The following is a 72,089-nucleotide window of genomic DNA, read 5'->3' as shown; positions in this document are numbered from 1 at the left end:
ATATGTATGTTCCTATTCCCATTTTCTATATTGTTTTGGGTTCGTTATTATAGGTCGTTTCCTTCTTTTGCATTTCGTATCTAGAGAAGTTCCTTTAGCATTTGTTGTAAAGCTGGTTTGGTGGTGCTGAACTCTCTCAGCTTTTGCTTGTCTGTAAAGGTTTTAATTTCTCCATCAAATCTGAATGAGATCCTTGCTGGGTAGAGTAGTCTTGGTTGCAGGTTTTTCTCCTTCATCACTTTCAGTATGTCCTGCCACTCCCTTCTGGCTTGTAGGGTTTCTGCTGAGAGATCAGCTCTTAACCTTATGGGGATTCCCTTGTGTGTTATTTGTTGTTTTTCCCTTGCTGCTTTTAATATGCTTTCTTTGTATTTAATTTTTGATAGTTTGATTAATATGTGTCTTGGCATATTTCTCCTTGTATTTATCCTGTATGGGACTCTCTGTGCTTCCTGGACTTGATTAACTATTTCCTTTCCCATATTAGGGAAGTTTTCAACTATAATCTCTTCAAATATTTTCTCAGTCCCTTTCTTTCTTTCTTCTTCTTCTGGAACCCCTATAATTCGAATGTTGGTGCGTTTAATGTTGTCCCAGAGCTCTCTGAGACTGTCCTCAGTTCTTTTCATTCTTTTATCTTTATTCTGCTCTGCAGTAGTTATTTCCACTACTTTATCTTCCAGGTCACTTATCCGTTCTTCTGCCTCAGTTATTCTGCTATTGATCCTATCTAGAGTACTTTTAATTTCATTTATTGCGTTGTTCATCGTTGCTTGTTTCATCTTTAGTTCTTGTAGGTCCTTGTTAACTGTTTCTTGCATTTTGTCCATTCTACTTCCAAGATTTCGGATCATCCTTACTATCATTATTCTGAATTCTTTTTCAGGTAGATTGCCTATTTCCTCTTCATTTGTTAGGTCTGGTGGGTTTTTATCTTGCTCCTTCATCTGCTGTGTGTTTTTCTGTCTTCTCATTTTGCTTATCTTACTGTGTTTGGGGTCTCCTTTTTGCAGGCTGCACGTTCGTAGTTCCCGTTGTTTTTGATGTCTGTCTCCAGTGGCTAAGGTTGTTTCAGCGGGTTGTGTAGGCTTCCTGGTGGAGGGGACTAGTGCCTGTGTTGTGCTGGATGAGGCTGGATCTTGTCTCTCTAGTGGGCAGGTTCACGTCTGGTGGTGTGTTTTGGGGTGTCTGTGGCCTTGTTATGATTTTAGGCAGCCTCTCTGCTAATGGGTGGGGTTGTGTTCCTGTTTTGCTAGTTGTTTGGCATAGGTTGTCCAGCACTGTGGCTTGCTGGTCGTTGAGTGAAGCTGGGTGCTGGTGTTAAGATGGAGGTCTCTGGGAGATTTCCACCATTTAATATTATGTGGAGCTGGGAGGTCTCTTGTTGATCAGTGTCCTGAAGTTGGCTCTCCTACCTCAGAGGCAGAGCCCTGCCTCCTGGGCTGGAGCACCAAGAGCCTTTCATCCACACGGCTCAGAATAAAAGGGAGGAAAAGTAGAGAGAATTATTAGAAGTATGAGTAAAGAAAGAAGGAAAGGAGGAAAGGAAGGAAGGAAGAAAGAAGCAAAGAAGGAAAGAAAGGAGGGAGGGAGGGAGGAAGGAAAGAAGGAAGGAGGGAAAGAAGGAGAAAATGTAGAGAGAATTAGTAGAAGTATGAGGAAAGAAAGAGGGAAAGGAGGAAAGGAAGGAAGGAAGAAAGAAGCAAAGAAGGAAAGAAAGGAGGGAGGGAGGGAGGGAGGGAGGGAGGAAGGAAGGAAAGAAGGAGGGAAAGAAGGAGAAAATGTAGAGAGAATTAGTAGAAGTTTGAGGAAAGAGAGAAGGAAAGGAGGAAATGAAGGAAGGAAGAAAGAAGCAAAGAAGGAAAGAAAGGAGCGAGAGAGGGAGGAAGGAAGGAAGGTAGGAGGGAAAGAAGGAGAAAATGTAGAGAGAATTAGTAGAAGTTTGAGGAAAGAAAGAAGGAAAGGAGGAAAGGAGGAAAGGAAGGAAGGAAGAAAGAAGCAAAGAAGGAAAGAAAGGAGGGAGGGAGGGAGGGAGGAAGGGAGGAAGGAAGGAGGGAAAGAAGGAAAAAAGACAGAAAGAAAGAAGATACAGTAAAAATAAAATAAAGTATAATATAGTTATTGTACTAAAAAATATTTAGAAAGAAAGAAAAAAAAAAAAAAAAAAAAAAGAACAGATAGAACCCTAGGACAAATGTTGGAAACAAAGCTATACAGAGAAAATCTTACACAGAAGCATACACATACGTGTTCACAAAGAGAGGCAAAGGGGGAAAAATCATAAATCCTGCTCCCAGAGACCACCTCCTCAACCTAGGGTGATTCGCTGTCTAAAGGAGGGAAGGAAGGAAGGAAAGAAAGAAAGAACGAAGGTAAAGTACAATAAAGTTATTACAATTAAAATTAATTATTAAGAAAAAAAATTTTTTTTTTTAAAAAAAACCATGGACGGATAGAGCCCTAGGACAAATGTTGGAAGCAAAGCTATACAGAGAAAATCTTACACAGAAGCATACACATACACGTTCACAAAGAGAGGCAAAGGGGGAAAAATCATAAATCCTGCTCCCAGAGACCACCCCCTCAACCTGGGGTGATTCGCTGTCTAAAGGAGGGAAGGAGGGAAGGAGAGAAAGAAAGAAAGAACGAAGGTAAAGTTCAATAAAGTTATTACAATTAAAATTAATTATTAAAAAAAAAATTTTTTTTTTTTTTTTTTTTAAAAAAAAAACCATGGACGGATAGAGCCCTAGGACAAATGGTGGAAGCAAGAGTATACAGACAAGATCTCACACAGAAGCATACATGCACACATTCACAAAAAGAGGAAAAGGGAAAAAAATCACAGATCTCGCTCCTAAATTCCCCCTCTTCAATTTGGGATCACTCCCTGTCTATTCAGGTATTCCACAATGCAGGGCACATCAAGTTGATCGTGGAGCTTCAATCCGCCGCCTCCGCGGCTGCCGGGAGAGACCTCCCCCTCTCCTCCCTGCTCTCACAGCTCACAGGAGCTCAGCTTTGTACCCGGCCCTGCCCCTGCGCGCAGATCGCTGGAGGGCGTCTGTTTTTTTGCTCAGACAGGACGGGGTTAAAGGAGCCGCTGATTCGGGAGCTCCGGCTCACTCAGGCCGGGGGTTGGGGGATGGCGGAAGGAGGGGCACTGCGTGCGGGGCGGGCCTGCGGCGGCAGAGGCGGCGTGACGCTGCGGCAGAGGCCGGCGTGACGCTGCACCAGCCTGAGACCCGCCGTGCGTACTCCCGGGGAAGCTGTCCCCGGATCCCGGGAACCCGGCAGTGGCGGCCTGCACAGGCTCCGCGGAAGAGGGGCGCGGAGAGTGACCTGTGCTCGCACACAGGCCCCCTGGTGGCGGCAGCAGCAGCCCCAGCGTCTCCCGCCCGTCTCTGGGGTCCGCGGTTTCAGCCGCGGCTCGCGCCCGTCTCTGGGGCTCGCGCTTCCCGCCGCGGCTCGCGCCCGTCTCGGGGGCTCGCGCCCTCAGCCGCGGCTCGCGCCCGTCTTTGGGGTTCGCGCTTTTAGCCGCGGCTCGCGCCGGTCTCTGGAGTTCCTTTAAGCAGCGCTCTTAAACCCCTCTCCTCGCGCACCAGGAAACAAAGAGGGAAGAAAAAGTCTCTTGCCTCTTCGGCCGGTGCAGGCTTTTCCCCGAACTCCCTCCCGGCTAGTCGTGGCGCACCAACCCCTTCAGGCTATGCTCAAGCCGCCAACCCCAGTCCTCTCCCTGCGCTCCGTCCAAAACCGAAACCCGAGCCTCAGCTCGCAGCCCCGCCCGCCCCGGCGGGTGAGCAGACAAGCCTCTCGGGTTGGTGAGTGCCGGTCGGCACCGATCGTCTGTGCAGGAATCTCCCCGCTTTGCCCTCCACACCCGTCGCTGTGCACCACTCCGCGGTCCCGAAGCTCCCCCCTCCGCCTCCCGCAGTCTCCGCCCGCGGAGGGGCTTCCTAGTGTGTGGAAACTTTTCCTCCTTCACAGCTCCCTCCCACTGGTGCAGGTGCCGTCCTTATTCTTTTGTCTCTGTTTTTTCTTTTTTCTTTTGCCCTACCCAGGTACGTGGGGAGTTTCTTGCCTTTTGGGAGCTCTGAGGTCTTCTGCCAGCCTTCAGTAGGTGTTCTGTAGGAGTTGTTCCACGTGTAGATGTATTTCTGGTGTATCCGTGAGGAGGAAGGCGATCTCCACGTCTTACTCTTCCGCCATCTTCCCGCCGACCCCCCTATAATTTATTTTTTAAAATTTATTTTATATTGGAGTACAGTTGATTTACAATGTTATGTTAGTTTCAGGTGGACAGAAAAGTGAGATATATATATATATATATATATATATATATACACATATATATACCTATATGTATTCTTTTTCAAATTCTTTTCCCATATAGGTCATTACAGATTATTGAGTAGAGATCTCTGTACTATGCAGTAGGTCCTTAATTGATTATCTATTTTTTATATAGTAACATATTCATTTGCGTTTAAATGCTTTTGGTAGCATGGCTCACTTTGTCCCATGGTTCCAAACAAAATGTTCTCCAAAGAATAGGTGCCAAAACATTTTTTGGGGGTTCATAACTATAACGTATACCTGAATATAAGGTAAGGATATATTTTATCCAAAATGATTCTCCCAAATGGAAGATACACTTCTGCCCTTCCGAATCGTCCACATAATGGAGTACTCTCTCCATGACTTTATTTTGAGCAAGAAAAATATATTTGGGAAAGGCAGTTAGCTTTTAATAACATCAGTAATTGCTGGTTTGGATTCCCATCGAGGTGTCCTGGTGGAGTCAAATATGGATGCTAAGAAATTTAACATGGATATAGTGAGGAGTGTAGTATCACAATTGCCAGATTGCACATTGTAAACAGCCTTTGTAAATGTTTACATGATTTTATGAATTAAACTAAGAATCTATTTGACAGTTTTATCACATTAAGTTCAAGTTGGACAACATCTTCCTTATATCTATTTTGGATTTTCTCATTGAGATCTATCTATCTATCATCATCAATCATGTAACCAACCAAATCAATTGAACACAATATTGATCTATCATCAATCTGGATTATCTTGACTATTAAGGAAAGCATGACCAATTTACCTTCTCTTCCCAGGTTCAATGTCTTCAAACTTTAAAAGAAATTGGGAACTCTCTTTCCTACAGGGTTCAACAGTAATTGTCAGGAAGTTGGGTTTATGGGGTTCTCAATGCCAGAAAAATTTGGAGAATATCCATGCTTATACTACCTCTTTTCCTCATTAATCTATGGGAGTACCTTCATAGAAAAAGTTACTCTCATAGATTGCTTCATTGAAGCTTTATAGAAAGTTGATGTTTTAGGAATTTTTTAGTAATTTGTATTTTTTAATCTTCTTCAAACTTCTGTTAGAATTTGCCCTTCTCCTATAGCTGTTTTTACAATGTGAATATAGAATGTAGAGTATACTCTGGATGAAGTTAGCTGAGATTCATCCCTTTTCCCTAAGCTTCTATTGGTCCTCCGTCAAATGGAAGAGGAGGGCCTGACATAGTGTGCATTCTTTTCAGGCTTTAACAATATTTGTGCACACATAACCATAAAAGATACTTAAATAGGTGAGACATCCTTAAGATGTGCCATAGTCTCTTTTCTTTTATGAAATACATATTTTATTATACACAGTTGGCCTAAAAGTTGGGTGTCATAGTGAATGTCTATTGTGATTTGGAATAGAAAATATGATGCTAAAACTTTTATTATTTTTTCCTCTCTAATAAGAACTTGTAAGGGGTTGAGATCTATCCACGTTGCTTACAAACGTTAATATAAACAAGGGTAAGTTTGCACATTAGCTGCCTATGCTTAATTAGTAACATTAACAATTGGGGTCATATCTCTACACTTCTCTTGTGAGAAGAAAAACAAGTAGAGCTGGAAATGACTTCATGATTCTGTGAAAAATACATCAGTAAGTATCCTGGCTATTGTAAGTAGATGCTACCAATTAACTTCGTGACCAGCAGAGACTTCCCTGTGGGCTTGAGTCTCCTCTAATCACACTAATAGTCCCAGCCATCCAATTCCACAGAGGACTTGAGAGACAGAGTGTGTTTTGTTCTCCACATCTCAGTTTGTGGAAGTTATTACTTTCCCTTCCATACTTAAATAGTTCACATTCTTGCTCTTCCATGGCTAAATATCTTCTATTCCAACTCATATTTACCCTAAATGGAGGGTGAGATAATTGCCAATTGGAAGTATGATGCTTCCACTCTGCAATGAAAGTCCATCTATTTTTCATACTACAGAGAAATGGAACAGTTATCTTACAGGAAAATGATCATAGTTTTCATACATAAAAATCACAGTTCTTAAAAGGAACCTATAAATCTAAAACAGAAGTGGGCTGCAGGAAACTCAGATTCTTCCTTCAGTTTATTTATTTACTTATTCATTCATTCATTCATGATGGCTTTTTAGTTTCGTCTAAGAATTATTACAGACCCACCATGTATCAGGCATTGCCCTAGAATTTCTTGAGGTCTAAACACAGTGACCACATGGCAGAAACTTTCAGGTAAAGAAACTCAGAAGGAGTATCTCAATTATGTACTAAGCAGTATTATTAACAGAAGACCTTCTCCCCACCCAACACAGAGCTCACATTGACACATCGAAGCCTAGGAGAAATCCTATAAGTGAGGAATCTTTGTAAATTTAAGCTCTAGTGTTACTCCCTGAATCTTCAATAAAAGTCAGTTTCTCAAAACTGCCTCATGAGAGTGATGTTTGTCAGAAATCAAGATTAAAAGTGACTGTGTATGACATCAGGCAATCGCAGGGTGAAGGGAAGGTACTGTTGCTAGAGAAAAGTTAAAGTGAGTTGGGGAAATCAGGAGAGTCAGGGCTCTGAGTTGGAAGCTACAGATAATCAGGTGAAATTTACCCCCTAACCAACCCCTCTTATTGGACCTGAGTCATTTTATTTATACATTAAAGCACAGAGGACTTGGAGATGCTGAAGTAACCACATGGATGGAGAGAGAGAAAAATTCTGAAAGAAATAATTATAAATTCAGAGTGCTTCCTCCCCCAATCATGAAAGAAATATTATGACCAGAGTTCTTTTCCTTTAGGAATTTCATTGACAGAGCAATAGCAGAAGGACATCTATCAAAAAGAAATAAAAAAATGTTTCAAATAAACACAAAACTAAAAACAAGCAAAGAAAAAAAAAACCTTTAAAAGTGTCAGAGAACAACTTCAGTATTATTAGGACCTGAAAGAAGAAAATATTTTCCCTGAGACCACAGGGAAAAACAAAAGAATGTGTCCTTCATCCTAATTGCTTTAGAAGAGGCATCTAAATAAGGAGATCTGGGGGGAAGGAGTGAGGATATATGACTGTTACTGGTTATTAGAGCCATGGTTTGGAAGGGATTCAATGAATCAACCTGTGTTGCAGTTTTAAGTGTGACCTCTGGATCCAGACTCCCCAGATTTGAATCCCGTTTTAGCTTAACCTCTCTGTCTCTGGTATTACATTCTAGAAAATGAAAATAATGTCATCTCTTTCAAGGGGGATTAATATCTACAAAGTACTTGGAAGTACTACTACAAAGGGCCTAGAAGATGATAAGGGCTCAGTAAATGTTATTGATTAGGTATTAACAAAATTACTGAGAATTCCCCTCCAAAAGCTGCAGGTAAGGAAACAAAAATGCCATCAATGGAAGAATCCCATTCTCATGGCTGAACAATCATACAACTGGATGGATATAGGAAGAAACATCTAGAAAATTATTATAGAACATTTCAGGCATTTATTGGTAATTTCCTAAATGACATAAATTTTATTGTGAAAAACAAATGTTCCATGTTATTAGGGAACACACCGGGGAATTTTGAGGGGTTGTGGCTCTGAGGACAGGTGAGATGCAGTAAGAGGGCCACATAGATTGAATTTTGTAAACTAGGGTGACTGTACGTCTCATTTCATTTATTTCTCATACATTAGGGATCACTGTCTTTCATTGTCTGATGTTTAATATCTTGAAAACTCTTGTTTCTTGTTCAGTTTTTGGTTGTGTCAACTAGGCGTGTAAATCCAGTCATCTTTCCTTCAGCTTGGTTAGAAGTGGAAGTCTTCTTGAGAGTATCTCTATATACTGTCCTACCTTTGCATTTTATCCCAGGCAGAGCCTGAGACGGGACTTAGGACAAGTAGTTTATTTGAAAGGTGATCCCAGGAGGCAGAAGAAAGTAAGACATGGTAGAAGGAAATGCCAGCTTTGTTGATTACTGCCATATTGGAGCCTCTAAAGATTTATCCCAAGGATGAATAGGAGGTTGAGGAGACATTTATCAACTAATTCACATCTTCCAATTAGTTGAGGGTGGTCCCTGGCTGTCTCATAGTCTATATTTTTGTTTTAGTTTTATAGTGAAGTCCTATGACTTTGCAAAAAATTCCTGAGCAGCAAAGTGGAGATATGGCTGGCACTTGAGGTGAACTGTTGACAATGTATAGGGCAACTGTCCATGGTAGCTTACAGCTGAAATTGTTGGGCTGAGTATATGTGGTACAAATAATGTTGACTCCACTTCCACACTGGGGTTCACTTTCTTCACCCAGTACTGGCCTCTCATTCTCACTATTCCTCTTCTTCTTTATTCAAAATAATATTACTCCAACAACGTTTTGTTTAACTCATTTATAACAATATGAGCTTTTTCATAAAGTGTGCATATTTTGAAGCACAGGAAAGATTAGTTCAGAACTGTTTTATTTTTATTGTTTTTAGAACTACTTTATTTTTAAAATTAATAATCCATTTATTAAATTTCAAATGAGAAACTCTAAAGCTCTTATTCATCATCAAGCTTTTGCGGTACGCGGGCCTCTCACTGTTGTGGCCTCTCCCGTTGCAGAGCACAGGCTCCGGATGCGCAGGTTCAGCGGCCATGGCTCACAGACCCAGCCGCTCCACGACATGTGGGATCTTCCTGCAGCGGGACACGAACCCGTGTCCCCTGCATCGGTAGGCGGAATCTCAACCACTGCGCCACCAAGAAAGCCCACATCATCCAGCTTTTAAGTTCAACTACTTATCTCATCATTCTCCTGATAAATCAAATAGATTTTAATGATCACATTAAAGCCAATTTTACAAAGTAATTCAAAACATTTTAATATTTAAAAATAATTTATAATTTTCCTGTATTTGATTCTCATTTTGGGGGCATCATTTTACTCACCCAAAATAAAAATAAAATTCCTATGTACCAAAATAATTGTTGGAAGGGTAATAAATTAAACTTATGCATTGGAAGAGTCTAATATTTTAAGGTCTAAATTTTTGGTAAACCAAGTGGAATTTAAAGTTAAAATTATGAGTCTAAAACAATTACTCATGTAAACATTTTAAATTGAAATTACAAGCTAATTTACTCCTGAAATAAGCAAAATAATCTTAAAAATTACATAACTATAAAACATAAAATATATGAAAATTATTACTTAAGACAGACTATTGTGCGCTAGGCTAATTTTGTCATTTAATACCTAATTTTATTTATTTATTATTATTATTATTTTTTTGCGGTACGCGGGCCTCTCACTGCTGTGGCCTCTCCCGTTGCGGAGCACAGGCTCCGGACGCGGAGGCTCAGCGGCCATGGCTCACGGGCCCAGCCGCTCCACGGCATGTGGGATCTTCCCGGACCGGGGCACGAATCCGTGTCCGCTGCATCGGCAGGCGGACTCTCAACCACCGTGCTACCAGGGAAGCCCTAATAACTACTTTTAAAACCTTAAATGTTAAAATGGTTAACCAGTGGGGAATCACTTATGCCATTTCAGGAGATTTTAGAGTCTGTTTCCAAGCTTATTATTATTATTATCATTTGGCTAAGTGCTCGGTTGGCTGAGGTTGCATGACAACCGGTTATTTGGACAAGATGTGAGACTTTGGAATTGCAGATTTTATCCATATTCCCGGCTGAGCCCATTTTACTTCATAGTTGCTCTGTAAATGGGGAGTTCTCTGATTTCGTCTCTCCTGTGTTAAACCTTCACATTGCTAAACCTCTAATTTATTGAAATCCCCAGTTAGATTTCTTTAGTCAGCCACATCAGTTTTGCAATTTTTAGTCTATTAATTTATGCTATTTCAATATTAATTTATCCTCCCAGAAATTATTTTTTGTGTCTAGTATGTGCCAGGCACTGCTCTAGGCTTTTGTGGATATTGTTGAACAAGACAAAAATCCCTACCTTGTAGAATGTACACACTAGCAGAAGGAAATAATCACTAAATGACAATGCTATCAAGTAAGTAAAACATGTCATAGACACACATAAGTAAATTATTTGGTATGCTAGAAGGGGAAAAATGTTGATGGATAAAGAAAAACATAGAGTAGGATAAGGGATTGTGAGTGTTATGGGGAAGGGGTTGTCAAGATTCAAAACTATATAAGATAGTCAGGACGGATCTCCTTAGCAGGTGATATCGAAGAAAGGGTTGAAGTAGTTGAAGGATTTAGGCAAGTGAATATTCGGGAAGAGTGGTCCAGGCAGTGGGTATAGGTAGAGTCAATGACCTAAGGCTAAAGCAGCCTATTGTCTTTGATGAACAACAATGGCTGCGAGTGACCAGGAAGGGATCAGGGGAGATATGAGTTCAGAGAGATAATAGGGCCTTCTAGGAGATTGTAAAGACTATGTTTTTCTGTTCCAGGTTATGGGAAACCATTGCCGGATTTTGAATAGAAGAATAACATGATCTGACTTTGGTTTTAAAGGAATTCCCATGGCTTCTGAATTGAGAATAGAGTGTAAATGACTAGCAAGGTCTAAGTAGGAAGACTTTTGGGGAATCTATAGCAGTAATCCAGGTAACAAAGAATGATTGCAAAGTGCAGACTGGAAGCAGTGGATGTGGTAGAAATTATGGTTATATTTTGAACATTAAGTCAATAAAATCTCCCTGTACACTTAATGTGGGATGTGAGAGAAGGGAAAAAGTCAAAATGGCATCAACTATTCTTGGCTTGAGAGAATGGAGATTTGGAATTGTTATTAAGTACTATGGAGGGCACTTTGACATGATTTAGTGCATGTTTAGTACAAGCTACTTAAAGGACATGCAAATGAAGATGTCAAGTTGACAGCTGGATGCATGTTTCTGAAGTTCGGGAGAGAGATCTGGACTAGAGCTACAAATATGGGAAGTTAGCACATGGATGGCATTTTAATCCATGAGAGTATATGGCTTCAGGTAGAAAAGGAAAAGGTCAAGGACAGACGCATGGAGAAATCCAACATAGAGTGGTTAGACAGAAGATGACAAACTAGCAAAAGATACCATTTACAAGCCACCAGTGATGTAGGAAGTGAACCAAAAGATTTTGGTATCCTGGAAGCCAAGTAAAGTAAGTGTGTTTAGGAGAAAGGAATGATCATCTGGGCCAAATGGTGCGAATAGTTTGGTAAGATAAAGATCAAGTAAGTAAGGACAAATTGACCACTGGATTTAGACATGTGGAGGACTTTGGAGACCTTTATGAGAGCAATTTCAGTGAAATGATATGGTCAAAAACCATATTAGAGGAAACAGAAAGAAAGGAAGAGAGAAATGGAGACAGTAAATATAGGTACATACAGAAAGGTTTGCTGCAAAAGACAAAGAATGTGGTAAATGTCAGAGTTGTGTGGTCAAGAGTTGGTTTTCTTAAAATGGGAAAATATGCAGCATGTTTGTACCCTGTTGGAAATGAGCTGATATAAAAAAAATTGATTGCATAAGATTGAGAACACAGAATAGCTGATCTGATACCATATCCTTGAATATGCAAGAGAATATAAGGTTCAGTGCACAAGTGTAGACACTGACATTAGATAAGAGCATGTACACTTCATCTCTGGTAACAGACTAGGAGAAAGAGTGAGGGGTATAGATGCTGCTCAGTGGGTAGAAGAGATTGTGTAAGTTTGTGCTTCTATTTCCTAATCGAAATTGGGATCAAACTGAATGTTTGTGTTCCCCCCCCCGCCCCACAATTCATATGTTGAAGCCCTACTTGGCTCCCAATGTGATGGTATTTGAAGATGGGGTCTCTGGGAGGTAATTAAAGTTAAATGAGGTCACAAGGGTGAGTCTTAATATGATAGGATTGTTGGCCTTATAAAAAGATGAGTGAAAGTTTTCTCTCTCTATCCTCACACACAGACAAGTAAAAGGTCACATGAGCATACAGTGAGATGGTGGCCACCTACAAGTCAAGAGAAGCAGCCTCAGAATGTAACCTACCATACTGCCACCTTGATATTACACTTCCCAGCCTCCAGAATGGTGAGAAATAAATTTCTGTTGTTTAAGCCACCCAGTCTATGTATTTTGTTATGTAGTTCAAGCAAATTAATTAAGTTCTCAACTGAGGGTGAGATTAACGAAAATGACATGGGTTTAAAGAGAGAGGAAAAAAATATCTCTTATCTAGTTGAGTGGAAGGATACATTGATGAGAGGTATATAATGTGATTGTCTGTAGCATTAAGGATTCACTGAGGTTTGTGCTCATGGCTTTAAAATAACACTAGAGTAGGTATGTTTTTTTCTTTCAGGCACACAGCTACATGGGTTCCAGGGGACCATATAGGTGTATGGTCGTGTCTAACCAAGGCTATGGTTTTACCATGTGAAAAATCAAAGTGAGAAGGGAGAAAGGGAATAGAGAGTGGCTACAGTGGCATGATTACAGTTAACTGTGGAATTTAAATTGGCTGGGGGAGGGGGGTGAATGATGGTATTAACAGAACAAGGGACAGCAGATGAGTGGTAGAATCAAAGATTTGGAGATTCTGTCAGAGCCAGTGGATGGATGCTGGTGGGATGATGAAAGCAGGGAATGAAAGGAAAAACTTGTGAATTGGGATGCTTAAATTGAGATTATGGAGTTTTTTTTGTAGTGACAAAATCTAGACCAAGATCATAAAAGTCAGTTGTTGAGGTAGGTTGATAGATAAAATCATTACACTGTTGGAGGCTAAAAACTTAAGAAATGAAGAAAAGGAACTGTTGGAAGGAAAATCTACATTTACATTTTCAGGTTTGATATTGGAAAGAGTGACAAGAACCCAGGAACTAAAATCATTGAGGTACAAAGGGGAATAACTGGGAGTCCACAGAAATCAGTAACAATGGGGGCAGTTGGTGGTATAATCTGATTTATGTCAGAATCAAAGCTGAGAGATTTTAGGGTGGAGTGACAGAGAGTGTCCATCTGAACATGGACATGAGCCTTGGGAGAAAGAAAACAGTCCCTGTGAGAGAGCAACATAGGAAGCAGTGTCTTTAGAACAAAAATCAGAGATTTGCACAGAGCAAAGAGAAGATTTAGAGAATAGATTAAGGATACAAGATGTTCTGTTGTTATGGACCACAAATTCTGGAGGGCACAGTGGAAGGGCTTTAGGAGTTGGGGAGAGATGGGAGAAGAGAGTCCTAGGTGATGTACAGAGATCTGGGTGGAACCTTAGATGCCTAGAGACAAAAAGTGGAGGAACTTGGAGCAACTGACACAAAGATAAATGGCTGGTTATTGAGATGCATCCAGGTAGATTCAAGGCAGGTAATAGTGGTGAAGCTGAGGATGGTCAGAGATAAGGAGGTGTGGGTTCCTGTTGACCTGTGGTGATGCAAGTTGAAGGCGTAACAGTTGACCTCAGTTAGAGGAGACACAATCTCACTTGGGTGTGTACTTTGTCTCGTGATTGACCTGAACACTTCTTTGGGAGCTGGTGCTACCGCATCTGTGACTCTCCTTTACTTCTGATGAGGGTAAAATGCACCCAAGACCTAGGAGCAGTGAGGTCTTAGCACCTATTCTTCATTCTAAGTGAGGGTCTCACTACTGTTTTATTTTACTCTTTAATTCACCCCCATCTAATCCATCCTCTGTATCAGTGGTCTCCAAAATAGAGACAGTACATGTAAAGTTATTGAACAATATTAAAATTTCTATTTGCATTTATTTTTTACTTTTATATTAAAAATTTTTGTTTTTACCAGTTTTATACATAGCGTCATTGAGACTTACAGGGTTCATAAAGTCCATACACACTTTTCACTCCTCAGAAGCAACCATTACTTTTACATTTTTAGTTTTCTATTTTGGTACTTATCAAAATAGAGAGCTTTTACCAGAATAGAGAGCTCTTAGGAATCTTATTATTCATTAAAAAATATTTTTAAACATTCCTTCTAGTTTCAGTCCCTATTTTTTCCTTACTTCTGTAAATTTCAGGTGACTCAAATTCCTTAGCTTTTTAAAAACTTTGCAGCCTAAATAAGGATTTTTTAATTGACTTTTCATACTGTTAACTTATATTTAATTTCTCTTAGGTCTGCTAAGCCATGTACCTTTAGTCCTTTTACTTTTCAACTTTCAACATTTTGTTGCTGTGGTTTCCTCTCCAATCATTTTTGTGGCATTTAAAGTTATATTTCAAGGCTTTTAAAATTCAATATTCTTAATGTTTTTTATTGAGGTTTGGGGAAAAAAACTAAAGTAGATGAGTATGTTAAATATGATTACTTTACCTGGAAGTATTTTATAGGGTTAAGCTTATTAATATTTATGGTATATAATGATATAATTTATACTTGAAAGCACATATATTTTTTAGATTGGTTGTATAAGGCTAATCAATGCTCACACTGGGTCGGAGTGGTTTTTTGTTTTTTTTTAATTTAATGAATTGAAAATAGTCTCAGAGATTCAGTGGAGCTTGCAGGTTTTCTACTAAACACACGTGTTCATTTGAAGCATTCATTCCTATATATTTAATATTTTTATGAGGAGCAGTTATATAATTTCAATAGGCAAACATCAAAACGGTGGGACATCCGTCCATTTAAATAGTGGAAAATTGAAAAATTCAAGATGTCAAACACTTAGATGCTCTTTTGCAGTAAAAAATAAACAGTTCTAAAGACTTGGCTTTGGAGATGAGAAAAGATCAAGTGAAAGGCTGATTTTACATCCATTCCCAGGTGTAGAAGCCTTATAACGTGGCAATAATTTCACAGATTTGCAATATAGCTGCAGCATAATGATTTCTGTGAGAATAGGGTGCCACCAACAGAGTCTCATGGAAACTGTGTACCTGGAAAGAATTCACAAAAACATTAGGTCTATATATAGAAATGAGACCAATATTTTTTTCCTGAGAGCCTTTAGATTAAATCTTAAATGGATAATTGAGATTTCTATTGTTTCCTCCCCACATAGGGCTTTCCATTGGATTTTCCATACATAGACTTTATCCTTGATTATCCAAGAAGGTTGGATTCCTTTTCCTTTCAGGAAACAGATGGAGTGTTATCTTTGGGGCTAAACTTTATGCTGTTGCACGATGACGATTTTTCATTTAAAAACATTCCTTTACATTTTGTAATTGAGTAAGACAAGATCAAATAAATCTTGATCTTGGTCATTTCCTGTGCCTCTTCACCCTGTATTCACATGAAGATATAATGATATTTGAATTGTTCTCTTTCTCAAATCGCCTATTATTGAACTACATTTCAAAAGGGAAGAAGCTTTAAGCTAGCAAAGTCATAAAATGAAAGAGCCAAGAGTGTAGTGAGAGACAGTTTACTGTTTGCCTCAGGAAAGGCCAACAGCGCTTTAAAAAGTAAAATATTTTACTTGCAGTTTAGTTGACACTGCTCTGTCTATCTTCCTCTAAAAAACTTCCCCTCAGGTAGGGTGAATCAGGTACGTTTAGGATTCAGCTAAGGGGAGGTAGAGTCAAGAATACTGCTGGTTTGTATTCAATGGGTTATATGTGAGTGGTTTCAGATTCATGTATGGTTCAGTTACTGTTACTTATTTCAGTATATCATTTCCTTTATAAACAGCAGTGAAAATATCTGTGTTGTAAAATAGAAACACATTTTGAAATGTGTTATAGACTGAGAGTTTGTTTCTACCCCACCCCAATTCATTTATTGAAGCCCTATTCCCAAATGTGATGGTATTTGGTGATAGGGCTTTTGGGAGATAACTAGATTTAGAAGAGTCATGAGGGTCAGGCCCTGAAGACAGGATTAGTGTTCTTATAAGAAAAGGAAGAGACTAGAGCTTTCTCTCTCTCCCTCACTATGTGAAAATACTTTGAGAAGATGGCTGTCTGCAAGGGAGGAAGAGGGTCCTCACCAAGAACCCAGCCATGCTGGCACCTTGATCTTAGGCTTCCCAGCCTCGATAACTGTGAGAAATAAATGTCTGTGGTTCAAACCAGCCAGGCTATGGTATTTTGATATAAGCATCCCAATCGTACTAAGACAAAATGTATAGAACCAGAAACAAGTCAATGGAAAATGTCCATCATCAGATGTGTAAAACTTAAGTGCACAATTATGTAGCTCAACCTCAAATAGTGACAATTTAATCTGAGAGCACTGTTAAAGAACGATTTTTGAAAGAAATTTAAAATCATGACTTTCAGAGAGAGATAAAAACAAACATACGTTAAGGATTTTACTTAACTAATTACATTAATTAGGAAATTGAGATGATGTTAAATCAGCTCAAAGGGAAACCTAAAGAATATATATATTATATCTATCTATCTATCATCTATCTGTCTATTCATATACATATATATATATATACATATATATTTGTATATTATATATATATATATATATATATATATATCTCAGGAATATTGAAATGAATGTGAAACTGGAGATAAAACTAACTTTGTCCACACGTGGGGGAGAGAAATCCATTGAACCTGTACTTTTCATAACCATAAACAAGAATTATTATGTATTTCTATCAATTATCTACTATGTACTAAAATATCTCCCAAAGTATCAGAATCAGATAACCCAGCAGGATGTGTTCTATACAAGAGGTGGGCAAAATTTTTCTGTAAAGAGCTAGATAGTAAATATTTTAGGCTTTGTGGGCCATACTGTCTGTGCTGTGAGTACTGAAGTCAGCCATTGTAGATCTACAGTAGCCACAGATAACATAAAACAAATGGATATAGTTGTGTATTAATAAAACCTTATTTATAGAAACCAATGGTGGGCTGAATTTGGCTACAGGGCTGGGTTTGCCATCTCCTGCTTGAGACAGTACATAGTTGTCCATGGAAGCATATCTTTCCCCCACACCACTTTAATCCAAGTTCAAGGCTTGGAAATTCCTAACTACACAGATAATTTGAAGCTAGATTGCAATTTTGGGAGAAGGCTAGCTTAACTTCAATTAACACTTACTCTGAAATCTAATCATTAGATCTGTGCTTCACAGAAGGAGGTTAATTAGAATTCCCAACCAAATGTTTCAAAACTCAGGTGGCCCCTGGACTTTGGTATTTTTCCCTCGGTCCTGCATTATCACTCAAGCCCATTATGTCTCAGGGCTTTTCTTTCATAATTAAAAAAACATCCTAAGGGGGAAAATGTTTTGAGTTCTGACCTTGTCTTTATTATTTTTTTTCTTCTAGGTTTTGGCCTGGTAAATATTTTCTTAATGGTTGATACTTTTAGGATGATTTTTTTAAAAAACATATTTTCTTAATCCTTATTTTTCATTATCCTTGTTTGAAGGGTTAGTCTGAATTATCAGTTGACATTAATGTTCACTGAAGTCCCATTTTGTTGATGCTTTAAATATCCATTTAGTATTGCAGAAAATAACCTTCCTTGAATGTTCTTCCGGCTTTGTAGTCTCACTAATAGTAATAAAACATATTATTTTTCTCACTCTATTCTCTTCTGAGCCATTTCTTTTAATTTTACAAAACCTAAAATTAAGATCCTTTCTTTGAAAAGATATGAAAAGGCAGTTACATATTATTCAAAACATTTTAGCACCGGTTTCATAAATGAGGGAGTAACTTCCCATATTTAAAATATATTTTGATTTACAAATATTGGATAATTATTAAGAAATGAATCTACTATATAAAATAAATTTTATATGTCTCTATGATTATTTTTGAAAAAAGTATAGTATTCTATATCACAAATTATAATTTTTCTTTTTACTAAAACACTCCAAGGATAAAAAGGAGCAAAATTATGAGAACACACTTATGACAGAGGTAAGAAAGTCTATTTTAAATCAGTAAATATGCCAAAAGGTTTAAGTTATAAGAGTATAAGCTTATTTTTTAAATACATTAAATTTTAAAAATGGTCTCTATGACTGAAGATGCATTACACAAAATTAGAAAAAAAAAAAAGACACAGGCTAGGAGAAGACACTGGTAATTTATGCCATGTTAATTGGTATGGCCCCAGAATAATTATGAAAATGTAACCAATGCCAAAGAAAAATTGGCAATGATATGAATTGATTGAAGCTTAAATCCCCATGGCCAATAAACTGTAATAGCCAATAAACAAATGAAGAAATGCACAACCTCTTTACATGCTATCAAGGGAAATAAAATTAGAACACAATGAAAAATAATTTCATATGCTTAAAAATAGCAGAAAGTAACATCTCTTCTATCCACTACTCATTGACTACAACTAGTCGCATGGTCCCACCTAAATCTAAGTGGGGAAGAAATGGCTGAAAAGCAGAGAGATATATCTGCTAAGTGACACAAAAGGTTAACACTATCAATACCATGCATAACAATTTGGTAATGTCCTTTGAAGGTGAAGTTGTGTGTAATCCGTGACTTGACATTTCCATTTCTAGGAATGGAGATACTTCTGTACATATGCAAAAGGTGAAAAATACAAAAAAGTTCTTAGAAGCATTGCTTGCAATAGAGAAAAATGTCTATCAAAGACGAAAGAGATACAATTATTTTGGCATATCCATACAATGGAATGTTTCATGCCCATTAAAATGAGTGTTCTAGGATCCATTCATCCACCTGGATAATTCTTAAAAACACACAATGAATGGGAAAAAAAAATAAACTAGGCATGCAGTGTTATATAAAATGATCTCTGGGCTTCCCTGGTGGCGCAGTGGTTAAGAATCTGCCTGCCAATGCGGGGGACACAGGTTCAAGCCCTGGTCTGGGAAGATCCCACATGCCGCGGAGCAACTAAGCCTGTGCGCCACAACTACCGAGCCTGCGCTCTAGAGCCTGCGTGCCACAATTACTGAAGCCCGCGCACCTAGAGCCCGTGCTCCACAACAAGAGAAGCCACTGCAATGAGAAGACTGCGTGCCACAACGAAGAGTAGCCCTTGCTCGCTGCAACTAGAGAAAGCCTGTGCATAGCAACGAAGACCCAAAGCAGCCAAAAATAAATAAATAAAATAATTTTTTTAAAAAAGATCTCTTCTATGAGAACTTGTAAAATATTGAAAACAATACTGTATGTTGTTTAAGGATAGCTATTGATGGCTAAAAGCATGAACAAATGAACAGAAAGTATGTTTGATATCTTTAGGAAGTCATCGCTGGAGAGAGAGGGATGGGTTAGATATCATAGTAGGATACAAAAGAAGCATTAACTCCTTAATGGTCCTCTGAAGTGTCAATTTAAGGCAGATGAGGCAAAATATTCAATGTGGATGATGCATATATGGGCATTTAGAATAATACTTTCTCATTGTTTGTTTGATATTTTTCTAATTAAAAAATAAAATAAAGGGATGGAAAGAGTGGTGGGGTGAGCCTGGAGTGTCTGGCCTCAGACAGCTCTTCTAATACATACATGCATAGTTGAAACCTGACTTAGACAAATAGCCATATTTTACAGTGATAAGGTTAAAATTTTCAATTACCATTAAGTGAAATTGATGCTCAGGAGGATGGAATATGTCCCTGTCTCCTCCAGCTTCTCAGCCACTCTAGATTGTACTTAAGTTGCTTTGACCTTGTGCTTGACCCCACAAGGACCCTGCCTCCTCTGAACTCTTGATAATTCCTATAAGAGGCTCCTGTTTTGACAAAAAAATCTCACTGCCTTTAAAATTACTTTGAATAGTTTTGTGCATATTATCTGGGTCCATCCTGAGAATTCAAGCATCCAGAGGTCTGTAAGAATGCCCAGTCATACTTATATAAGTGCCTACCATGGTGCTAAATTTATGAATGAACTCCCTCAAGATACCTTATGGCATTCAGAGGTTTAATGTAATCATCATGCTCATTGGTAGAGTGGTGTGTGTGTGTGCAACGCTTGGCGGGGCTGAAATTTTCCCATACAGGTTCATTTGCTCTCTTAAGTTGAGGATGGTGGAAGCACCTAACATGATTAGGTATGTGTGCCTTGTATATATGTGTGTTCCTAAAAAAAACCCTCATGTTCTGTAGAATCATCAGATTAAAATGAAAGGGGTTTAGGCCAAAAACAAGGTCAAAATTAGGCCACTAAAACCACAGGCAACATTGTGACTAGTTTACTAAGACAAGAATACTCCTGGGTTTCCCTGGTGGCGCAGTGGTTGAGAGTCCACCTGCCGATGCAGGGGACATGGGTTCGTGCCCCGGTCTGGGAAGATCCCACATGCCGTGGAGCGGCTGGGCCCGTGAGCTATGGCCGCTGAGCCTGCGCGTCCGGAGCCTGTGCTCCTCAAGGGGAGAGGTCACAACAGTGAGAGGCCCACGTACCGCAAAAAAAAAAAAAAAAAAAAAAAAGAATACTACTAATAAAAATCCTAGTAAAGCTAATCAGATTCTCTAATGAATAAACATATAGTTCAATACATACTGGACTTAGAAAAACCTAAGCATGGCACCATCTTGATGGAAAGGTTGAGATCACTGAATTATGGAGATAAAGGTAGAATGCACAAAGATGTCACAACATCTGCCTTCCAAGACAGCTAATGGCTCAGCTGAGTCCAAGAAAAGAACATGGGGTGAATGGGTATCACGTAGAGTACTAAATTTTTCCATGGCTGGCCACTTTCAGCTGTGGTAGCATATTTTGAGTTTAGTTGGCATTCTATGAGAGTACAAAGTATGTTTACCTTGTTTTATGAATTTTATATCTTTTGTTATCAAAGTACTTTAAGACTTTCTTTTGGCTATTTTTTCTTTTTTTCCCTTCTTAAGATTGGATAATTTTAGTTTCTTGCCATATCTGAACTTTCCGGAATTTTGTTTTTATATAATGCTTAGTGAAGCACGATGAATCACTATATGTGCTTTCGTGTGGCTACTCATAAGTTAATGTATTCTAACTCTTGTTTTGATAAAATTAAAATAAAAATTTTACATATATTTATATTTTTTTCTAATAAGAGATTTGTAAATAATATATATTTTAGATAGTAAAACAAGGTGAATGTTATGTTAATAGTATATAATAAATTCAAAAAGACAATTGGATTGTAATGTAGCTTTAATAAGTATATGTATCTATTTAATAGTAAATTGTGCTTTTAATTGCTTTCTTAGCAAAAAGGTTATCTTTCATTAAGAGTTTTCAAATGAATTTTAGACAAAGCTACTAGGCTGACAGAATAATGAATTTCCATTAATGTGGTGACTGATGATTGATTCTAGTCATTGAATGTCTTTTCCCAAAGTTACACTATAGAGACTCATTTTTGGATAATAATCAGCCATACCTGTAATAGCTTTTCACTTTATAATTTGGGTTGCTCCACTGAGCAGCCTGAGATATTGAACTGATTACAGGTAAATTACCTTTGTGTCATTTGCTTCCTTGACTATGTGTGTGGGTAGTACAAACACTGAATTCTATCTTGAGTTTAGATAATTCTTACTTAGCCTAACACTGTATTAAGGTTTTTTAAATATTCTTTACTAAAAGTATTCCTTAAAACTCTAACCAGATGTTTAAAAATAGAAATGAATACATTCAGGCTGAGACTGCTACTAAGCTATCTTTAACTATAATAATTCACTTTTAAGTAAGATTTTGTATGCTCTGCTGTGATCACATAACAATTTAACAAAATTAGCATTGTGTATTTCATCTTCAGATTTTTCATTCCTTATTTTCTTTGAACATAGCTTTAATGTTACTCTAAAGTGAATTAAACAAACTAAGAAGAATATAATTTTTCTGAACTGGTAATCAAATTTTCAAACCTTAGGATTTTAAGATTATTTCTATATTTTCCAGCTTGACCATGAAAATGAATCCTCAAACCTCCTTTGAAATGATTACTGAGCTATTAAGAAGCACAAATTAAAATAATTTCTAAAATTGGAATATGATAATCATCTTAATTGAAGAAAATTATGGTCAAAATAAATGTGTTCTGCCAATCTCCTTTTCCTTTTCAAAATGTTGGTATATAATGCTTTAAAAAATATATTCCAAAGTATTTAAATACAGATAAATTGGAAGACTCAAAATTAGTTCTCTTTATTTTGGGATTAGTTGGCTTAATTAAAATAGCTCTATTTTCAGTGTTCATGGTAGATTGTATTTTTGGAAAATACTTTAAAAATTATTTTTGGTTATGATTAATAGTCAAAGATTATTTTCACTACTTCTACTTGCTGTAGTGACTAAAACTGAATAGACTGTAAATACCAAGTGTTGGAAAGGATGTGGAGCAATTGGGACTCTCATACATTGATGTTAGGAATAAAGAATGGTATAACCAGTTGGAAGAACTTGGTAATGATTTAGTAAATTTATACATATACCTACTCTATGACATGGCAATTTCACTACTGGGTACTTATCCAAGAAAAATAAAAACTTTGGGCCACAAAAGACATATGTATTATAGTATTTATATCAGCTTTGTCCTATAATAGCCCAAACTGAATACAACCCACACACTCATCTTCAGGTGAATGGATTAACAAATTATGTTATATGCATACATAGAGTACTACTCAGTAATGAAAAGGAATAAACTATTTTATTATTATTATCTTTATGGACACAGTGCACAGCATGTGGGATCTTAGTTCCCTGACTGGGCATTGAACCCACACCCCGTGCCTTGGAAGTGCAGAGTCTTAACCACGGGACCACCAGAGAAGTCCCAGAAATAAACACTTGATGTACACAACAGCATGTATGAATGTCAAAACATTTCCCTGAGGAAAATAAGCAAAAAAAAAAAAATGAAAAAGAGTATATACTATATATTTCCACTTGTATGAACTTGCAGAATACACAAACTGAAGAATGGTGATAGAAATCAGAACTATAATTGCCTGGAGGAAGCAGAAAATGCACTGGAAAGGGGCATGAGGAAACTTTATAGGACAAAGGAATTGTTCTATATCTTAATTAAAGTGGTGTATACATGTGTGACTGCATTTGTCAAAATTCAATAAACTGTATACTTAAAATCAATACATATTATTGTATATAAATTGAATTTAATAAAAGTAATAAGAGGACCTTCAAGATGGCGGAAGAGTAAGATGTAGAGATCACCTTCCTCACCACAAAAACACCAGAAATACATCTATATGTGAAACAACTCCTACAGGACACCTACCGAACACTGGCAGAAGACCTCAGACTTCCCAAAAGGCAAGAAACTCCCCACGTACCTGCATAGGGCAAAAGAAAAAAGAAAAAACAGAAACAAAGGAATAGGGATGGGACCTGCACCAGTGGGAGGGAACTGTGAAGGAGGAAAGGTGTCCACACACTAGAAGCCCCTTCATGGGTGGACACTGCGGGTGGCAGAGGGGGGAAGTTTCGGAGCCGCGGAGGAGAGCACAGCGACAGGGGTGCAGAGGGCAAAGCAGAGAGATTCTCACACAGAGGATCAGGGCCAACCAGCACTAACCAGCCCGAGAGGCTTGTATGCTCACCCGCCGCGGCAGGCAGGGCTGGGAGCTGAGGCTCTGGCTTTGGTCGGATTGCAAGGAGAGGACTGGGGTTGGCAGTGTGAGCACAGCCTGAAGGGGGTTAGTGCACCATGGCTAGCTGGGAAGAAGTCCGGGAAAAAGTCTGGAAATGCCTAAGAGGTAAGAGACCATTGTTTCCTGGTGTGCAAAGAAAGGGGATTAAGTGTGCCACTTAAAGGAGCTACAGAGATGGGCACGAGCCGTGGCTATCAGCGTGGACCCCAGAGACGGCCATGAGACGCTGATGCCACCACCAAGAGGCCTGTGTGCGAGCACAGGTCACTATCCACACCTCCCCTCCCCGGAGCCTGTGCAGCCCTCCACTGCCAGGGTCTCGAGATCCAGGGACAACTTCCCCGGGAGAACGCATGGCACGCCTCAGGCTGGTGCAAAGTCCCGCCGACCCCTGCTGCCGCGGGCTCGCCCCGCACTCTGTACCCCTCCCTCTCCCTGGCCTGAGTGAGCCAGAGCCCCCAATCAGCTGCTCTTTTAACCCCGTCCTGTCTGAGCGAAGAACAGATGCCCTCAGGCGACCTACACAAAGAGGCAGGGCCACATCCAAAGCTGAACCCGGGGAGCTGCACGAACAAAGAAGAGAAAGGGAAATCTCTCCCAGCAGCCTCAGGAGCAGCGGATTAAATTTCCACCATCAACTTGACGTACCCTGCATCTGTGGAATAACTGAATAGACAATGAATCATCCCAAATTGAGGAGGTGGACTTTGGTAACAATGATTTATATATTTTTTCCTCTTTTTCTCTTTTTGTGAGTGTGTATGTGTATGTGTATGCCTCTGTGTGTGATTTTTGTCTGTATAGCTTTGCTTTTACCATTTTTCCTAGGGTTCTGTCTGTCCATTCTTTTGTTTTTGTTTTTGCTTTTTTTAATATACTTTTCAGTGCCTGTTATCATTGGTGCATTTGGTTTTTGGTTTGGTTGTTCTCTTCTTTCTTTCTTTTTTTAAAAATTATTTAAATTTTTTTAATGATTAATTTTCTTTTTAATTTTAATAACTTTTAAATTTTATTTTATTATCTTTTTCTTTCTTTCTTTTTTTCTCCCTTTTGTTCTGAGCCATGTGGATGACAGGCTCTTGGTGCTCCAGACAGGTGTCAGGGCTGTGACTCTGAGGTGGGAGAGCCAAGTTCAGGACATTGGTCCACCAGAGACTTCCCAGCTCCACATAATGTCAAACAGCAAAAAATTCCCAGAGATCTCCATCTCAATTCCAAGACCCAGCTCCACTCAATGACCAGCAAGCTACAGTGCTGGACACCCTATGCCAAACAACTAGCAAGATAGGAACACAGCCCCATCCATTAGCAGAGAGGCTGCCTAAAATCATAATAAGTTCACAGACAACCCAAAACACACCACCAGATGTGGACCTGCCCACCAGAAAGACAAGATCCAGCCTCATCCACCAGAACACAGGCACAAGTCCATTCCACCAGTAAATCTATACAGCCCACTGAAACAACCTTAGCCACTGGGGGAAGAAACCAAAAACAACAGGAACTATGAACCTGCAGCCTGTGAAAAGGAGACCTCAAAAACAGTAAGTTAAGCAAAATGAGAAGACAAAGAAACACACAGCAGATGAAGGAGCAAGGTAAAAACCCAGAAGACCTAACAAATGAAGAGGAAATAGGCAGTCTACCTGAAAAACAATTCAGAATAATGATAGTAAAGATGATCCAAAATCATGGTAATAGAATGGAGAAAATACAAGAAATGTTTAACAAGGACCTAGAAGAACTAAAGAGCAAACAAACAATCATGAACAATACAATAAGTGAAATTAAAAATTCTCTAGAGGGGATAAATAGCAGAAGAACTGAGGCAGAAGAAATAATAAGTGACCTGGAAGATAAAATAGTGGAAATAACTACTGTAGAGCAGAATAAAGAAAAAATAATAAAAAGGATTGAGGAAAGTCTCAGAGACCTCTGGGACAATATTAAACACACCAACATTTGAATTATAGGGGTGCCAGAAGGAGAAGAGAAAAAGAAAGTGACTGAGACAATATTTGAAGAGATTATAGTTGAAAACATCCCTAATATGGGAAGGGAAATAGTTAATCAAGTCCAGGAGGCACAGAGTCCCATACAAGATAAATCCAAGAAGAAACACACCAAGACACATATAAATGAAACTATCAAAAATTAAATACAGAGAAAAAATATTAAAAGCACCAAGGGAAAAAAAGCAAATAACATACAAGGGTATCCCCATAAGGTTAACAGCTGATCTTTCAGCAGAAACTCTACAAGCCAGAAGGGAGTGGCAGGACATATTTAAAGTGATGAAAGGGAAAAAGATTACTCAATCCAGCAAGATTTGATGGAGAAATTAAAACCTTTACAGACAAGCAAAAGCTAAGAGAATTCAACATGATCAAAACAGCTTTACAACAAATGCTAAAGGAACTTCCCTAGGCAGGAAACACAAGAGAAGGAAAAGACCGAAAATAACAAGCCCAAAACAATTAAGAAAATGGTAATAGGAACATACATATTGATAATTACCTTAACAGTAAATGGATTAAGTGCTACAACCAAAAGACATAGACTGGCTGAATGGATACAAAAACCAGACCCATATATATGCTGTCTAAAAGAGACCCACTTCGGACCTAGGGACACATACAGACTGAAAGGGAGGGGATGGAAAAAGATATTCCATGCAAATGGAAATCAAAAGAAAGCTGGAGTAGCAATTCTCATATCAGACAAAATAGACTTTAAAACAAAGACTATTACAAGAGACAAAGAAGGACACTTCATAATGAACAAAGGAGCAATCCAAGAAGAAGATATAACAATTATAAATATTTATGCACCCAACATAGGAGCACCTCAATACATAAGGCAAATACTAACAGCCATAAAATGGGAAATCGACAGTAACACAATCATAGTAGGGGACTTTTAACACCTCACTTTCACCAATGGACAGATCATCCAAAATGAAAATAAATAAGGAAACACAAACTTTAAATGATACATTAAACAAGATGAACTTAATTGATGTTTATAGGAGATTTCATCCAAAACCAACAGAATACCCTTTCATCTCAAATGCTCATGGAATGTTCTCCAGGGTAGATCATACCTTCGGTCACAAGTCAAGCCTTCGTAAATTTAAGAAAATTGAAATCATATCAAGTATCCTTTCTGACGACAATGCTATGAGACTAGATACCAATTACAGGAAGAGACCTGTAAAAAATACAAACACATGGAGGCTAAACAATGCACTACTTAATAACCAAGAGATCACTGAAGAAATCAAAGAGGAAATCTAAAAACACCTAGAAACAAATGACAATGAAAACACGATGATACAAAACGTATGAGATGCAGCAAAAGCAGTCCTAAGAGGGAAGTTTATAGCAATACAATCCTCCCTCAAGAAACAAGAAACATCTCAAAGAAACAACCTAACCTTTCACCTAAAGCAATTAGAGAAAGAAGAACAAAAACCCCCAAAGTTAGCATAAGGAAAGAAATCATAAAGATCAGATGAGAAATAAATGAAAAAGAAGAGAAGAAAATGATAGCAAAGATCAAGAAAACTAAAAGCTGGTTCTTTGAGAAGATAAAAAAAAAAAAGATAAACCATTAGCCAAACTCATCCAGAAAAAAAGGGATAAGACTCAAATCAATAGAATTAGAAATGAAAAAGGGGAAGTAACACCTGACACTGCAGAAATACAAAGCATCATGAGAGATTACTACAAGCAACTATATGCCAATAAAATGGACCTAAGAAATGGACAAATTCTTAGAAATGCACAAACTTCCAAGACTGAACCAGGAAGAATTAGAAAATATGAACAGACCAATCACAAACACTGAAATTGAGACTGTAATTAAAAATCTTCCAACAAACAAAAGCCAAGGACCAGATGGCTTCACAGGTGAATTCTATCAAACATTTAGAGAAGACCTAATGCCTATCCTTCTCAAACTCCTCCAAAATATAGCAGAGGGAGGAACACTCCCAAACTCATTCTATGAGACCACCATAACCCTGATACAAAAACAAGACAACAATGTCACAAAAAAAGAAAACTAGAGACCAATATCACTGATGAAGGTAGATGCAAAAATCCTCAACAAAATACTAGCAAACAGAATCCAACAGCACGTTAAAAGGATCATACACCATGATCAAGTTGGGTTAATCCCAGGAATGCAAGGTTCTTCAATATATGCATATCAGTCAATGTGATACAGTATATTAACAAATTGAAGGAGAAAAACCATATGATCATCTCAATAGATGCAGAGAAAGCTTTTGACAAAATTCAGCACCCATTTATGATAAAAACCCTCCAGAAAGTAGGCATAGAGGGAACTTACCTCAACATAATAAAGGCCATATATGACAAACCCACAGCCAACATCATCCTCAATGGTGAAAAACTGAAACCATTTCCACTAAGATCAGGAGCAAGACAAGGTTGCCCACTCTCACCACTATTATTCAAAATAGTTTTGGAAGTTTTAGCCACAGCAATCAGGGAAGAAAAAAGAAATAAAAGGAATACAAATCAGAAGAGAAGAAGTAAAGCTGTCACTGTTTGCAGATGACATGTTACTATACATAGAGAATCCTAAAGATGCCATCAGAAAACTACTAGAGGTAATCAATGAATTTGGTAAAGCAGCAGGATACAAAATTAATGCACCGTAGTCTCTTGCATTACTATCCACTAATGATGAAAAATCTGAAAGTGAAATTAAGAAAACACTCCCTTTTACCATTGCAACAAAAAGAATAAAATACCTAGGAATAAACCTACCTAAGGAGACAAAAGGCCTGTATGCAGAAAATTATAAGACACTGATGAAAGAAATTAAAGATGATACAAATAGATGGAGAGATATACCATGTTCTTGGATTGAAAGAGTGAACATTGTGAAAATGACTATATTCTCCAAAGCAATCTACAGATTCAATGCAATACCTATCAAACTCCCACTGGCATTTTTCAGAGAACTAGAAGAAAACATGTCACAATTTGTATGAAAACACAAAAGACCCCAAATAGCCAAAGCAATCTTGAGAAAGAATAACAGAGCTGGAGGAATCAGGCTCCTGGACTTCAGACTATACTACAAAGCTACAGTAATCAAGACAGTATGGTACTGGCACAAAAACAGAAGTATAGATCAATGGAACAGGATAGAAAGCCCAGAGATAAATCCACTCACATATGGTCACCTTTTCTTTGACAAAGGAGGCAAGAATATATAATGGAGAAAAGACTGCCTCTTCAATAAATGGTGCTGGGAAAATTGGACAGCTACCTGTAAAAGAATGAAATTAGAACACCCCCTAACACCATACACAAAAATAAACTCAAAATGGATTAAAGACTTAAATATAAGGCCAGACACTATCAAACTCTTAGAGGAAAACAGGCAGAACACTCTATGACATAAATCACAGCAAGATCCTTTTTGACCCACCTCCCTGAGAAATGGTAATAAAAACAGAAATAAACAAATGAGACCTAATGAAACTTAAAAGCTTTTGCACAGCAAAGGATACCATAAACAAGACGAAAAGACATCCTTCAGAATGGGAGAAAATATTTGCAAATGAAGCAACTGACAGAGAATTAATCTCCAAAATTTAGAAGCAGCTCATGCAACTCCATATTAAAAAGACAAACAACCCAATCCAAAAATGGGCAGAAGACCTAAATAGACATTTCTCCAAAGAAGATATACAGATTGCCAACAAACACATGAAGGAATGCTCAACATCATTAATCATTAGAGAAATGCAAATCAAAACTACAATATGATATCATCTCACACCAGTCAGAATGGCCATCATCAAAAAATCTACAAACAATAAATGCTGGAGAGGGTGTGGAGTAAAGGGAACCTTCTTGCACTGTTGGTGGGAATGTAAACTGATACAGCCACTATGGAGAACAGTATGGACATTCCTTAAAAAACTAAAAATAGTACTACCATTCGATGCAGCAATCCCACTACTCGGCATATATCCTGAGAAAACCATAATTCAAATAGAATCATGTACTACAATGTTCATTGCAGCTCTATTTACAATAGCCAGGACATGGATGCAACCTAAGTGTCCATCAACACATGAATGGATAAAGAGGATGTGGCACATATATACAATGGAATATTACTCAGCCATATAAAGAAACTAAATTGAGTTATTTTTAATGTGGTGGATGGACCTAGAGTCTATCATACAGATTGAAGTAATTCAGTAAGAGAAAAACAAATACCGTATGCTATCACATATATATGGAATCTAAAAACAAACAAACAAACAAAAAAGGAGTGGTCATGAGGAACTTAGGGGCAAGACAGGAATAAAGATGCCGACCTAATAGAGGATGGACTTGAGGACATGGGGAGAGGGAAGGGTAAGCTGGGACAAAGTGAGAAAGTGTTAGTGTATATATGGACATATTTACTACCAAATGTAAAATAGATAGCTAGTGGGAAGCAGTCTCAGCACAGGGAGATCAGCTCGGTGCTTTGTGGCCATTTAGAGGGGTGGGATAGGGAGGGTGGGAGGGAGGGAGATGCATGAGGGAAGAGATATGGGAATATATGTATATGTATAACTGATTCACTTTGTTATAAAAGCAGAAACTAACACCATTGTAAAGCAATTATACTGCAATAAAAGTGCTAAAAAAGATAATCATAATAAAAGTAATAAACAAGTAAAGCCAAAAAAGTATTTTCTAATAGTATTTAAAATAATAATAATTGGCTAGTGTTGAATTTAAAATAACTGCAAATTTATATGGAAAGATCCATTTTGCATCAAAAATGTGACCATGGAGAAAATACAATTTAATATCTAAATTAGGGCATTTTTGACAGTAAAATGTATACTATCCACAGTTTTCCTGGGTTCAAATGAATAAATCAGGACTTTCCTAAGAATCAGGAAGTATTGTGACCCTAGTTATGATACATTTACAAAAATTGTGACTTAAAGTTCTATAGAACAACTGCTTGTGTAGGTAGACTCGCTGCCTGATTACTTATATCTTTGGAAATTCAAGCACAACTGATAATTTTCAGGAACCATCAGTACCATGATGGCATGGAGACCTTCAGTATCTCCAGCTTACCAGTTGTATGGTGTGAATCAGACATACTCAGTGACGTCTACAAATCTGATGATTCTGTTACTGAAATAACTGAACCAGTCTTGCTCTGTTCAGCTCTCATCCACTTACATCTGAGCTCACAGGCTCATTAGATTGCTGCGTTGTTCACATTCCAGACTTTCCCAGATGACACATGCAATTATTCTACAAGTTGGAGTGTTAGCCTAAACAATGTGATTTATCTCTCAGTGAGTGACTAGTACATGCTATTAGTTTCCCCAAAGTCAGATTTTGATAGAAATATTTACAGGGTCGAGTGGGGATACCAAAAAGTAGAATTATGATGAAATTTGACTCAGAAAGGGCTTTCTGGAGAAGGTGATATTTGAACTGAGTTTTTAAGAATAGGTAAGCATTATATAGACAGATAAAAGCTTCTGCCTACTTCTTTGGAACATCACACTGGAGCCTTTAGCTGCCATGCCAGGTATCTGACTGCCCCCAGGCTATCATGCTGTGAGGAAGCCCCAACATACCACCTATAGAAGGACCACATGGAGTAGCTCTGACACTGCATAAAGACAAAGTGATACTTCACTCATCCCAGTTGCTTCAGTCCCAGTGTTCCAGCTCCAGCCTCCCCTTGACTGCAATCTCAAAAACACTTAGTGCCAGACCACCTTCTGAATCCTGACCTCCAAAAACCATGAGAGATAATAAAAATGAGTATTGTTTTTGAAGTCACTTAGTTTTGGGATGATTTGCTATGAAGCAATAGGTAACTGGAAAAATATGGTAAAGCATAAACCCCCGGAAGAGAAATTTGACATAAGTTTAATAAGCAATGAAGGCCCACAAAAAAATCTGTTGGGTAGAAGAAGGATAAATGTGGTATTTTAAGAAGTTCATACAAATAGCAGTGTTCAGGATCACCTGATACCAGGGATGCCTGGAAGTAGAGAAATGATCTCAGAGTGTTCTGGGCACCAAATAAACAGTCTTTGGCAAGGCTGAGATTTTTCTATTTACAGAAACATTTCTCTTTTTTAAGGTAGAAATGTTTTAGAAAATTTACACATGTGATTTTGGGAATTTATTCATATTTTTAAAATCTTGATCTCTTAATGAACACCTTACTGAGTCATTTTATGAAAAATATATTTACTTCCTTATAATTCTGTTTCATAAATGTGGGTTTTCATTAATTGGTTCAATGACTTTATCTATTAGTCATTTTGTTCATGATTTTAAAATCTCCATTTAACACTGCTACTGTGTAGAAACCAAGAGATTTCATTAGCATCACATGATACAGAATTAATGAGCTAACATCAAACTTTTTCCCCAAAAATGACTTAAAGCAGCAAGCTTTAATATACATTTCATCAATCAGTATATTTTACAACATAGTACCCTTTAGTCCAACACCATTAGCACATCAGTTATATCAAAGTGGTGAGCTTTTGTACATATTTCTATTACTGTTGATGTTCAATAGAAATCTCTAACTGTGAAGCATGTGATTTTCTAGCACAGATAACCCATGGGTCAGTTTTCCTCTTTCTAATCGAGGATCCCCTCCATCTCTCATCTTGGAAAGAAAAGAGGGGTTGTCTCACTGCCCTCATTGTGTCTGGCATAAGGCTGCTTCCAAACATCACCCTTTCCCTGTTCTCTGCTCTACCATAAACCAACACTCACATCCCTGCTGTTCACCCACTGAAGCTACTCGATCAACCACTCTCAGCCTTGGCCATTTCCTGTCTTTGGGGCCTGCTGAGAGGTATATGTGGAGTGGGCTATGCTTCCCTTCATTTCCTGGTGTTTTGTTCTCTAGAGCTGTATTGCAGAAAGCTCTAGAAACTGTCAGACTCTATCAAATGGTACCAAGAGAACCATTTAAACCAGAAGAGAAATATTTTAAATTGCATATCAAATATTTGATTACTTGTGCCTCTAAAGCCATATTTTATGTTCAGAGTGTTTGGGAATGTCCACCTTGGTCTTGTCTCTGTGTCTCTCTTTGAGAGCAATTTTCTCTTTTTTCTAATCTCCATTATCCAAGCTTTACTCTTCTTTTGGGAAATTCTACTCACTACCCATAGATTCAGTCCCAGGATCCAGCCTCTTGTTTTATGTTTTCCAAAGTCAAGAGGGTTTATTTATTCAAAAGTGATTAAGGGGCTTCCCTGGTGGCGCAGTGGTTGAGAGTCCGCCTGCCGATGCAGGGGACACGGGTTCGTGCCCCGGTCTGGGAGGATCCCACATGCCGCGGAGCGGCTGGGCCCGTGAGCCATGGCCGCTGAGCCTGCGCGTCCGGAGCCTGTCCTCCGCAACGGGAGAGGCCACAACAGTGAGAGGCCCGCGTAACGCATAAAAAAAAAAAAAAAAAAAAAAAAAAAGTGATTAAGGGTTGGGTGGGGCAGTGCATCAGCAGGAGTGTGTGGTGGCATTTAGCCTTCCAAGTTTCGTAGGTGGTTCAGAGCTCTCTCCAAGTCCCCTTCCCCATTTATTTACCAGTATAAATTGCAGACTTTTATTCTTCAGATTAGAGAATCTCCTCCTCTCTCTCCACCCCCATTTCTCAAGGTCAAATGTTAATTGTCAGAAATAATACAACCTAGCTCTGAGCATTGAAAAGCAGAGGCATTCCTAACTGCATTTAAGTTGGAGATGTTACTTCACGTTATTTTGCAAGCAGTGTTAGTTCACTCAGTTCAATCTTTGCCTCCTTCCCTTCCACATTTTGTCCCAACATGTCTGTTTAGAATTAGAATAGGTCTTGAGGTGAGCCATTGAATTTTTAAAAATGGCCATTCTCTTTAGCTACAAAAAATATTTAGAGAAATCTAGAAATTAGCTGAATTAAATATTGAAGAAACATAACTGTTCTTTGGGAGAAAGGGGAAGGATAGGTTTAGTTTTCCCTAAAATAGAAGAAATCCCAGAGTAACTTGTAATTATTTTTGCTTAATGCATGTTTATCAATGAAGCTTAGTGCAATATTGCTTAGCACCCTATTTTATTTGTTTATCCATGAGATTAGAATATATTAAATGACTAAGAGTTTGCTATGTGAAGATTTGGGATAAGAACATTAATGACTCCAAAAACTGCAGCTGTTGCAAACGCAAGAAGACTTTAGAATGAGGAAAAAGAAAGGTCAGCATGACTGGAGTCTAGTGTATATTTTCCCAATGCTTTTATGTTAGAAAATAAAGAATGGAGAAAGCAAGTATGTCTCATATTCAAAATTTTGCATTCTTGCTTAGAAAAAGAATGGAGATTAGAAGGATGTTTTAGATCTTTCTTCTCTTGATCACCAACTATGTCCAATACACATCCCATATCAGGGAAGATTGGAGAGATAAGAGAAGAACAATTATGGAGGAGATTTAGAATATTTTGTACCTTTTTAGAATTAAGGAGTAAGAGAAAATCTTTTCAACTTTCTTCACCTGGGAATTTGACCTGGCTTTCTGGCATGTCACTGTGGTTCAGCTTTTGAGGTGCTGATGTTGAAACTGGTACTTCAGCTAATATTTTCTCCTTTCTGGAAAAGCAAGCCTATAATGTATTTAATGGCTCAGATAGAACAGCAGGAAGAGTTTACTAATAAAAGATTTTGGAAAAAGAAGTAGGAGAGAGAGGCTGGCATGAGTTTTAGTGTCAGCATGTAAACAGTCCCCCTGGAGGGCGTTGCTGTCTCCTGCCAATCACAAAGATTCTCCCAGCTGTCAATCACCAGGCTGCCTAGACTCTGCCAGCTCAAGGAACTTGCATATTCTGTGCTGGAGGCTTTTTTTTTAAGCAGCATAAAGCTACATAATAGTACTGTTGAACTGATAGAAATATAACAACATGCTTGCTTGATGAATTTGCAACCAAATAAAGCATATATTCCTCTTCTAATGGTCAAATTCTTTCCACTGTATTAATTGGTTTTGATGTACTTTATACTTAAGAATGGATATATGTGTGTAGGAGTCTCTGAGGTACAGTGATCTTTATACTTTTTAGGAATCTTGTAGAAAATAAAATAGTTAGATTTTCACTGAGGTCATGACTTGACTTTCAATGATTCTTGGTCATCTCTTTCACACACACACACACACACAATGTGAGTTTTGTTCATGGGAAAACTTTTTTTTTCCTTTAATAAATTTTATTTGTAATAAAAATAAAAAGTCAAGAAAGACTGGATGGGTTGGGATAATGGAGTCATTGCCTATGTGAGAAAGTAAAACACCTGTTAAAATTTTATATCTTAAAAATGTCTTATATGGAATATTTCAACTATAAAAATGTATGCAGTTTAAATATTCAAATCTAAGTTTTTGTTCAACTTTAAATGAGTCAGTTACAAGAGAAAATTTGACCTTCTTCCTTTCCTTGCAGCTCAGTAAATATTTGACATAGTTGCTTTCTTAGTTCACACATAGCCTTTTGGAGAGTAATCAGTGAAATGATCAAATACAGAGACCTGTATGTAATAGCTGAATTCTGAGTAATTATCCTATTTACAGAGAAAATTTAGATGTTAACTTGAGGGGCTAGAAAACTGGTAGAATTGCCAAGTGAGAACATGTTATAGGAGGTAAAATAGAATGAGATGTCCCTGAATCCCTTTGTGGATGGGATGTTTACTTTGCTCGGAGTGGAGATCCAGGACAGATGACTTCTTACTGGGTGGAGAGGAGTCTATTCTCTTTCCCTCTTTCTTGATCAGCCATTAACACAGAGTTGAGTATGACTCTTGCTTCTTCCCTTCTTTCCATTCATTTTTACTTAAATGTACAACTGTAGGTGGAAAGCTCTCCCCTCTGCAGCCTTGGATTCTGGGGACCTCAGAGGCTCTCTGACCCTTGGCTCTGCTGTGGCTGCTTAACTCATGATGGTGTCAACATTTGATTCCATCTTTTCATCTATATTTATGAGATTCAAAAATGTATTACATCCATAATCTATAAGAATTCCATAATTGGTGGATGTTTAACATTACTTTACCTACAGGTAAACTGGATGATGTGAAAAAGCCAGAAATCTAGCATTTGAAAAATAACAACTGATATGAAAAAACACAGGTAAGACTAAACTCCTATAATGCACAGATATCTCATGGAAAAGTCAAGTTGTTTACTTTTTCATAATTTAAACAAACCATCCAAAATATCTCTAATTAAATTTATTTTTATCCTTCTTATGGGTGAGTTCAGACTTTCCAATATGAATCTGTGAACACAACCTAAGGAGTAAACACAATTCTGTCTGTTGACATAGAGAAAACAAGCCCTTGCTGACAGCAATCATATCTCCTAATTCAATAACCCTCTCCCACTCCCACCCTAAGAACATAGCACAAAAAATAGGCCATCAGTCAATCCTCAATGAATGCTTTGTATTAGCGTGCAATTTGAAAAAAAAAACCCTATCATTACCTATCTATCTACCTTTATTTCTCTGTTCACACTTTAAATATGCCTAATGACTGTGGTGGCAGAATTTTATTTTCATAGCAATGTGAATAAACATTCCTAGAACATCACTCTTGTTAGATGTAAAGTGAAGTAGTTAAGGAAGGAATTATTTCTAACAGGTAATTTGCTTGATATGGTTCTAATACAATGCCATATATAAGTGGAAGCTTAATAAGTTACTTGGATTAATTCTATCCTGCTAAAGAGCATTTCTGTTTACCATGTCACATTTTTTGTGGTTAAGATTAGGCAGATGCCTGTTCTTCATTATTTTGAAGATGTTGAACTAAGTCCAGCATAACCTTTGCTGGGAGATAATTCTCCATCATTTTTTCACAATTTTGTACATCTTCAGAACAGAAGCACTGACAATCTTTCATCTTAGCTATCTTTTCAAATATACTTGTGTAGCAAACAACCTTGGGAGATAGAAATACTTCACCTCTGGAGCAAAGGTCAGATTTGCTTGCAGCCCATGATATAAAAGATTGGAGGTTCCTCAGCTGTGATGCAAACCCACCACAAACACAGCATCCACTTGGGTCCCTATCTTTCACCCCATGAAATTTGGAGAGCAAGAGGAACCCACACAACCACGAGGTGCGTGCTTCCTTCTACACTGTGAGTAGTAAGTCCTTTGTATCTGTCCCAGGAATCTTGTGTCTTTGGTCAGCTTCTGTGAAAATGTAACAGGCTAACTTTTTATGATTCTAATAGAGTAAAATCTCAGGTCCTTCACAGTTCTTGACACACTTCTGATGGGATAAATAAAACCATGTAATGTGACATTTTGCCAGAAAAAAAGAAAATTTAAGGGGCTCCTGACAAAGTCTCCTTAGTGTCCTTCTTTGTAATTAGACACTCAATTCACTTGTTTTTCTATTGCTTGTTTTTTAAATAGTCAAGAAAATTTGGCCTAAGGAAGACCGAGGCAGGTAAAAGAAGAGAGTGTTTTCAGAAGGTTCAGGAAGCTCTCTTGGGGGAGAGGGGTCAACTCCCAAGTGTACCACTATAGCCATTAAGTAGATAGAATGCCAAATATGTATGATTCCTCATAGAAAGAGACATGTTTTTTTTGTTCAATAAATATCTTGCCTACATTTTATTAATATCAGCCCTCTTTTTAAATGGAAATGCAAATATGAGCTATATCAATATTTTATCTTTGTATACTAATCAGCAGTAGTGCATTTGATATATTTTCCTATAAAGTCAAGATATATATATATATATATATAGATATATATATTTGATATATATCAAATATATCAAATATTTGATATATATATCAAATATATATATATATATATATATATATGTTTCTCCTTTCAAGTTTGGATGATTAACTCTCAGTAATTGATTTATTCCATCCTGACCATTCTTCCACCCACCCTGTTTGGATATACTTGGTAGTAAACAGTTGCCATTTTAATGATAACTTGTCATTTTGACATAGCAAAGAAAGCAGCTATTTAAGCTGTAAGTTTTACATGCCAATATGTGACTAAAAAGCCACAATCACTCTTATTTTTACATATCACAGAAAGTCTCTAAATAACCAGGCTTTGTCAGTTGAATTGAGATACTTGAAGGTAATCTGTCTTATAGCTAGTATTAGTCATTGTTTCAAGTCTAGAAACTGGCATTAACCTTACAATTCATTTTCAGTGGTAGTTTTTAGCAGAAACATTTAGTAAAATGTATTGACAGACTCAAGCTCCACTATAAACAGATCACTCAACCCAGAGAGATCTCTTGTCTGTCATTCTGAGAAAGAAGTAGAAAACTGACAGATGGGCACACAGTTCCTCTAGTATCTACAAGGACAAGGACTAGCTTGATATATTTCCTTCTTAAGCTGCATTTGAAAGACAATTAATTGTATTCCACAAATTGAAACTGTGTTATAATTAAGGAAGAATAATTTATAATCTATATTCTTATCGTCTCAAATTAGATAAAAGGAAAAGCCTGTGTAAAAGTATACAACCCTTAAAAATTAAAATGACCACAGGGTACCAGTGTCCACAGTCTTCATTTTTGAAGGTGTTTGTGCTTTACTCCCTGGGTGGTTTAAGACTGTTTTTAGTTGTTTGAGAATCTTTGAAACCAACACATCATCATAGCTGTCCTGCTATTACTATGATCATGTTTTGATCATCTGCACTCCAATTAGAAATCAAGTTTGTTTATTTGTTTATTTAAACTGATCTAGTACACTTTTCATTCCACCATTCTTGAGTAGGGCAACATCCAATATGGCAGATAGAAAGTTTCTCCCAAGAGTTGTAAAATGTGTTTGTTTGGTTTTTAGTCTATCATCTCTCTCCTTTTTGTTTGTAAACCCTAAGAACTTCTATGGGTCATTCAGAGCTTGATCAGAAAAAAGAGGCTCCAGAGGATATGTATATTACAAGGGATTTGACCTTACACAAGTGTGGGGCTAGTTACCCAATCTATGTGAGGCTGATTGTTCTCTGTGCGACACTGGTGGCTGAAGTCTACAGGGTTGGTGGTCCGGAAGGAAGAATAGAAACAGAGTGGGGGACTCATGGACAAAGTGGAACCAGAAACAGCAGGGCAGGATGTAACCATGAGAATGTACAGGAACCCACATTGATCTTTCACTGCTTCCAAGGCTCCAGCTCCCCTGGTGAGGCACCCTGAGAGAGAAGTTTGGGTCATGCTCAGGGAGCTCAGCGCAACCTGGGGGAAGCGCTAGAGATGCTGACCCAGTAGGTCTAGCAGGAGCTGAAGGAGCCGTGGGTGGAGGGAGCCCGGTCTGAACCAGGTGAGCACAGATGAGCAAGTAAGACTTCTGAATACAGGAACACGCTGCTGCTTCACTCCCACCTTCCAAATCTCATGCAAAATGTCACATTAGGCTCACACTAATTCGGAATCGTGCAGGGAAGGGAATCCTGGAGAGCAGAGCTCCAGGATAGCTCAGTGGACGACACACTTCAAATCTAGAATTATTCCAAAATAAAAGTTTTATTTTAAATTATTTATTTATTTATCGAAATATAGAGCACTCACAATATTATGTTAGTTTCGGGTGTATAATACAGTGATTTGATAGTTTTATAGATTACACACCATACAAAGTTATACTTCACTTATTTCATCCCCTCCTCTGTGGTAACCACTAGTGGGTCCTCGGCATTTGTGAGTCTGCTTCTGTTTTGTTGTATACAAACACTGTATGCTTTCACTTATACCTGGAATCTTAATAAACAAAACAAATGAACAAATTAAAAGTTTATATTTAAAAAGTGAAAATAAACTTTTTATTCTGCTGAGAGTAGGATCATACTAACATACTGCTCCTCTCTCTTCCAGCATTATAGGGTACATTTTCAGGTCAATACACACAAATCTACCTCATTTTAAAAATGGCTACCAGTTATTTTAAGATGTTAATTACATATTTTAAAGTCATTCTGTTGAATTGATTCCAATATTCTTGCCTTAACAAGTAATGCTGCAAAGGGCATCTTTTCAAATATATCCTTGTACATTTATATGAACTTTATGTATAAAGGTTCATATAAATGAACCTTTCATGCATGTGAATATTTAAAATTGTCAAAAGTAAGAATATTAACATTTTAAATGTCAAATTGTTCTTCAAATGGTTGTTGGAATTTATAAATCTATCAATAGTACATAAGAATTTTTTTTACTCATACTCTTGCCAAACTGGATATTATCATTAAAAAAAAATATTGCCATTCTAGTAGAAAACAGGTGGTGTTTCAGTTGTGTGATGATGGATGTAGAATGTTAGCCATGTGGCTGGAGAAGGAGAGAAGAATGGGTAAGATGAAATCATGGGTAAATACATAAAAATACAAAAGGAATGCTACTCTCAAAATGTATTTTTCAGGAAAGCTGAATTTTAGTATGGAGTTGAGGGTCAACCTGATATTGGCAGTCATGAAATGTTTGAATTCATATTAAGGAGACTGAATGTTTTTCAAAACCATTACAGCTTTTTCAGAAAGGAAGAACATACTCAGATTTTTATTTTAGGAATATGTCTATAAATGAAATGTAGGAGTCTGGCTTAACTGGGGCTAAAGCTGGACAAAGGATAAGTAGTTAAGAGGTCCTTGATATGATAGGATACATATTAGCACTAAGGCACAGAAGTGCCTTTGAGAGAAGCATTGAAGACAGAACTACAGAACTTAGAGGCTAATTAGACATGAAACGTAAAAGAGAAGGAGTAGACTAGATTTTAATAGATTGAAATCTCAATTTTACTTTTGCAAAATTAGAGACTGCATGAAGGGAAGCAGAGCTGTGGAAGAGATGATGAATTTTGTCTTAGATATGTTCCTTGTGAGATGCCTGTAGAGTTCCAAACTGAACATGTGCAATAAATAAAGGGAAATGCAGGTTGCAAGCTCAGTTCTGGCTTGGAGACACAGATTTGAAAGCTATCAATGTATAGGTGGAAGAGGACACTTTGGGCCGGATAATTCTCTGTTGTGTGATTGTCCTATGCATTATAGGATGGTAAGCAGCATCCCTGGTGTCTATCCACTAGAAATCAGTAACAGACTCTAAGTTGTGACCACGAAAAATATCTCCAGATATTACCAAATGTCCCTTGACGGTAAAATAAATTTCCCCCATTGAGAACTACTGGACTATGTGAAGTGAGAAGGGGAAAATGTCAATGGTAGATCCCTGGGGAACGTTGGTATTAAAATGTGTCAGAGAAGGAGCATGGGAGAAGCACCAGGAAGGTAGAAGTAGAAAAACAAACAAAAAAGTGGTACCATAGAAGAAAGAGGATGGAATGTGTAAAAAGAAGAAAACAGACATCAATGTCAAATACTGACAAAATGTCAAATCAGTTAAAGACTAAAATTGTCAAATATATTTGGCAATTTCAAGGTTACTGGTGACATTAACAAGAGTAGTTTTTTGGATGTCAGCTTCAGGTGCCACTGGAACCAGTTGTTCTGAAAAGTCTGATACACTGTTTTTGAGTGATTGGCTATCTCATTGTTTTTCCTAGGGTTTTGCTGAAAGTTCTGTTAACTTTTTTTTACCCATATTCAGTCCGGGTATTTCCTTAGAGAAATACTGAAATCTTTCTACATTTGTCTCTCCTGACTCCATTTTCAGATTTAAACTTTTAATAACCAAATACCATTCATACCTTAAGGCAACAACTCTCAGTTTTTACTCTTTTATTGAAGTGTCTTCATTCTAAAATATTCAGAGTTTGTGTCCTGGTGCTAGTTGGTCTGGTGGGAATTTCAGGATGAGTTCTCTCTAGTGGTATGCTGAAGCTGGCTCTCACAGGCTCATGACAGCTGATTGTTAAATTTTCAGGAATTTTTGAGCTAGTCATTAAACATGATCATTATTAGAGATTAAATTATAAAACCTTACACTTGAATAATCTAACAGTTGGAAGTATTTACATTATGGATGTTGGAAAAAAACTACAAATCAGAACCTGAATATATGAATATATACATACACACACACCTCGCACACATACATCATTACTGGTTAATTATAAAGGATACAACTGAGAAACAGCCAAATGAAAGAGATGCATAGGGCAAGTGTGGTGGAGAGGAGATGGCGTGTGGAGCTTCCACACCCACTCTGGGAACCTATTGCGTTCATCAACCTGGGAAGTCCCTAATTTACTTTTTTTTTTTTTTTTTTTTTTTTTTTATGCGTTACGCGGGCCTCTCACTGTTGTGGCCTCTCCCGTTGCGGAGGACAGGCTCCGGACGCGCAGGCTCAGCGGCCATGGCTCACGGGCCCAGCCGCTCCGCGGCATGTGGGATCCTCCCAGACCGGGGCACGAACCCGTGTCCCCTGCATTGGCAGGCGGACTCTCAACCACTGCGCCACCAGGGAAGCCCCCCTAATTTACTTTTTGATTATCTAGACTAAAGAAAGTGATGGAAAAAAAATGTTAATAATGCCAATTAAACCTAACAGTGCCTTATGTCAGTAGCTGTTACATTGTGAATAGCACAAACATGGAGGGAATATTCTGTTATTCAAAGACTATTATTATCCAATCAGCAAAGAAGTCACCCAGGACCTTGTGAATGAGCAAAATTCCAAGTCCTTGGTGAATGAGTGAAATTCCAACATATGCCTATGTCATTTCAATGTCATCTTACTCATTAATAAACCAACATTCATATCAACCAATATTCATATTGGAATTATACTCATTAAATTAATAATCTAGATTGTCCATCAAGAATTTGGCAAAAATCAATGAGAGCATTTTGTGAGAATCAATTTGCTGTAAGAAACTTATAATAAAGAGTAATGTATATCTTATTATTTGCAAGTTGTTTGCTAGACATTTGTATGTCAGTTAAATTTATAATAAACTTAGGTTTGCATATCTACATAAATATCTATGTTTACACATATATATGCATATTCACATATTTTTGTTTATTTACTTTCAGAAAGCCAATGGTTAAACATTTACCAGAATTATATTCTTATAAGATTTTCCCACTTAACTCACATGAACTTCCTTATAAAGTTGACATGTGACAACATCTCAGGGGACTATACTTCAGATTTTTCAGAAATGGTTGCTATATGTTGATATTTCTAAAATTGGGCTCCTTTCTGTTCCCACCCACTGCCCTTGCCCAAAATTTCATTTTATCACATCTCCAGAAAATTACTCCATCTTTCCCTTACTATATCTACTTATTGCAGAATATTTATCTTGAAATTACTTAGCCAGGAAGGGAATCGGGAAGATGGCGGAAGAGTAAGAGGCAGAGATCACCTTCCTCCCCACAGATATACCAGAAATACATCTACACGTGGAACAACTCCTACAGAACACCTACTGAATGCTGGCAGAAGACCTCAGACCTCCCAAAAGGCAAGAAACCCCCCCACGTACCTGGGTAGGGCAAAAGAAAAAAGAATAAGCAGAGACGAAAGAATAGGGACGGGACCTACACCAGTGGGAGGGAGCTGTGAAGGAGGAAAGGTTTCCACACACTAGCAAGACCCTTCACGGGTGGAGACTGCAGGTGGTGGAGGGGGGAGATTCGGTGCTGCGGAGGAGAGCACAGTAACAGCGGTGCAGAGGGCAAAGTGGAGAGATTCCTGCACAGAGGATTGGTGCTGACTGGCACTCACGAGCCCGAGAGGCTTATCTGCTCACCCGCCGGGGCGAACAGGGCTGGGAGCTGAGGCTCGGGCTTCGGTCGGAATGCAGGGAGAGGACTGGGATTTGTGGCATGAACACAGCCTGCAGGGGGTTAGTGCGCCATGGCTAGCCGGGAGGGAGTCCAGGAAAAAGTCTGGAGCTGCTGAAGAGGCAAGAGACTTTTTCTTCCCTCTTTGTTTCCTGCTGCGCGAGGAGAGGGGATTAAGAGCGCTGCTTAAAGGAGCCCCAGAGACGGGCGTGAGCCACGGCTAACAGTGCAGACCCCAGAGACGGGCATGAGACGCTAAGGCTGCTGCTACTGCCACGAAGAAGCCTGTGTGCGAGCACAGGTCACTATCCACACCTCCCTTCCGGGGATCCTGTGCAGCTCTCCACTACCAGGGTCCTGGGATCCAGGGATAACTTCCCCGGGAGAACGCATGGTATGCCTCAGGCTGGTGCAAAGTCCCGCCGGCCTCTGCTGCCGTGGGTTCGCCCCGCATTCTGTACCCCTCCCTCCCCCTGGCCTGAGTGAGCCAGAGCCCCCAATCAGCTGCTCCTTTAACCCCGTCCTGTCTGAGCGAAGAACCAACGCCCTCAGGCGACCTACATGCAGAGACGAGGCCAAATCCAAAGCTGAGCCCCCGGGAGCTGTGCAAACAAAGAAGAGAAAGGGAAATCTCTCCCAGCAGCCTCAGAAGCAGTGGATTAAAGCTCCACAATCAACTTGATGTACCCTGCATCTGTGGAATACATGAATACAAAACGAATCATCCAAAATTAAGGAGGTGGACTTTGAGAGGAAGATTTATGATTTTTTCCCCTTTTCCTCTTTTTGTGAGTGTGTATGTGTATGCTTCTGTGTGAGATTTTGTCTGTATAGCTTTGCTTTCACCATTTGTGCTAGGGTTCTATCTGTCCTTTTTTCTTAAAAAAATTTTTTTTTCTTAATAATTATTTTAATAACTTTATTTTATTTCTTACTTTTAAATTTTATCCTCTTTCTTTCTTTCTCTTCTTTCTTCCTCCCTCCCTTCCTCTCTCTCTCTCTCTCTCTCTCTCCCTCCCTCCCTCACTTTCTTCCTTCCTTCCTTCCTTCCTTCCTTCCTTTCTTTCTTTCTTTCTTTCTTTCTCTCTTTCTTTCTTTCTTGTTTTCTCTCTTTCTACTTTTTTTCCCTTTTATTCTGAGCCGTGTGGATGAAAGCCTCCTGGTGCTGCAGCCAGGAGTCAGTGCTGTGCCTCTGAGTTTGGAGAGCCAACTTCAGGACACTGGTCCACAGGAGACCTCCCAGCTCCACATAATATCGAACAGTGAAAATCTCCCAGAGATCTCCATCTCAACACCAACACCAGGCTTCACTCAACAACCAGCAAGCTACAGTGCTGGACACCCTATGCCAAACAACTAGCAAGACAGGAACGCAACCCCACCCATTAGCAGAGAGGCTGCCTAAAATCATAATAAGTCCACAGACAACCCCAAACACACCACCAGACGTGGACCTGCCTACCAGAAAGAGAAAATCCAGCCTCATCCACCAGAACACAGGCACTAGTCCCCTCCACCAGGAAGCCTACACAACCCACTGAACCAACTTTAGCCACTGGGGACAGACACCAAAAACAATGGGAACTGCGAACCTGCAGCCTGTAAAAAGAAGACCCCAAACACAGTAAGATAAGCAAAATGAGAAGATAGAAAAACACACAGCAGATGAAGGAGCAAGGTAAAAACCCAGAAGACCTAACAAATGAGGAGGAAATAAGCAGTCTACCTGAAAAAGAATTCAGAATAATGATAGTGAAGATGATCCAAAATCTTGGAAATAGAATAGAGAAAATGCAAGAAACATTTAACAAGGACCTAGAAGAACGAAAGATGAAACAAGCAATGATGAACAACACAATAAATGAAATTAAAAATACTCTAGATGGGATCAATAGCAGAATAACTGAAGCAGAAGAAGGGATAAGTGACCTGGAAGATAAAATAGTGGAAATAACTATTGCAGAGTAGAATAAAGAAAAAAAAATGAAAAGAACTGAGGATAGTCTCAGAGACCTCTGGGACAACATTAAATGCACCAACATTCAAATTATAGGGGTTCCAGAAGGAGAAGAGAAAAAGAAAGGGACTGAGAGCTAATCAATGAATTTGGTAAACTTGCAGGATACAAAATTAATGCACAGAAATCTCTGGTATTCCTATACACTAATGATGAAAACTCTGAAAGTGAAATCAAGAAAACACTCCCATTTACCATTGCAACAAAAAGAATAAAATATCTAGGAATAAACCTACCTAAGGAGACAAAAGACCTATATGCAGAAAATTATAAGACACTGATGAAAGAAATTAAAGATGATACAAATAGATGGAGAGATATACCATGTTCTTGGATTGGAAGAATCAACATTGTGAAAATGACTCCACTACCCAAAGCAATCTACAGATTCAATGTAATCCCTATCAAACTACCACTGGCATTTTTCACAGGACTAGAAGAAAAAATTTCCCAATTTGTATGGTAACACAAAAGACCCTGAATAGCTAAAGAAATCTTCAGAATGAAAAACTGAGCTGGAGGAATCAGGTTTCCTGACTTCAGACTATACTACAAAGCTACAGTAATCAAGACAGTATGGTACTGGCACAAAAACAGAAGGATAGATCAATGGAAGAGGATAGAAAACCCAGAGATAAACCCATGCACATATTGTCACATTATCTTTGATAAAGGAGGCAGGAATGTACAGTGGAGAAAGGACAGCCTCTTCCTATTTCTCAACAAAGAGTTTACTACTATAATGATTAGGAGAAATTTTGCATACAATTTTTCTATCAAATTTTCTGGTTGCAAATTCAAGGGGATACAGTATTTCTTCTGAACACTGTGCTTGAGATGGGGAAAGAAAGGAAGCTTAGTTGAGTGAGATGTAAGTATCTGATGATAGGGGTCTTTTATTTTCACATAAGCTATATTTACTCATTTTTGGACATAGCAACAGAATATGTGCAAATGTCTGAGATAGTAGTGTGTGGAATGTGATGACAGCACCATATGTGGAATTGTGTGTTATCAGGATGACATGCCACATTTTAATGTTTAGTTTAAGAAGATCTGATTTTGACAGTAAGAGTTGGGGATTAAAATAAATCGAGCTAAGGAATAAATATGGACTAGAATTGTGTGATAATAATAATAAAAAAAAACCTAGTTGCTGTACGATAACCCATTATTTTCTATTTTTATATATAATGCTTTTATATAAAACAATATTTCATCCCTCTCATTCACCTAATCTGCATTATAAATGGACATTGTCACTGTACATGTGAGAAATCTGTCCCATTTTTCTCTATTTCATAATATTCATTTCAGGTAATTGTTTTATTGTTGAGTTTAAAGATACTCTTTCTTAACTAATTTTAATGTCATATAAATATATTAAACCATTATCACAACAGAGTTTTGGCCACTGATTGACTTATATCAATTAGAGCATAAATTAGCATAAGGAGTTATACAAATCAGAATTCATTCCAGAGAAACATATGTCCCTTCCATGTTTGGTGTCACTAACATTAGATAGATAAAACAAATTTGATTACAAAATATTTTTTTCTAAATACATATATATTATCATATTTTTAAGCAGAATATTTTATTCATGAGTGTAGTTAACATATGCATTCATATTTCTGTGCTAATTAATTGTAGTTCTTCCCCCAACATCCCAGCATATCTATGTAATTATGACATAACTTGGTAAAAATACATTTAAGCAATTTGTGTAATAAGGTATTTTAATCTTCCACTAATATACAATTTCATATATGGAGTAATGCAAAGATTCAATTTTGTACATTTAAAAAAGAATGAGAAAGTAGTTCTAGTAAGCACATACACACACCAACACACACGTGCACACACACACACACACAGATACCAACACTTAGGAAATCATTGAATCTAATCATGATGCTTTGGAAAGTAATTTTGCCAAGTCTAAATTAATTAAATTTTTTAAGTTTACAAGACAGTCCTTTAGGGATTTCGTTTTATAGAAGTTAAGATAATTTGCAATTCTGTAAAAATAATTTAAAACAGATTTAAACACTCAAAGCTTTTCTCAAAATTCATAAAACCTTGCATAATATATATTTTAAATACACATGAAACTAAACATGAAGTTTAATTTTATCTATTTCTAAGTGATAGATTAAGTACTTAGTATTTAGGAGAGGCTTCAAAACAAAAAATCTTTAAAAAGAAAAATATCCACACTCTTAAGTATTACTAGGGATATTCTCTGATATCATTTTAAGACCCAGTATTACAAAATAAGCATTGTGTTCAAAAAAAATGTTTTGGAATTTTAAAAGGGTAGACTAAAAAGATACAGTTTTATTTAGGGAATCATTTAATAAATTTTAAGCATTAAGATATAAAACTCCCAGGGAAAAGTAGTAAATAAAATGAACCTCTCCTCTGTAAGGCCAAAGAGTTCTTTGTTCTCTGTATTATCCTAGAGCCAAAGAATAATAGTACTGACTAGATGAGAATTACTGACATTGATCACAAAAACAAAGACAATGAGCAAACCAAATGAAGTCAGATTTTTCTCTGAATGGCCTTCCAATTAACCTTGACCCATTCGAGTTGAAAAGTCAGAACTGGGCACAGGTTTCATGGAAAGGCTTGAGTTGTATTAAATAAAATTGAACTTTTCTATAGTTTCCATACTGAGTGTGTTAATTATAAGATACCATTTATAAGAAGCCATACAAATCACCATGCTGAATAATAACACACTGATGGCTATTAAAGGGTGATAAAATGCCTTTGGTGTTCCTTGTGCACTCCTGTCAGGTGTTGGTAATGGATTTGTAAGATGGAATGAAGCACTACAAAATAAATTTTTTTCTCTTTCTCCTACTAAACATTTTTTCTTTCTTCCTCAATTAAGGAAAAAATTTAGAAAATAATTTTGAATAGACTTTGTGGAACTTTCTCAGATGTGAGCCTGGCAGATTATAGGTAGGAAAAAAGATGTTGAAACATTTACAATCTTCTCTTTGGCTTTTATCTGGGCTTTTCCCAAGCTGACAGCAGGATGAGTTGATTTGTCTAAGTGCCTATCCATTTATTGGGACGAAGAGGTGAACAATCTCCAAGCATCTGTCCCCAAGATTTAGAGTTTGAAAACAATTTTGGAATGGATTTGAGTAGACCCAGTCAAAGTACAGAGGCAAGGAAGTGAATGGAGACCCTGCAAAAAAATTATCATGTTGTTAGAAACAGGCATCCAGTATGTTTGATTAGGCTGGGAGATTGGGAGAGAAGAAAGGAGAAGTGTTGCTGGTCAAGTCCTGCTGGGAATGATTTGCACCTAGGAAAACTGCTTTGTGTGAGAATAAAAACAGCAGGCAGTCACAGTTGTGACAGTACTTGGGGTTCAGTCAGATTGCCCAGGTGCCCTCTGATGAGCTGAGTTTAACTAAAGAAATGCTTTGGTATCTGTGCCTTGTTTCTGCTGTAAGAGGGATCTCAGAATTTCTCCTGAATCTGTACAGCTTCCAACATTCATGTATGTGGCATATTTGAAAGAGCTTATACTCTGGACCCTGGCTAGACTGCTGGGAACTCCTTTCCATTCTTTTTAACTGAGAAACGGGTAAGTGGAAGACCTGAAGCTTCGAGGACAAGCTACCACCTACCACGCCTGTTAGCTACTGGACCAGGGGAATTTTGTTTAGCAGCAATGATTATCACAGGCACTGCTGATCAACAATAAAACAGATGTTAGATTTTGAATAAATCAGCAGCAAGTTTTACATCTCAAACAGAAGAAAATATGCTAGAATTCAGAAGGGCAGTGATGGAACAATCATGTCATTAGATGAATGTTAATATAAGTGTAACATAATATATAATTTGAAGTTATTCAACTTGGCAAAAGTATAAATAAAACATAACTCTTGAATAAACAACCTAACCTTGCACCTATAGCAATTAGAGAAAGAAGAACAAAAAACCCCAAAGTTGGGGGGACCTTGAAGATGGCGGAAGAGTAAGACGCGGAGATCGCCTTTCTCCCCACGGATACACCAGAAATACATCCACACATGGAACAACTCCTACAGAACTCCTACTGAAGGCTGGCAGAAGACCTCAGACCTCCCAAAAGGCAAGAAACTCCCCACGTACCTGGGTAGGGCAAAAGAAAAAAAGAAAAAACAGAGACAAAAGAATAAGGACGGCACCTGCACCAGTGGGAGGGAGCTGTGAAGGAGGAAAAGTTTCCACACAATAGGAAGCCCCTCCGCGGGCGGAGACTGCGGGAGGCAGAGGGGGGAGTTTCGGGACCGCGGAGTAGTGCACAGCGACGGGTGCGGAGGGCAAAGCGGGGAGATTCCTGCACAGACGATCGGTGCTGACCGGCACTCACCAACCCGAGAGGCTTCTCTGCTCACCCGCCGGGGTGGGCGGGGCTGCGAGCTGAGGCTCGGGTTTTGGTTTTGGACGGAGCTCAGGGAGAGGACTGGGGTTGGCGGCTTGAACATAGCCTGAAGGGGTTAGTGCACCACGACTAGCCGGGAGGGAGTTCGGGGAAAAGCCTGCACCTGCCGAAGAGGCAAGAGACTTTTTCTTCCCTCTTTGTTTCCTGGTGCGCGAGGAGAGGGGTTTAAGAGCGCTGCTTAAAGGATCTCCAGAGACGGGCGCGAGCCGTGGCTAAAAGCGCGAACCCCAGAGACGGGCGCGAGTCGCGGCTAAAAGCGCGAACCCCAGAGACGGGCGCGAGCTGCGGCTGAAAGCGCAAACCCCAGAGACGGGCGCGAGCCGCGGCTAAAACCGCGGACCCCAGAGACGGGCGGGAGACGCTAAGGCTGCTGCTGCCGCCACCAAGGGGCCTGTGTGCAAGCACAGGCCACTCTCCACACCCCTCTTCCGCGGAGCCTGTGCAGCCCGCCACTGCCAGGTTCCCGGGATCCAGGGACAACTTCCCCGGGACAACGCACGGCGGGCCTCAGGCTGGTGTAACGTCACGCTGCCTCTGCCGCCGCAGGCCCGCCCCGCACGCAGAGCCCCTCCTTCTCCCATCCCCCAACCCCCGGCCTGAGTGAGCCGGAGGCCCTGAATCAGCGGCTCCTTTAACCCCGTCCTGTCTGAGCGAAAAAACAGACGCCCTCCAGCGACCTACACGCAGAGGCAGGGCCAAATCCAAAGCTGAGCTCCTCTGAGCTGTGAGAACAAAGAAGAGAAAGGGAAATCTCTCCCAGCAGCCACAGAAGCAGCGGATTAAAGCTCGACAATCAACTTGATATACCCTGCATCTGTGGAATACCTGAATAGACAAGGAATGATCCCAATTTGAAGAGGGGGAATTTAGGAGCGAGATATATGATTTTTTTTCCCTTTTCCTCTTTTTGTGAATGTGTACGTGTATGCTTCTGTGTGAGATCTTGTCTGTATACTCTTGCTTCCACCATTTGTCCTAGGGCTCTATCCGTCCATGATTTTTTTAAAAAATTCTTTTTCTTAATAATTAAGTTTAATTGTAATAACTTTATTATACTTTACCTTCGTTCTTTCTTTCTTTCCTTCCTTCCTTCCCTCCTTTAGACAACGAATCACCCCAAATTGATGAGGTGGTCTCTGAGAGCAAGATTTATGATTTTTCCCCCTTTACCTCTTTTTGTGAAGGTGTATGTGTATGCTTCTGTGTAAGATTTTCTCTGTATAGCTTTGCTTCCAACATTTGTCCTAAGGTTCTATCCGTCCCTTTTTTTTTTCTAAATATTTTTTAATTCAATAACTATATTATACTTTATTTTATTTTTACTGTATCATCTTTCTTTCTGTCTTTTTTCCTTCTTTCCCTCCTTCCTTCCTTCCTCCCTCCCTCCCTCCCTCCCTCCTTTCTTTCCTTCTTTGCTTCTTTCTTCCTTCCTTCCTTTCCTCCTTTCCTTCTTTCTTTACTCATACTTCTACTAATTCTCCCTACTTTTTCTCCCTTTTATTCTGAGCTGTGTGGATGAAAGGCTCTTGGTGCTCCAGCCAGGAGTCAGGGCTCTGCCTCTGAGGTAGGAGAGCCAACTTCAGGACACTGGTCAACAAGAGACCTCCCAGCTGCACATAATATTAAACGGTGGAAATCTCCCAGAGACCTCCATCTTAACACCAGCACCCAGCTTCACTCAACGACCAGCAAGCCACAGTGCTGGACAACCTATGCCAAACAACTAGCAAAACAGGAACACAACCCCACCCATTAGCAGAGAGACTGCCTAAAATCATAATAAGGCCACAGACACCCCAAAACACACCACCAGACGTGAACCTGCCCACTAGAGAGACAAGATCCAGCCTCATCCAGCACAACACAGGCACTAGTCCCCTCCACCAGGAAGCCTACACAACCCACTGAAACAACCTTAGCCACTGGAGACAGACATCAAAAACAACGGGAACTACGAACCTGCAGCCTGCAAAAAGGAGACCCCAAACACAGTAAGATAAGCAAAATGAGAAGACAGAAAAACACACAGCAGATGAAGGAGCAAGATAAAAACCCACCAGACCTAACAAATGAAGAGGAAATAGGCAATCTACCTGAAAAAGAATTCAGAATAATGATAGTAAGGATGATCCGAAATCTTGGAAGTAGAATGGACAAAATGCAAGAAACAGTTAACAAGGACCTACAAGAACTAAAGATGAAACAAGCAACGATGAACAATGCAATAAATGAAATTAAAATCACTCTAGATAGGATCAATAGCAGAATAACTGAGGCAGAAGAACGGATAAGTGACCTGGAAGATAAAGTAGTGGAAATAACTACTGCAGAGCAGAATAAAGAAAAAAGAATGAAAAGAACTGAGGACAGTCTCAGAGACCTCTGGGACAACATGAAACGCACCAACATTCGAATTATAGGGGTTCCAGAAGAAGAAGAAAGAAAGAAAGGGACTGAGAAAATATTTGAAGAGATTATAGTTGAAAACTTCCCTAATATGGGAAAGGAAATAGTTAATCAAGTCCAGGAAGCACAGAGAGTCCCATACAGGATAAATACAAGGAGAAACACGCCAAGACACATATTAATCAAACTGTCAAAAATTAAATACAAAGAAAGCATATTAAAAGCAGCAAGGGAAAAACAACAAATAACACACAAGGGAATCCCCATAAGGTTAACAGCTGATCTCTCAGCAGAAACCCTACAAGCCAGAAGGGAGTGGCAGGACATACTGAAAGTGATGAAGGAGAAAAGCCTGCAACCAAGACTACTCTACCCAGCAAGGATCTCATTCAGATTTGATGGAGAAATTAAAACCTTTACAGACAAGGAAAAGCTGAGAGAGTTCAGCACCACCAAACCAGCTTTACAACAAATGCTAAAGAAACTTCTCTAGACACGAAACACAAGAGAAGGAAACGACCTATAGTAGCGAACCCAAAACAATATAGAAAATGGAAATAGGAACATACATATCGATAATTACCTTAAATGTAAATGGACTAAATGCTCCCACCAAAAGACACAGATTGGCTGAATGGATACAAAAACAAGACCCTTATATATGCTGTCTACAAGAGACCCACTTCAGAACTAGAGACACATACAGACTGAAAGTAAGGGGATGGAAAAAGATATTCCATGCAAATGGAAACCAAAAGAAAGCTGGAGTAGCAATTCTCATATCAGACAAAATAGACTTTAAAATAAGGACTATTAAAAGGGACAAAGAAGGACACTACATAATGATCAAGGGATCGATCCAAGAAGAAGATATAACAATTGTAAATATTTATGCACCCAACATAGGAGCACCTCAATACATAAGGCAAATACTAACTACCATAAAAGGGGAGATCAACAGTAACACATTCATAGTAGGGGACTTTAACACCCCACTTTCACCCATGGACAGATCATCCAAAATGAAAATAAATAAGGAAACACAAGCTTTAAATGATACATTAAACAAGATGGACTTAATTGATATTTATACGACACTCCATCCAAAAACAACAGAATACACATTTTTCTCAAGTGCTCATGGAACATTCTCCAGGATAGATCATATCTTGGGTCACAAATCAAGCCTTGGTAAATTTAAGAAAACTGAAATTGTATCAAGTATCTTTTCTGACCACAACGCCATGAGACTAGATATCAATTACAGGAAAAGATCTGTAAAAAATACAAACACATGGAGGCTAAACAATACACTACTTAATAATGAAGTGATCACTGAAGAAATCAAAGAGGAAATAAAAAAATACCTGGAAACAAATGACAATGGAGACACAACGACCCAAAACCTATGGGATGCAGCAAAAGCAGTTCTAAGGGGGAAGTTTATAGCAATACAAGCCCACCTTAAGAAGCAGGAAACATCTCGAATAAACAACCTAACCTTGCACCTCAAGCAATTAGAGAAAGAAGAACAAAAAAACCCCAAAGCTAGCAGAAGGAAAGAAATCGTAAAAATCAGATCAGAAATAAATGATAAAGAAATGAAGGAGACGATAGCAAAGATCAATAAAACTAAAAGCTGGTTCTTTGAGAAGATAAACAAAATAGATAAACCACTAGCCAGACTCATCAAGAAAAAAAGGGAGAAGACTCAAATCAATAGAATTAGAGATGAAAAAGGAGAAGTAACAACTGACAATGCAGAAATAAAAAAAATCATGAGAGATTACTACAAGCAACTCTATGCCAATAAAATGGACAATCTGGAAGAAATGGACAAATTCTTAGAAATGCACAACCTGCCAAGACTGAATCAGGAAGAAATAGAAAATATGAGCAGACCAATCACAAGCACTGAAATTGAAACTGTGATTAAAAACCTTCCAACAAACAAAAGCCCAGGACCAGATGGCTTCACAGGTGAATTCTATCAAACGTTTAGAGAAGAACTAACACCTATCCTTCTCGAACTCTTCCAAAATATAGCAGAGGGAGGAACACTCCCAAATTCCTTCTACGAGGCCACCATCACCTTGATACCAAAACCAGACAAGGATGTCACAAAGAAAGAAAACTATAGGCCAATATCACTGATGAACATAGATGCAAAAATCCTCAACAAAATACTAGCAAACAGAATCCAACAGCACATTAAAAGGATCATACACCATGATCAAGTGGGGTTTATTCCAGGAATGCAAGGATTCTTCAATATACGCAAATCTATCAATGTGATAAACCATATTAACAAATTGAAGGAGAAAAACCATATGATCATCTCAATAGATGCAGAGAAAGCTTTCGACAAAATTCAACACCCATTTATGATAAAAACCCTCCAGAAAGTAGGCATAGAGGGAACTTTCCTCAACATAATAAAGGCCATATATGACAAGCCCACAGCAAACATCATCCTCAATGGTGAAAAACTGAAAGCATTTCCACTAAGATCAGGAACAAGACAAGGTTGCCCACTCTCACCACTCTTATTCAACATAGTTTTGGAAGTTTTAGCCACAGCAATCAGAGAAGAAAAGGAAATAAAAGGAATCCAAATCGGAAAAGAAGAAGTAAAGCTGTCACTGTTTGCAGATGACATGATACTATACATAGAGAATCCTAAAGATGCTACCAGAAAACTACTAGAGCTAATCAATGAATTTGGTAAAGTAGCAGGATACAAAATTAATGCACAGAAATCTCTGGCATTCCTATATACTAATGATGAAAAATCTGAAAGTGAAATCAAGAAAACACTCCCATTTACCATTGCAACAAAAAGAATAAAATATCTAGGAATAAACCTACCTAAGGATACGAAAGACCTGTATGCAGAAAATTATAAGGCACTGATGAAAGAAATTAAAGATGATACAAATAGATGGAGAGATATACCATGTTCTTGGATGGGAAGAATCAACATTGTGAAAATGACTCTACTACCCAAAGCAATCTACAGATTCAATGCAATCCCTATCAAACTACCACTGGCATTTTTCACAGAACTAGAACAAAAAATTTCACAATTTGTATGGAGACACAAAAGACCCCGAATAGCCAAAGCAATCTTGAGAACGAAAAAAGGAGCTGGAGGAATCAGGCTCCCTGACTTCAGACTATATTACAAAGCAACAGTAATCAAGACAGTATGGTACTGGCACAAAAACAGAAAGATAGATCAGTGGAACAGGATAGAAAGCCCAGAGATAAACCCACGCACATATGGACACCTTATCTTTGATAAAGGAGGCAGGAATGTACAGTGGAGAAAGGACAGCCTCTTCAATAAATGGTGCTGGGAAAACTGGACAGGTACCTGTAAAAGTATGAGATTAGATCACTCCCTAACACCATACACAAAAATAAGCTCAAAATGGATTAAAGACCTAAATGTAAGGCCAGAAACTATCAAACTCTTAGAAGAAAACATAGGAAGAACACTCTATGACATAAATCACAGCAAGATCCTTTCTGACCCACCTCCTAGAGTAATGGAAATAAAAACAAAAATAAACAAATGGAACCTAATGAAACTTCAAAGCTTTTGCACAGCAAAGGAAACCATAACCAAGACCAAAAGACAACCCTCAGAATGGGAGAAAACATTTGCAAATGAAGCAACTGACAAAGGATTAATCTCCAAAATTTACAAGCAGCTCAATAACAAAAAAACAAACAATCCCATCCAAAAATGGGCAGAAGACCTAAACAGACATTTCTCCAAAGAAGATATACAGAATGCCAACAAACACATGAAAGAATGCTCAACATCATTAATCATTAGAGAAATGCAAATCAAAACTACAATGAGATATCATCTCACACCAGTCAGAATGGCCATCATCAAAAAATCTATAAACAATAAATGCTGGAGAGGGTGTGGAGAAAAGGGGACACTCTTGCACTGCTGGTGGGAATGTGAAACGGTTCAGCCACTATGGAGAACAGTATGGAGGTTCCTTAAAAAACTACAAATAGAATTACCATATGACCCAGCAATCCCACTACTGGGCATATACCCTGAGAAAACCAAAATTCAAAGAGAGTCATGTACCAAAATGTTCATTGCAGCTCTATTTACAATAGCCCGGAGATGGAAACAACCTAAGCGCCCATCATCGGATGAATGGATAAAGATGATGTGGCACATATACACAATGGAATATTACTCAGCCTTAAAAAGAAATGAAATTGAGCTATTTGTAATGAGATGGATAGACCTAGAGTCTGTCATACAGAGTGAAGTAAGTCAGAAAGAAAAAGACAAATACTGTGTGCTAACACATATACATGGAATTTAAGGGAAAAAAATGTCATGAAGAACCTAGGGGTAAGACAGGAATAAAGTCGCAGACCTACTGGAGAACGGACTTGAGGATATGGGGAGGGGGAAGGGTGAGATTTGACAGGGCGAGAGAGAGTCATGGACATATACACACTAACAAACGTAGTAAGGTAGATAGCTGGGGGGAAGCAGCCGCAAGGCACAGGGATATTAGCTCGGTGCTTTGTGACAGCCTGGAGGGGTGGGATGGGGAGAGTGGGAGGGAGGGAGACGCAAGAGGGAAGACATATGGGAACATGTGTATATGTATAGCTGATTCACTGTGTTATAAATCAGAAACTAACACACCATTGTAAAGCAATTATACCCCAATAAAGATGTTTAAAAAAAAAAAAAAACCCAAAGTTAGCAGAAGGATAGAAATCATAAAAATCAGATCAGAAATAAATGAAAAAGAAATGAAGGAAACGATAGCAAAGATAAATAAAACTAAAAGCTGGTTCTTTAAGAAGATAAACAAAATTGATAAACCATTAACCAGACTCATCCAGAAAAAAAGGGAGAAGACTCAAATCAATAGAATTAGAAATGAAAAAGGAGAAGTAACAACTGACAATGCAGAAATACAAAAGATCATGAGAGATTACTACAAGCAACTCTATGCCAATAAAATGGACAACCTGAAAGAAATGGACAAATTCTTAGAAATGCACAACCTGCCAAGACTGAATCAGGAAGAAATAGAAAATATGAACAGACAAATCACAAGCACTGAAATTGAAACTGTGATTAAAAATCTTCCAACAAACAAAAGCTGAGGACCAGATGGCTTCACAGGTGAATTCTACCAAACATTTAGAGAAGAGCTAACACCTATCCTTCTCAAACTCTTCCAAAATATATCAGAGGGAGGAGCACTCCCAAACTCATTCTATGAGGCCACCATCACTCTGATACCAAAACTAAACAAGGATGTCACAAAGAAAGAAAACTATAGGCCAATATCACTGATGAACATAGATGCAAAAATCCTCAACAAAATACTAGCAAACAGAATCCAACAGCACATTAAACGGATCATACACCATGATCAAGTGGGGTTTATTCCAGGAATGCAAGGATTCTTCAATATATGCAAATCAATCAGCATGATACACCATATTAACAAATTGAAGGAGAAAAACCATATGATCATCTCAATAGCTGCAGAGAAATCTTTTGACAAAATTCAACACTGATTTATGATAAAAACCCTCCAGAAAGTAGGCATAGAGGGAACTTTCCTCAACATAATAAAGGCCATACATGACAAACCCACAGCCAACATCATCCTCAATGGTGAAAAACTGAAAGCATCTCCACTAAGATCAGGAACAAGACAAGGTTGCCCACTCTCACCACTCTTATTCAACATAGCTTTGGAAGTTTTAGCCACAGCAATCAGGGAAGAAAAGGATATAAAAGGAATCCAAATCGGAAAAGAAGTAAAGCTGTCACTGTTTGCAGATGACATGATGCTATACATAGAGAATCCTAAAGATGCTACCAGAAAACTACTAGAGCTAATCAATGAATTTGGTAAACTTGCAGGATACAAAATTAATGCACAGAAATCTCTGGCATTCCTATATACTAATGATGAAAACTCTGAAAGTGAAATCAAGAAAACACTCCCATTTACCATTGCAACAAAAAGAATAAAATATCTAGGAATAAACCTACCTAAGGAGACAAAAGACCTGTATGCAGAAAATTATAAGACACTGATGAAAGAAATTAAAGATGATACAAATAGATGGAGAGTTATACCATGTTCTTGGATTGAAAGAGTGAACATTGTGAAAATGACTATATTATCCAAAGCAATCTACAGATTCAATGCAATCCCTATCAAACTACCACTGGCATTTTTCACAGAACTAGAACAAAAAATTTCCCTATTTGTGTGGTAACACAAAAGACCCCGAATAACTAAAGCAATCTCGAGAACGAAAAACTGAGCTGGAGGTATCAGGCTCCCTGACTTCAGACTATACTACAAAGCTACACTAATCAAGAAAGTATGGTACTGGCACAAAACCAGAATGATAGATCAATGGAACAGGGTAGAAAGCCCAGAGATAAACCCACGCACATATGCTCACCTTATCTTTGATAAAGGAGGCAGGAATGTACAGTGGAGAAAGGACAACCTCTTCAATAAATGGTGCTGGGCAAACTGGACAGGTACTTGTAAAAGTGTGAGATTAGATCCCTCCCTAACACCATATACAAAAGTAAGCTCAAAATGGATTAAATACCTAATTGTAAGGCCAGAAACTATCAAACTCTTAGAGGAAAACATAGGCAGGATACTCTATGACATAAATCACAGCAAGATCCTTTTTGACCCACCTCCTAGAGAAATGGAAATAAAAACAAAAATAAACAATTGGGACCTAATGAAACTTTAAAGGTTTTGCACAGCAAAGGATACCATAAACAAGACCAAAAGACAAACTTCAGAGTGGGAGAAAATATTTGCAAATGAAGCAACTGACAAAAGATTAATCTCCAAAATTTATAAGCAGCTCATGCAGCTTAATAACAAAAAAACAAACAATCCAATCCAAAAATGGGTAGAAGACCTAAATAGACATTTCTCCAAAGAAGACATACAGACTGCCAGCAAACACATGAAGGAGTGCTCAACATCACTAATCATTAGAGAAATGGAAATCAAAACTACAATGAGATATCACCTCACAGCAGTCAGAATGGCCATCATCAAAAAATCTATAAACAATAAATGCTGGAGAGGGTGTGGTGAAAAGGAACCCTCTTGCACTGTTGGTGGGAGTGTAAATTGATACAACCATTATGGAGAACAGTATGGATGTTCCTTAAAAAACTATAAATAAAACTACCATATGACCCAGCAATCCCACTACTGGGCATATAACCTGAGAAAACCATAATTCAAGAAGAGTCATGTACCAAAATGTTCATTGCAGCTCTATTTACAGTAGCCCAGAGATGGAAACAGCCTAAGTGTCCATCATCAGATGAATGAATAAAGAAGATGTGGCACATATATACAAAGGAATATTACTCAACCATAAAAAGAAAGGAAATTGAGCTATTTGTAATGAGGTGGATAGACCTAGAGTCTGTCATACAGAGTGAAGTAAGTCAGAAAGAGAGAGACAAATACCATATGCTAACACATATATATGGAATTTAAGAAAAAAAAAATGTCATGAAGAACCTAGGGGTAAGACAGGAATAAAGACACAGACCTACTAGAGAATGGACTTGAGGATATGGGGAGGGGGAAGGGTAAGCTGTGACAAAGCGACAGAGAGGAATGGACATATATACACTACCAAACGTAAGGTAGATAGGTAGTGGGAAGCAGTCGCATAGCACAGGGAGATTAGCTCAGTGCTTTGTGATCGCCTGGAGGCATGGAATAGGGAGGGTTTGAGGGAGGGAAACGCAAGAGGGAAGAGCTATGGGAACATATGTATATATATAACTGATTCATTTTGTTGTAAAGCAGAAACTGACACACCATTGTAAAGGAATTATACTCCAATAAAGATGTTAAAATAAAAGTAACTCTGATGATAAATAAACATTGGGAATTTTGATACCCCATACTAAAATTTGATTTGTAATAGGTTAAATTTCTTTCATTCATAACCACATATTTATCCATCAATTTTATGCTGACAGTGGGTCAGTGTTCCAAAACTTACTAAATTCCTGAAGTGGTACTTTGCTGTTGTTTTTCTTTTCTTTGCGAAAAAGGTAAACCTGAATTCTTTTATTTTAAAAAAGTGTTCCTTATAAATGCTAAGCAAGAAATATTATCAACAATGATATATATATTTTTCAAGCATCTGCCTTTTTTTGTTTGTTTTTTTAATTAATTAATTAATTAATTTTTGGTGTGTTGGGTCTTCGTTTCTGTGCGAGGGCTTTCTCTAGTTGTGGTGAGCGGGGGCCACTCTTCATCGCGGTGCACGGACGTCTCACTGTCGCGGCCTCTCTTGTTGCACAGCACAGGCTTCAGACGCGCAGGCTCTGTAGTTGTGGCTCACAGGCCTAGTTGCTCCGTGGCATGTGGGATCTTCCCAGACCAGGGCTCGAACATGTATCCCTTGTGTTGGCAGGCAGATTCTCAACCAATGCGCCACCAGGGAAGCCCAACAATGATATTTTTACCTTATGTATATATTTATCAAAATGCTATTAAGTTTACATTAAAAGAAATAATAGAGAGAGGGATTTTAAATAAGCTTTCCTTTTCATATGAAGTTTGAGAATGTTGGATTACACTGAAAAACTGTATATGTATCAAATATATTTTCATGGCCAGTCATCACATAATCAACATTAAGATGTATAAAAAACCCATCTCATGATGGCTAGGTTGATACTACACAATCATTTGACTTCAAAATGAAATTTTTGTTCCCAAAATAAAGGTATTAGGCAAAATTAATTCTAAAGAACAATACATACTAATTGTGGCAAAGAAATATTTTAATAGCAGATCAGCACAAAAATACATATATCCATTTTGTATGTTTAATTCTAATTCAGAGCTTTCACTTTCTTTGTGGAATACTTGCCCAGTCTGGTCTGTTTTTGTGCTGCTTTCTCAGTGTAATTGATCTAGGGAGTCTGGTTTGCCATCACTCTAAGAATTGGGTAGATTGGATGAACATGAGAAAAAAATGGAAGGAGAATATTGAAATGGACAAATGAAATGTGAAATAGGGGAGGGTCATTATTCAGAAAGCAAACACAATATTTCATTAATTTGAAAGCTTTGGCTCTTAACAAGTCAGAATAATTTATTAAGCGAATAACCTCTTTGGCAGAACTTCTATCAGCTATACCTCTACCTAAAGCAGTATTTCTCAATAATGACCTTTCATTTCAATTCATTTGGAAGTTTAGTTGGTCATGAAAAACTTCAGTCCCTATTATAATATTCTTTTCCTCTGCTCCTTTTTTTTAACCAAGAGCTCTTACCAAATAATCTGAAGTTGACTCATCGTTATCAGTTTTGATAACTATTACCAGTTTTGTTCCTCCTAGGGACATTTGATTTTTACAGAAATCAAAACTTACATGTTGGTAGTAAATTGTTGATGTTAGTCTAGCAAATTTTTTTTTTTTTGATCAGTGTTCTTTCTTAGTATTACGGGTAGAATGAAGGTGTACATTTTGAATTGCATATGAAGGAGTGGTGATGGTGTACTTTGGATATGTTTTATTTTCTACTCTTTGGTTCCTCTTGTATGTAACCCTACAGAGGGCTAAGAAGAGTTAGAAAGCGTCTGTATACCTGATACTGTGTAAAGATTACTGGCTTCATCTGTAATTAAAGACCCATGGCTTTATAAGACATCTTCTTCAGCAACACATTTGAGAGACTCAAACACTAACTGGGACATAAATATGAATTATAAGGCTAAGGAATAAACTTTGAGTGTCTGCCACACAAAACATATATTCAGTACAAATATACTGAACAGTTGCATACATGAAGAATGAATGAATGAATAAAAAATATAGACCAGGGCTTCCCTGGTGGCGCAGTGGTTGAGAGTCCGCCTGCCGATGCAGGGGACATGGGTTCGCGCCCTGGTCCGGGAAGATCCCACATGCCGAGCGGCTGGGCCCATGAGCCATGGCTGCTGAGCCTGTGTGTCCGGAGCCTGTGCTCCGCAACAGGAGAGGCCACAACAGTGAGAGGCCCACGTACCGCAAAAAAAAAAAAAAAAGAAAATATAGACCAGTGGCTTTCTCATCTCAAAATATTTCTGAACCGTTTTCATGGATAATAATCAGAACCTCAGCACAGATTTTATTTCAAGTTAGACTTTGGAATTCTGAAGTGGAGAGAAGAAAGATGGGCTGAGTGGTGTGGTGGGAGAAGGTTGGATGCTGGGCCGAGGGAAAGTGTACTTGCCATTTGAACTGTGGCAAAGCAGTTGAGTATAGGTCCGCACCCCGACCTTTGCAAGCTGGGATGCTTTGCCATCCATTCTTTTGATACTTGTCCTCCCCTTTTCTCTTCTAGAGCTCTCCTGCATTACTTCTTAAAAGCTTTCTTATTGTTGGGCACTTGCTTCTAATTCAAGGGAGCATATGACTCATTTGGAGGGCTGTGGCTCTTCAGAGGAGTAGAGTTCCTCAGAACTTAGAAGCCAAAAATATTGACACTACATCCTGCGATGACATCTGTATACAAGGAGGAAATAAGATTTGTGTGCTGGTTTAGAAATTAAAGTATGATTTATGATACTTGTTTCCACGGGAAAATGTGGTCTGAGGTTCATTTAGCTTCAAGGCATTTTTAGAACATGACACGTTGGTGAGTTGGAGATAATGATTTAGAATTCAGATTTAAGCAGAAATTAATTAGCAGAAACGTCTGCAACTCTTTATATAGTATAGATACAATTATTTTCCTTGCTTTTTTATAAGTATCAATTTAAATTAATAAACAATACTCAAACATCTTTATTAAATCTAATTTTATCCTTATTTAATTGAAGAAAGGAAATTTTTAAAAAGGTAACTAAAAGAATGAGTCCTACGTTTTATGTAAGCATTTTTCATATTCTATTATTGTTATAGATAATAATAGATATAGAGTTTTAGATACATCTGAATAACAATTGGTGTTTGAAAGTTAACAAACATAGGAAATTTATACATTCTTGACAAATTCCAAAACAGGGAAAAAAAAAATTGGACTGAAAATCAGAATACACATGCTCCAAAAAAGTCATTTGTAAGTCATTTTAAGTCTCCAATGTTTTAATTTACTAAAGAAGGATTTAGGATGGTGCACTAAATACTATAGAATTATGCAGATTAAACAAACAAACAAACAAACAAACAACAAAACTTGGGTGAAACTAATTCCAAAGGAGAATTCTAGTAGCAACTTTCCTCTAGTGTGAAATAGTGATCCTTTCCCAATGCCGAAGTCACAGTTCTATCCTTATAGGAGAAGTCCCATTGAAGATATTAAACTTCATTAGAAAAATAGGCTAGAAGTTCAATAAAATAGTTAATTCTATAAAGGCACATAGAAATATTTTGATTGTCACTGAAATAAAATAATAAATAACAATTAAGTGAATAAAAATACTATTCTGTTTTGTAAAATAATAGGAGCTTTGCTACCAATTTTCATTTATCTCCCCTTGGTCAATAGGAACTTGTAGAATTTTTCTTTCCCCAAGTTTATAAATGTGTGTATGTGTATGTGTGTGTGTTTGATAATGGCCACAGTCAAAGTTTATTTTCCCTCTCATTTACATCTCAGATTTGTTGCTCAAAAATCCCATTTCATCCTGTCAACAATCCCAGACACAGAATAAATTGGATGCTTGAGCTGAAAATGTACACCACACACACACACACACACAGGATAGTTTGTACTTAAACTTCTTAGCAGAAAGGGAGTGTTTTTGACCCTGTACTCAGACAGATATTTTCCTATGAAAACTTCATTCTAGAGCTTGTGTCATCACCTTGTTACACACTTTCTGGCTTCCTCCTTTTTAACAGAGCAAAGAGTACATTATAAGATCAGAGTTTACTTTTCTATGTCTACCTGTCAAGCGGTGAAGTTCCTAAGAAGCAGTTACTACTGAAGCTGCTAGGTGGGAGGGCCACACTCCAGCGTTAAGGAGACAATGGGTCCAAGTGGATTTAGACAGTTTGTTACTAACAGCACAGAGGAAGGCTTCCTGTTTACATGCTTCCCCTTGTCCTCCAGTTCCCAGAATGGTGATAAGGGACACAATTGATCCTGGCCACACCTGAGGAGCATTGACCTTAAGAAAGCCCAGTCTTACAAGGAAATTGCTAGCCTCTGCCCGTCTTTCCCTCCAGAGACATCATCATCTTTATCACCCTGGAATGTGTCAGGAGATGAGAGGGAGTCTCTAGCTTTATAACCCTGGAATTTAAGCAAATCTGTCCCCTGCTAAGAAGCAGCTTTGTAAACATCCTTGAATAAAGTTATCAGTGTGTTTTGCTCAGAAGATGTACAGATACAGCAGATCCTTGGAGAATTATCTCCCAAAACTATCTTTCTCCTTTGCAGAAACTTTGCTCTTGTTTTGCATTTTGCATGTTTTTAATGTATTACAGAAACAAAATTTTGTTATTTTCTTAATTATTATCCAAGGCAGCAACTTCACGTGCTTTATTAGCTAGAAATAAATGAATAAGCTGGCATTTGAGGTAAAGGGATTTTGCAATTAAGGAAGAATAAAAAATTATTTTTTTCTTGAACAAAAAACTTAATTCTGATTACATTTCCACGATGGGGCGGTGTTAGCAGGGCATTTGCTTTACAGATAGAGATAAATTTGGAAGTATGCATGCCACTTTGGAAAATGCTAATATAATGATGACTTTAAAGACATATAGGTATCTATGTACCCCTAAGGGAAGAATGAGAAAAAACAAAAAAACATGTTGTTTATATGAAATTAACAGATACTAAATTACTAGGTACAAAGTCATTTTTCTTACCTTTGTTAAGTCAAGCTCAGGTTAAGTCAAGCCACCATCAAATGTGCTTTTTGATTAAATATTCTTCCTCATGGCCAGACATCTTGGGATGATGTGGCGGCCATGCTTCATGCCTTGCAACAAAGTAACACTGAGATGGAAGTTGGAATTGCATGTGTCTAGCAGCTAGCACTCACATATTTGTTGCCAGAGTTTATGAGAGCTTTTGAATGGTGAACAAACATCTGGCAGAAAACCTGCTCATACTGGTACTTTTGCCTTATAGATTCTTGAGAATTTTTACAAATGCCTAACTTTACTCACTGACAGATATCTACAGGGAAACTCAGAATTAATACTTTGCAGAGAATCAAAAAGTCAGGATATGTTCCTTGTTTCAAATTCGGCTAGGCAGTTGAGCAAAGGGTCTTAATCTTTCTCAATATTGGAAACTTGTTGTTTAGGTGCAAAGCTAGATTTGGGGCTCCATTAAAGAAGATACTTGCTGTTCTACTAAGCAAGCAGTAGCCAACACAGTATTCTGGTTCTTTCAGGAGGTGGAATCTTACATGATAACTCATCTGGTCCTTCTTCTTCTAGCAGCAATGCTTGGAGAAGCACCTCTGCTGAAGGACTAATTCTAAGTGGACTCTGGTTGGTGTGCTGGAGGATGAACTCATCTTTGTGATGAAAACCTCATCTCTCTGAGCCCTTGGAGCTTTATGAAAGGCTAAGTGTCAATCTAGGATAACTGTAAAGACTAGTCCTACTTGCTCAGCAAACGGCCTCCAAAAGCATAAAGGTATGGGCTAGTACCTATATGACTCTGGGGAAATCGTTCTCTGTCATCCCTAAACTGAGAGTATAATGCTCGTCTTTTTCAAAGTTAATGAATGATGATATGGAATGTGTTCATTAATGAGGAAAGTGGTTTGAAAATATGTAATGCGGTATGTAATTATTAAGTATAATTAAGGAGGCAGTACAATCCTCAATAAAGTCTAAATATTAAGTTTAAATGTAAAGTCTTCATTAGAATTTTTACACTTGAAATACTCAGTGACATTATTATGCATTCCTAAAAGGACACTGCAGTTAGACATTGCAAAACAATGTCACAGTTAGCAAAATACAAGGTCATGAACCCATGTTCCTAAAAACAATCGCATTATGTATCTGGAATATATGTATCAGAATTATTCAGTTTAAAATAATATACCAGTACTGACGTTAGGGTTTCATCACATTTAACTCAGGGAAAGAGTATTTTGTTTAAGATCATCAACGTGTGGTCAGCTTGAAATAAGAGCTTCTCAGTGGCATGAAAATTGTGGTTTTATCACGGGTAACACAATCAGACTAAAATAAGCCTTACTAAAACCACATTCTGTAAGGGTACTTGTGCTTGATTTTGCTTATTCTGGACACCACAATCTTGATTTTAGTGGTTAAGGAGGTTCCACCTAAAGCAAAACAGGAGCATGGGTAGATTCAAATTGCTTACATATTATTCAGTAGAAACGCTATATGCAGCTTACTTGATTATTGGATATACACTTGCAATTGGTAAGACACACGTCACCAGAATACAGTGCAGTAATAACTGTATCTCTCTGATTTCAAAATTAAAACTGGTAGAAGCCCTGTTTTCTAGATTAGGAGCAAATCTTGGATTTTTCTAGAGAAATTCCCTTACAGCCTGAATTGCTGCAGTACCGCAGACTTATTCGATAATGTTCCAGCTTTCCAATTCCATTTAAAGGCAAACTAGAGAGTTCCTCAGTGCTCGGGGGACACCGGGTGTTTGTCTGTTTCCACCCTCACTGCTGCCATAATAAATTTCTCCTGCAAGCTGTCCCCATGCTGCCCAGTGTGGAGACAACATGTACAGGCTGGTGTAGACCCCTGCCTGACCGGAAGGTGGAGGGACTCATGCTTGGACTTTTCCAGTCAGAGTTGCTGGTTAATACTCATGTGCTCAGACATTTTCCCCAGAGCATGTGTTCTTAGCCAGGATGGCCTATCCAGACTGGCTAAGAACCAGCCTGCAGGGGCTGGTTCTGGGAAAACCAGGCAACTGGAGTCACAGCCCTGATCTCCCCTCCCGCACACTGAAGTTCCCTTTGGGGGCTCTTGAAGTCCTTTTCTGCCACTGTGGTTGGGATGATCTCAGTCTAAACTAGAGGGTTCTCATTTTTACCGATATGTTACTAAATCTTGGTCCTGGTTCAGGAGCAATAACAGAATCCTCAGCTCTTAACAAGAAAACAAATTTTCCATTTATAAATCTAATTTTTAAGCATAGGTGAAAGATACTACTCTTGAATATTTTCATCTGCTGGATTTCATTAAGGAGATTTTGAGGGATTTGTGAGGGTGACGGGGGTATGAGACCATGAAGGGCAATTTCCCAACACACAAGAAAAGTCACAATCACTTTCAGCATGAGTTAGGTAATTTTCTAAGGGTAGAAAAAGAAAAGATTCTGTTTTAAAATGACAGAGCCCTGGAACTCTCATCTAAGGAAGTGGAAATAACTTGTCAGTATTTTTTGTTTCTTTATGCTCTAAATTCATTTTTAGTAACAGTGGAAGCAATTTGAAATGAAATACAACACTTAAAGCAAATGAAACGGAAAAGAATGCCAGCAGTAAATGGCAAGAAGAAATATAGTTCAGTGTGTTCTTCAGAATCCTGTCCCTTGGGACTAAAGGTTGAAAGTTTCTTATTCTTGAAATTTTACATTCATGAAGCTACATATTGATATTAAAATTAGTTCTATTACATCATGTACATTTGTCCTTTTAATAGAACAAGTTTGGCCTCAAATAGATCTGAGCTCAGATCAAATCCTTTAATTTCTCTGAGATATTTTCTGTTTCTTTAGACTTAAAGTTGAAAAAAAATTCCTTGTATTTTATTTATGAGGATTAAAGACAAAGTATCTGATACTGAACCTTTCCTATGTGGTAGGCACTTAATACATAGTAGCAACTATCATTATTACATCTGATAATGGTAAGATAATAATAATAATTATTTTAGTCATTGGGGTGTTCGTTATTTCTAACCTTTGTAGTAAATGCTTCTTAACAGTTTTTATCAATAAGTCCAAGTATCCAAAGTTGTTAGAAACAAAGGTATTTGACAATAACATAATCATAATCAAAATGGAAAACAAAGCCGTCTGGCAATAAATAAAGATGTTCTAAGCCTATGTTATAAACACACTGACTGGAGGGTAAATTGAGTGGAATCATTTTGGGAGTCAGTGTTTATAATGAAACTAAGCAGTTTATCTTAGAGAAATATTGAAGTAGACACAGTTTGCTAGAAGCAATGCCTACAATTAGGAAGAAGTTTGTTGTCTGGCATCTCCAGTTTCCATGTTTCTTTGAAATCTCTGTTGCCTGCCTTCTATATCACTCCTTGTGTCTTTTCCTTGTAGCTAAACTTAAGTATTTTTCTTTGAATTCTATCTTCTGGTCAATTGTGCTTTTGTCTAATGGACTTCCATAGACCCTCCCCTAATGAGTATTTTAGCAAACATTTATTTGATACTTTCTGTATAACCTACATTGTTCAGAGTCCTAGGATACATACATAAATAAAATTTGGTCCGTGCTCTCAAAGAAGTTGTCTACTTCGAGAGACATCAAGGAAACAAATGATCTTACCATAATAATACAATTTCATACTAACATGTTCTCTTAGGGTGACATGGATGTGGGGAGAAAATGTTTCTTGGAGGAAAGTGAAGTTATTTCAGTCTTTATGAATAAAAAGTTTATAAGAAAGAGAAGAGTGGGGCTGGAGTTCCCAGAATAGGGAACAGCATGAACAAAATAACAGAAGCAGGTATATGGGTGATGTGTGTGTGAAACTGAAAATATAGTTTATAAAGTAGAGGGTTAGGAGTAGCAGGTGATAAAGCTAGAGAGATACACAGATGCCTCCTGTGTATGTGGCTAAAGTGCTTCAATTTCATCTCAAAGACATTGGGAGCACCTAGAAAGACAGGGTAAGTAGGAAATGACATTTTATTTAGAGTTCATAAGTACTGAGTGGTAGTCACTAACAATACAGACTAACTCTGACCCCTACTAAAGACGTTGAGAGTTCAGAAAGACCTTGGCAAATATAGAAAGAAGCATTCAACGTCTATATTAATCCATCACATGGATCCCATCCCATTCACCCAAAACCCAATATAACCTGAGAAAAATCCAGAGGAATCACTCTTTACCAAGGAATTGAGAAAATATTGAGGAAACCATGTGTTTTGTTTAGAATAGTGCTTTACTCATTGCTGTCTCTGAGCCAGAAATGCTGGTGGAATACTCTACAAATGAAATGGACTGTTAGCTTGGATTCATCCAGAGAGAAGAGCCTACAGCAAAAGATGCTGTTGAGGAATGCAAAACCAAAAACACAGGGATGAGACAGAGAAGAAGAGAACAAATATCAGGGTGTGACAACAAACTGGTCCCTGTTTGGAATCACATAAAACTGACAACTAGATCTTTAGAGACTGGGTTATAAACAACATCACAGGACAGTGCATCCAGGGGATGAAGGGAGAAGAATTTATCCATCAACTACTGTCTCCCTTGCACTCCTTCATTTTGCCTTTGAAGTCCCCAAGACTGTCGACATGGTTTCACATCTGAAATTTCACAGGAAAACTCTTGGGCAGGAAGTGAGTCACATGTGGTAATGTTGGCATGAAGTAATACACTATTGGGTTATACTAACATGAGGTTAGTCAGAGCCCATACAGACTTGGTCACTTCTGTTGTGGCCTGGTGGAGATGGTTGCGGTCAACTGCCCTACTGGGAAGAAACTGCAGACTCTATATGGGTACCCAGAGGTCAATGGGGATGAGACAACCACCATGTGGCAGAGATGGACAAGGTCATATTTGCCAGCAAGGACTAAGTGGGTATGATTTTCACAGCAGAAGGTGAGACTGGCATTATAATTAGACCTCTGAAATTTGTGTAACCTCTTAAGCTCTTTCACATCAGCTAATTGATGGTAAGGTATCTAGGAGTGATACTGATGGTCAACTCAATATCCTCTTTCTTCAGTTTTTTTTTTTTAATGACCCAATTTCTTTTATTTTTATTTTTAAAGGAACTCTATTTATTTATTTATTTATTTATTTATTTATTTATTTATTTATTTATTTATTTATTTATGGCTGTGTTGGGTCTTTGTTTCTGTGCGAGAGCTTTCTCTAGTTGCGGCGAGCGGGGGTCACTCTTCATCACGGTGTGCGGGCCTCTCACTGTTGCGGCCTCTCTTGTTGCGGAGCACAGGCTCCAGACGCGTAGGCTCAGTAGTTGTGGCTCATGGGCCTAGTTGCTCAGCGGCATGTGGATCTTCCCAGACCAGGGCTCGAACCCGTGTCCCCTGCATTGGCAGGCAGATTCTCAACCACTGCACCACCAGGGAAGCCCTCTTCAGTTGTTTTAATATAAGTATCCCGACTCTCATGAATAGAGGTCTGGTTTGAGCAAGCATAATTGAGAGTATATGGCACTTCTTCCAATATTAGATAAATCCTCAGTGTGTTCATGGATACAGAATGTTTTGAAGGAAGAAAGAAATTGAGTTTCCCTAGGGAAGAACTCTATAACATGACAAGAATATCCAGGAAAATTCTTCTTAGTCTTCCCCATATAACTTTTGGTTATTTGCACAGATAGTAGATAGTGTGAATGGAAAACACCCAGGCTTTTCAGGAGTGACTTGTGTTGGCTCTGAAGTGACACTAATATCTCAGGACTCAGAATATCAAGAGATCAAGATGTAGTGTCTTCCAAAAGCCATGTGGGACCCTAACCATATCCTAAGCACACCAGGTTAATAAGGTACCATTGGAGGTAGATGTCCTTCACACCAGGAAGAATCTTCACAATGGTCAACATTTAAATTATGCTCCTGTAAATTCTCTAAATCCTCTTCTCTAATCTGTTGTCTCATCTAGAAAACTGTGTCACATGCACTCCCACCATCATCATTGATGAACCCAACCATCTGCCTTGCCTGGGTTTGCATCTATGAAACAGAGCAGCTAGTAGAGAGAACATACATACACATATACACAAATCAGACTGATGTCAATATAAATTAGTCTTCAATACTGTATTTCTTTAGACGATTTGCTTTCATGCTACTCACAGCAACAGCTTCAAATCTTTTCTGATCTTCCAAAACCTCAAACAGCCCATTTTAATCAGTACTTTCTGGGAAGAGAACTTTCCCTCCTTCTTGAATAACTCAATAAAAGTCACCAGACAGGAATTCTCTCAATTTTCCACCAAAATTATGAAAGTCAAAGTGTGTCTATACTCACACTTCTCTTTTTCTTTCACATCACAGCACAGAAAGTGCCCCTTCATGTTTCAAAGGCTAATTTTTCCACGTATGACATGGAATCTAACTCCCAGAAAACTTACACTCACAGTGATCTCTCTCATGTGTTCTCCACCTTTTTTTCCCTTCCAGGCCCTGCTTGAGTCTCTCCCAGCATAGGAATACTCCCCTGGACTCGATATTATCCTCACACTGTGCTATCTCTGCACCCCACCTCCTTCTCTTTGTAGCTACAGTTTAAAATGGGGTTTTCATAAGAGTAATGAGATAAAAACACTTGAAATAAGGAATAAGGAAGATGTAGACCAACCTTCTCAA

This window comes from Phocoena sinus, chromosome 3, assembly GCF_008692025.1.
Source record: "Phocoena sinus isolate mPhoSin1 chromosome 3, mPhoSin1.pri, whole genome shotgun sequence".
NCBI lineage: Eukaryota > Metazoa > Chordata > Mammalia > Artiodactyla > Phocoenidae > Phocoena > Phocoena sinus.
The sequence above is the reverse complement of the archived record's forward strand: the minus strand, read 5'-3'. Positions refer to the sequence as shown.